Consider the following 72,089-nt stretch of genomic DNA (forward strand, 5'->3'; position numbering starts at 1 on the left):
CAAGTGGTCTTTATCTGTGCTTCTCCGTAAACAGGGATGTCTTTGCATGGTGGAGGTGGTGATGTGTCTTCCTCATCTGAAGTGTTAAGCTGTATAGAATCAAATTCCCACTCATGTGAGTCAGTCTCTGAATCACTTTCCAGCATCCGATTGCTATACCATACTGGGATGTCGCTGGAGTTGAATACTACAGGCGTAACTGGTTTATGTACCTTTGAGGTGATCGGTGCTGCAGGAACCATGATGGGGTTTAAAGGATCTGGTACAGGAAGTATTGGTAATGTTGCCTCAATGGCTTCTGTTGGAACTACTGGTGCCATAGATGTCGCTGCGGGTTCGGAGATATTTGCGGCTGCTATGGGTGCTGCTGATGGGATTACTGATTCGTTTGATGGGATGAGTGACATTGGTGATGGTTGCGGTGGAGTTGTGAGCCTCGATGGGGCAGTCGGGATAGTGTTTGATGGTGCTTTGATTATGAAAGGTGTCCTCTTTGCAGTAGGCGGGCAAAATGGTTTGCTAGGTTTTCCTTTGAATCTGAGTTTAGGAAGGATCTCTTTTTCAAAGCCTAGGCCTGTATTACCTTTGGGCTTGAATTCTGGTAGTAGAGGTTCATGTCGTCCTTGTTTGCAGTATCCTAAAGCACTCTGACCATCATATCCCATTCTTTGGATAATGAGGAGGCCTTTGCCATATTGTTCCGTAGGAAGTGTAACTTGCGGTTCGTCAGTGGTGATGGGATCTTTATAGATCCATTCCGCTAGGTCCTTATCTTGTGTTTCTTCCTCTTGATTCTCTCCAAGGATGAAAGGCGTCAAAGCACATGCGGGCGTGACTATGGGTTTTCGGAGTAACTGCTGTGGTTTACCATGTGTTCTAGGAGAAGTGGGCATTTGTCCCACACAAAAGAGTTGACTTAAGTTATATTCCCCGGGACCTTCCTCTCGACTTTCATCTTAAGCTTTTCTTGCTTGGGTATAGGAGTGTTAGAATTGGCAAGAGAGGTAGGACTTACATATGATGTGGAGGAAATGGCTTCCCTATTATTAGGAACAGTAATTTCTGGTTGATGGCTGATATTATGGCAAAATGCAAAGGGATTTGCATCGCCCAGGATTGTGATCTCTGCACCATTATGTGGGAACTTGATACATTGATGGTAGGTAGATGGAACAGCTTGCATGGCATGTATGCAAGGTCTCCCTAATAATAGGTTATATGGCAGAGGAAGGTCCAGAACCTGACAAATGATATGCTTTACCACAGGGCCCACTCGGATTGGTAGTACCACAGCTCCCTTGGATGAACGTTCTGCATCATCATAGGCCTTGATGGTGATCTTCTTACGAGGATCCACTAATTCTATTGCATATCCCAATGCCGTGACCAACTGAAGTGTGCAAATGTTTAGGCCTGCTCCATTATCGATCAAGACTCGCTTGATCCTGTGTTGGTTGACAAAGCCTTCAATGTGGAGTGAGGCGTTATGAGGTTGCTGGAACGAAGAGTTGTCACTTTCAGAAAAAGTGAGACAAGGTGATGACTTTAGATTTCCAACCATGGCTTGAAATTGGTCCGTATTCAAGTTTGGAGGGACTGACGCCTCTTGGAGTGCTTGATCCAAGATAGTTTTATGAGATGGTGACAGGCGTAATAGCTCTAAAATGGATATGAGCGCAGGCGTTTTATCTAATTGTTCCACAAGATTATATTGCTTTGGGACAGAGGTGGTGCCTTGTGGAGCTGCCTTGATGGTAACTTTGCCGCGACGCGTAACAACATTGCAATTTGAGGTGGGATTTTTGAAGGTGATAGTTGCAATTTGTTCACTGGCATCATACAGGTGATTGACAGTGTAATTATACGCAGCTTGCGTATAATCAGTGGTATCAGGACCTCGTCTGGACGTGGAAGGACCCCTTTGATCTTGCGATGGAAGTGGATTTTTGAACATCTGATGATCATTATTGGTTGTTTTTGGGTCATGCCCTTCAATTTCAATTTCTCCTCGGTCAATAAGATCTTGAATGAGATCTTTCAATCGATGACAATTACTTGTCTTGTGTCCTCTTCCTTGATGGAATTCACAATGTTCAGTATCTCTCCACCATGCCGGTTTGACTTGAGGCTCATAATTTGATAACTTAGGTAGAGTGATCAAATTCTGAGAAATGAGTTGTCGCATCACTGTTTCAATGGGTTCCCCTAAGGGAGTGTATGTGCATTTTTGTTTTTGTGGACGGGGTCTTGGTTCATCATGAGATGTGATGCGACCTTGATTAGGAAGAACATTTGTGTTATTTTGAGGTGGAGGATTTTGTCCTGCAAACCGAACCACAGGTTGTGCATTTTGGACAGTCCGAGCATCCACAACTCGATCGTTGACAATATTCTTATTCTTATTCCAGAAGTTCGGTTTATCACTATTGAAGCGCGGGCGAGGACCATCTTTGGGTTCATTAAAGATTTTGATGAGTCCTTTTTTGATGAGTGCCCTTTCACATTTTATACCTTTGGTGATCATATCGTTAAAAGAATCTGTATCTTTGACATCCAGGTGAAATTCCATTTCTTCGTTTAAGTTGGAAATGAAAATTTCCACTAGTTCTCGTTCAGGTAACTGAAGAGAACTTCTGCTAGACATTTGGCGCCATCGTTGCAGGAATACTGAGAATAATTCACCTGGTTTTTGTTTGGTGTTGCATAGATCAACCATGGTGATGTCGCGTTCAATATTATAAGAGTAATGAGATAGGAACTTCTGGATGAGTTCCTCAAATGTTCTTATGCCACCTGGTAGTCGGGAAAACCATGATGTGGTTGTTCCTCCCAAGCTTTGGGGAAAAAGGCGCATTAAGTATGTGTCTTCATATGCAACTTCGAGACAAGTGGAATGAAATTCTCGGACATGATCGTGGGGATCTCCCTTTCCTCTATATTTTTTGAATTTTGGTGTTTCGAACCCACGTGGAAAGGGTGGCATATAAAGATTCCTATCAAACGGATAGGGATAGATGTCGTTAAGTGAGAATTGATTGGTCTTAACACCACTATGAAGTTTTTGGGCAAGATTCTTGACTTGTTGCCGCAACATCTCCATTTCATTAGGAGGAGGAGGTGGTGGGTTACCTCGAGGGATGTTATATCTGATGGGATCTCTACGCCTTTCCTCCTCATGGCGACTTTGTCTTTCTAATGCTTGTCTTAATTGGGCAAGATCAAAGTTTGAGGGGAGTTTGGCTCCTTCTTGAGCGAGTTTTAAGAAGTGAGCATCTGCGTTGCTCCTTAGTATTTCATCAAATAATCTGTTAAAATGAGGATTATGCTGAACCCTCTCGATTGTTGAAGGAGTGGGTGTACCTGGGTTTTCATCATTCCCATTTCTTCCAAGTGCTTCTTGAAATTCATTGAGGTTGTCCTCTTCTTCCTCAATTTCTATTTCTCGTTGCCTTGATCGTGATCGGGTTTGAGCCATTTTGTTTGCAAGTTTGTTTGTTTGTTTTTTTTTGTTTTTTTTTTTTTTGAAGTTGATTGAAGATGATGATGAGTGGTGATGAAATGAAAGATTGATTGGTTGGTGATTTGTGTTGTATGGGGATCTCTAGCACTTTAAGGTAGATGTAACCGAAATTCCTTCTTTGAATTGCTTGTTTGTTTGATAAGTTTGGATGTGATAAGGTGTAGAGAAATCTGAGATGTGTTACAAATTTTGACTACCTAGCAATGAGAGGATTCACTCATGAACTAGTTTTAACCTGCATAGATGTGTCTCTTAGGATGAGGTTATCCTAGATGTAGAAACAATCTAAAAAGTGATGTGATGTGTTTGATTTCAAGCAATATCTAAAAAGGAATCTTGGGACAAGAACCTCTTAATGTTTTGAGAGTTTTGGGATGGATTGATGATGAAGTGATGATGTATGAGTGAGATGATGGATGAAAATGTTTTCAACTTCAATAAAAACTTTGTGTCACAAATGGGACAAACTCTTCTTCTTCCCTTTCAGGCGTTGGTGGCACTTCTCGAGCTGTGTTGTAGGTGATACAAATGTTTGGGAAGAATTTGGGATTAATCTTTCCTCCTTGATTTTTGTGATAACTCAGAGCTCTATATTGCATAAAAGCTCTGCGGTTCAATGATTTGGAATCAAACTCGTTTGTTTTACCTTGAAGATAGAGATGCATGCGATGTAGAAAGACTCTATGTGAGACAAAGATTTGTCTATTGAGATAGAAGAATTTCCTCCTTTTGATCAAAGCCTTTGAGCTTAATGGTCTTCTTTTCAAGGTAATATTCTGATGACACTTCTTCTTTCGCAAGATGTGAAGAATGGTCATAAATTTTTGTCTCTTTGTTGTTTGTACTTTGTTTTTGGTATTTTTGGTTGTTTTTTGAGGAATGTTGGATGAATACTTTGTTTTTGGAATGGATTTTCTGATTTTTCTTTGACAAGAAAACAAAGCAAGCACACAAACACAAGAATGTTGCCTGAAAGGCACAAATGAGTATGGGTCTAGATCAACCCAATTCTTGGACTTGTTTTTGACCCTTCCTTTAGATTTATTTTAAGGTGTAATTCCAAAACCTGAAGTCGGCTCAATTTGCACTAGGTCTGTAAAACGAACACACTTGAAACACTTTTTATCCCTAAGGTCAAATGGCCAGTTGTGATAAATTTAGCCCACATCTTGATATTTCTTCGACTTTGGTACTACATACCTTATGAATCCCGCCATGGCAGGTAAGGATGTGATATACTAAGTCTTGCATGAGCATAACAAATAGATGATCCCTATGATGGGGGAATCACCACTTTTATTAAGCCACAAGTGACTTTTCAAAAAGCTATGTTTCTATTCAAGGAAATATGTATGGTGAGTATCTTGGGAGAAAAACCTTCTATGCTCTTGCACTAAATTATATCTCAAATATCCTCAATCAATAGAACGGGTGGGCTACTACTTAAAAGTGTTTAGTCATGTTCGATGTTTTTGGACATAAGTTCATTCTGCAGTGACTCACTTAAGAGCCTTGTAACTGGTGGTGGGGCCCATTTGTCCTTTCGGCCAGTTACACTGTAGGAACAGCTATACCCAAGGCTACAGCTTTCGCTCTCACCTGATTTCTATAGCGACTCGAAGGATTTACTGCTCGAGGTCATTCCCAAGAGTATCGATCCCTTGGCAGGCCTCTCTTAAAAAGATAAAATTTGAGTGTTACTAACACTTTTCTCTTGCACCTAGGACCACGAGAGCCAAGGGAGAGGATAGTGTGTGTTAGAAGTAGGTCCACTCGACTGACTTTTTGTGCACAAGCGTGCTAAACACGAAATTCACTTGTTCTTTTTAATCCAACATTTGCAAAGATGATCTAACTATTTGGAGATGTTGCTCCAATAGCAATGGTGTTCTTTTTAACTTCAAAGGCAATGTGTTTTGTAATCTAGAATTGGGAAATCCTGGTCAACTTAATGAAAAACACGTTTGCATGAAGGAAAATTTGTTTGCCAAAAATAAATCAAGACAAGTGGATTGTTCTTTTTACTGCACCAAAAATTGAAGTGTGGATTGTGCTTTTTAAGTCCCAATTGATGCAAATGAAATTAAAGTTGCATTGTTAATTTTAAGCACCAAAGAAAATGAGGCCTAACTAGAAAACAAGGAAAAACTATTTTTTTGTGTTTTTAAGTTCTTTTTAAGCACTTAAATGAAAATTTTTGTGATTTTTGTTGGGTTGTTAACCTGCACAAAGAAAAGAAACAAGTTAATAAAATCAATGCTCAAAGGGGGGGGCTTCCACAAGCCTAAATTCTGATTTTTTGGTTACAAGTCAATTTGGGCGACACTCTGTCGCAATAGCGCTATTCTATGTTTTTGCAGAAGCATTGATTCATACAATAGCGCTAGTCTGCATGAGCAGAAGCGCTAATTTAAACAGTAGCGCTGAAAGAAGAGAAAAATCCGAGAAGACAAAGGCGCTGGAAGTGTGTCAATAGCGCTGAAACTGTGACAATAGCGCTGGAATGTTGTCAATAGCACTGAAACCTTTTCAATAGCGCTATTTTAGGGTCAATAGCGCTAAAAGAAATTGTTGCAATAGCGCTAAAACGCGTTCAATAGCGCCGAAGCGCGACCTGTGTGGCAATTTCAACAAGTAAAATGTTAATTTCAAAAAAAATGATCAGAAGGTTGCATGTTCGATTCACGTCGGGTTCACCAAATGATGCCCTCCTAAATGGCACAAATAGTTAGTTTAAGATCAATCAACACAAAACACACAAGACGTTAGCGTTAGTCAATCAAAAACCAAACACATGAAGGCATTCCAAAGGAGACACTAAAAACATGCTAATGAATCTAACTAAAGAAGTAAGACAATGAGATATCTCCAACTATCTCTCAACATGATATTAGTTCTTTCTCCCTTGTTCCTCTCCTCTCCAAGTTCCAAAATAGTGTAGCTCTCAGCAGCTTTTTGCACTATGGATGCTTATGGAGGATTGAGATTGTAGTATAGCTCCAAACATGAAATGAAAAGCTATTTTTAATGCTAAAATGATTGATTTTACCAAAAAGACAAGATTTAGTTATGCTATGCTAAAATGCTCTCTAAAATGTCTATAGTCTAAATGCTTACAAGTTTTTCAGGATCTGGATTATGAAGGAATGGGCTCTATTTATAGGAAAAATGGAGCAATGGATGGTTGAGATTGAGTAATCTCAACAAGGGTCAGGATTGAATGATTTCAAATCCATGTGAGGGCTTTCAACCCAATCCCAGGATGACAAGTGTCAATGTGAGATAGGTTGAGAGGAGAGGGAATAAGCATTAAATGCCTGATATGACCTTGGGATTTTGAGTCAAGGTTGGTTGAATGAATAAACTCTTTATTCAAAGAATAAAGCTTTTATCCAATAGATAAACTCTTGTTCAAATGTGAAATGGATGAATATGGTCAAAACAATAAATGTTTGGGGAGACAAGATTGAAATAACCATAAATGGTTATGTAAGAGCCATAAATGGTCTTGGAAGACTTTGCGGGTTAATTTGTTGAACACACAAAGCATTAAATGCTTTTCAAAGACTTTGGAGTCTTTGAGAAGTGACTCCATTTTGCTTAGGAATGTGACAATAATTAGGAGATGGATTAGGCTAATTAGGAAGGGGTTAGAAGAATCTAGAAGGGGATTAGGTTTGCAAGTGGATTTGGTGGGTGAGGGAAAATAGGATTTTATTAAAATAAAAATTCATTTATTTCAATAAATGTGTGCAAGTTGCATTTGTAGGAAAATGCAAGTGGGGTGGGGATAATGATTTAAATAAATGTTTTATTTAATTTATTTAAAAGAGGAAAAGGGGCTTTAATTAAATAAATTGATTTTATTTAATTAATTGATTGAAATTTGATTTAATGAATTAATTAAAATAAATTGAGTAATTTATTTAATTAATAGAAGAATGTTTGGGGATGAATTAATTAAATATTTATTTAATTAACTGATGGCTAGTGGATTTTTAATCAAATAAATACAAAATATTCATTTAATTAAAATGGACAGATTTATGTGAGTACAGTTTTAATTTGAAAAAACATGTGTATTTGCATTTCAAATTCCATTAACTTTCTTGTTGTGTAATTGGCATTTTCTCTCCCCTTTTAAGTCCATTTATAATAGATCATGGTTTTAATTTAAAATTTAGATATTTAGGACCCCTCTCTTTCCCATTTATAATTTATAATTTATAATTTAATTTAGATAGTCCATAAATATATAATTTAATTTAGATTTTGATACCAAGTGTCTTTAAGGTTTATCAAACACTTCAATTAGCTCTCTAAAAATGACAAACTTGCATTTTGTGTCTTGAACAATAGGCTCTTTTTATTTTATCCTTAGAAAGGGGCCCGCCTCTTGAGTAGCCCTTAAGGCTCAATGAGAGGGGATGACCCAAAGTGTTAACAAGATAAAGCCAAGGTCTTCCAAAACACTATAAATAAAAGTGATTGTAATGAAAGTTGCAAGCAATGGGTGTTGGAATGGCATAGAGACATTAACTCATCAGATCTATGCCCACCTGAATGGATTCCCTTACTAGTGCCTTTTTTGTGTTAGAAGCCCAAAACCTTCTAGTTGTTGGGGCAGGAGATTGGACCTCTAGAGCGGCTCACAAACACACAATTCTTAGTAGAGATACAAAGTTCACCACGGGGAGTTCTCATGGGGACCGGTGCTTGGCTGCCTCAGAGAAGTGAGTGTCGTGGAGGGGAGCCACTGGGGTCAAGCACCTAAGTATCTGCTATAAATTGCATAGCTCGGGGTAACCCCCCAAGTGAGATTCAACAACTATTGTCATGGCTAGCCCTAGGATTTGTGCCTGCATGATCAAAATAATCAAACACTTTCAAACAACAAATATTGTGTTTACCTTGTTTTCAAGTGTATGTAAAAATATTTCACATTATAGATGAGTTCCCTTACAACCTATATTATGTGATACTAGGACCTATTATGTGATATAAGGACCTATTATATGTGATAATACCTATCTTAAATATGACATAATAGAACCTATTATGACATAATAGGTGTTATTATGACTTAATATGACCACATATACAAAACCATTTCACATTATATACTTGAGTCCTCTTAAGACCTATATTATGAGATATTAGAGCCTATTATGTAGGTGATATTAATGACCTATTATCACATAATTTAGGTCCTAATATCACATATAAGAGGTCATAATATTTGCATAATATAGGTCTTAAGGGGAGTCAAGTATAATGTGAATTTGTTTTGCATACATGGTCATATTAAGTCATAATTAATAAGACCTATTATGTCATAATAGGTTCTAACTTATGTCATATTTAAGACTTATTTAATTGCATTGAATAGGTCCTAATATCACATAATATGGACCTTAAGAGGATCCAAGTATAATGTGAAATGTTTTTGCATACGTGGTCATATTAAGTAATAATAAGACCTATTATGTGATATTAGGACTTATTATGTGATTATAGGTCTTAAATATGACATAATAGAACCTATTATGACATAATAGGTTCTATTTATATGTCTTAATATGATCATGTACGCAAAAATATTTCAAATTATACTCAAGACTCCCCTTAAGACCTATATTATGTAGATATTAGGACCTATTACATCTTATATTAAGACCTATTATGCAATAATAGGTATTAAATATGACATAATATTCCACCTATTATGACATAATATTTAGGTCTTACTATGACTTAGAAATTTGGTTTCAAATTATACTCAAAATTTCATTGCATTAAAAATATTCTCTGTCATCTTAAATTATGTGCAAAATGAGCTCGAGAAGAAGCTCTCAAGAGGGAGTTGAGGAAAAAGAACCTATTGAAGAACACATTATAGTTGAATAAAATAGGGAGGTTCTTTCCCAAGTTGAACTAATGGAGGTCAAAGGAGAGGGTTCAAGCTCCTTATCTCCTACCACCAGTATGGATGAACATATTGTGGATCTAGCTAAATAGGTGAAGAGAAATATTTCTTATAAAAACTTAGATCATTTACTTGAAATCAATGTGAATGAGTTGATATGTCTTAGTGAATAACCTAGACATACTAAAAGGAGGTCAATGAATAAAAGTGCAAAAGAAATAATGTCTCATTTCAATAATCTTGATACTACACTAGAGAAAGCTCAACTGTTATCAATTTTACTTGTAAACACTTAATAGATCCACTAAAATTGTTGGGAATAGATACAACAAGTCAAAAGAGGAAAACTTCTCAACTACAAAAGTCTATTGTTGAGAATGTTAAGAAAGGTTTGGAGAACATTGGTAAAACACGTCGAATAGTAGATAAGACCATTTCAAGAAGAGTGGTGTTGACATCTTTAGTAAATGAAAGATTACCTCAAAAAAGACAAATCTATTCACTATCATTTGAGTTTGGTTTAGTAAGAAGACAATATCAAAATATGGGAAAAGGAGGAGTTTGGATGATACTACCTTAGAAGGTAATTGGGCAATTATGTTTAGAGATTCACGTTTTGATAGAATTGAAGTTGTTAAGAACTTGGTGACAAGTTTTTGGAATGCTAATACTTGTCCTTCATCAAATGATAAGGATGTTATCAAGAAAAGGATTGGCCTTGATTGTTATGATCTCCATGTAAAACATTGGTTAGACACAACAAAACATGAATTGTATGTGTTTTTTACTAAAACAAACCCTCATATAAAGATTTGACAAACCATGTTTGAAAGGTTAAGGCCATATTTTGTGAAGGTAAACAAAGTCTTCAAAACTTGTTGTTGTTGTTATCACATCGAATTTGATCTGTACTATCAAGTGTTTTGAAAGATTAGAGAAGATAGTCATGTCTATGAAAAGTCTCATCCCAAATGAACAAGTCAATTCATAGCATCCACCTTATGTGATAAATTAGATGATAATGCAACTGGTCAAATAAATTGCATAAAAGGAATTTTTGGAACATGTGGGGAGTTAGCTAAATTGTCATTGAGAGATGAAGATACTAACATAAAGAAGATAGTAAATTGCAAGAGTTACAAGTACAATAAATTTGAAACAAAATTTGGAAAGGAATCTACAAGGTTAGATTATGTAGAAGAGGAGATACCTATTGGAGAATTTATGGAAAATTTTCGTAAGTTGATAAAACCATACATATGCCATGTTTTTTTTTTCAAGTGGTAAGCACAACAATTTCAAACATTAAGAGACACTTTCCCACTTGGAGCTATTCTATCCATAGTGGACTTCGCAAAAAATTACTCTTTTGCACATGAAAAAGAGATTCAATCAGAGTATTACTTTTTAAAGAAAATCACTATTATGGTGCATGTGTGTTATCAACATACACAAATGGATTTGGATGGTGTTTATAGTACATTTGAAAATCATTTCATTAAGAAAGAGTACCACTTCTATATCAGTGGTGATAAGGAGCATGACACACTTTTTGTACAACATTTCTTTAAGAAGGTTTTTGAATATTTGAAGGAGAGAGGCATAACAATAGTTACACATTTTGTTTGGTCTAGTGGATGTGTGGTACAATTCAAATATTCAAGGAAATTTAAGGCACCATGTAGATATCATCAAAATGACAAAAAACCACCTATTTGGAGTTTTTTTGAGAGTGGTCATGGAAAGAGTGAACATGATGGTGCAAGAGCTTGTGTCAAACATGCTCTAAGAAAGTATCAAATAAATTATATAGAAGATTGTATAGATGATGCACACGGTGTTGTTTAATGGTGTAAGAAACACTTTGTGCACTCTAATTATCCTAGTGAATCATCATTGAGAACATATAGACCCATTCCATATAGAGTGTTTTGGGAGATAACCAGTACGTGTTCTCTTTTAGTGTTTTAGAATTTTTTTAAATTTTTTAAAATGTTCCTAGTTCAAATATTTTAAAACAACTTGAGATGTATGTTCATGTACACATGTACATTTTGCAGATGTGGATAGAAGATCAATGCATGGATTCAAGAGTGTGGAGAGCACAAGATATTTGCATTGTGTCATGAGTACAGATAATCGCCCATGTACATTCTACGCTAGGGATTATTCATGGTTTTGTTATGATTGCATTTTGCAAAACTATGTTGATTGCAAGAACTAAGAGATTGGATATGTCATGGAATGGAAATTGGTGCCACTAGATGTTTCTAACACATACGAGGAAAATGAGGATGGAATCTTTGAAGACATTCCTTTGATTTCTACTGATTATGACCATATTTTACAATTGATTAAAAAAGATATACATATTTATTATATATATATATATATATATATATATTTCCTTTAAAAAATGTTGCGTATGTAAATAAATTATAAGTTTTTAATCGAGTACATTTTAAATTTATAATGTGTTTTGAATTGCAGGAGATATTTTTACAGTTATAGTAGAAGATAGAAATATAGAAGGTGTTAGTTATTATTTATTGCATTGCACAGAAGAGAGAAAGAAGTTAACAAAAATCTAAAATGAGTGGTGGAATGTCCTTTCCCATAGGTTTGAACCGATTTGAACATTTAAATTCATTTATTTATTTTAAGCATGTACATGTGCCCATGTTTTAATTTTTAGATACACAACTTACACAAATTTTTAATTTCTCATATTTAATACATGTACATGCAGGCTCAGTTGTAGTGCAAGGGACATATTTCAAACAAGTTAAAATTGTTCAACATGGGATTCATTTAATAGAATATCAAATTGACAATAAGATGTATCAGTATAGCCACTTGGTCATTGTTGTTGGCCTAACTCTTTATACAGTTCAACATCATGGGCAGTCACAAAAGTGGAGACTAGATAGTGAAGATCATGAGAAAATATTAAGTGTTATTAAAGAGTGGTCTGAACCACTTGATGTGGAATGAAATATAAATAGTTCACCTAATTAAATGTGTTTGAACCCATGAATTGATTTTTATATAGCTTGTGATGTTAAAAATAATAACTTACGTGTGTGTACACATGTACAAAGTAAAAATTTGTGACATGTGCATGAGTTGAAAATGTCTTAAACCCAAATGTATGCACAATTAGGATCATGTATATCTTTAAATTAGGACATATATGAAATTTGATTTAAATTATTTCTAGTATATTTTTGTATTTAAGTTTAAATTAGTTCATGTATTCATTTTTAATTAAATGCATTTACAACTATACATGTAATTTAAATGCATAATACAACTATATGAAAAAAATTTAATAGAATTTACGTCAATATATTTTTTTTTTAAGCAAAAGTGGCAAGCCACTGGAATATATATATATTAATAAAAACTATTTCAAGAGATCAATAGAGAAAGAAATAGAAAGAAAACCCTATATCCTTGCTCAATTACAATGAATAAAGGGGAATCATAGCTATAAGAAGAACTGCCCCCACTAATGGTTACCACTAAAACTTGAGCACCAGTTTGCCATTCTATATGCTGATTCATTGAAGATCTGCCTCGACAAATGGATACTAGTGAGCAAATGTGTATATTGGACCGCGGTAACTTGAGGATCCCATTTACGAGTTGACTGTGTAGCTAGTAACTTGAGGATCCCAGTAACTTGAGGATCTAGTTTAGTGTAGATCTTCCTTGACAACTGGACATTGGTGAGCAAGTGAGTATGTTGGACCACAGTAACTTGAGGATCTCATTTATCAGTTGAATGTTATCAGTTGGACTACACCGGATGGGGTAAACTAGTAAAGGTAAACCAGATAGGAAACCAAATGAGCCATACCAACATAACTATATTAGTTAGGTTGTGGAAGTTTGGAAGAACCAGATATGGTAGTCTAAAAGTACTCTATATTTAGGCCATATTATCTGCTGCAAAATTGGGAAAAATTGGCATAATAAAAAAATAGGCAAAAATTTTCAGCCATATCGGTTGCCAACGAATTCCTTATACATCAAAATGGCACATATTCATAGAGCCAGAATCATTTTACTCTTCCATGGTTTTGCCACCTAGGATTTGACTTTTGGATGTGTTGAAGGTTGGAATATCTTTCTCCCATTACACTAGCTTGACTTCATCTTGAGGGCAATGAAAGACCTCCCAGATATTGACCTTTGTGTGTTGTTGTAGTCTTGCATTTCTCAAAGGAGTTAATGAAAAGTTTTCCCACTCCTCTGCCACTTTGGGCTGAGAGGAGCTACTCCATCCCGAGGCCCCTTCCTGCACTGGTGCATTAAGATCTGGCACCCTATGTGAAGGCCAACCCCTTTCCTCTAGTTGCAAAATTGGTAGGCTGGGATCAACATTTTCTAGTTCCACGATCACCATGAGAGCCCCAACTTTGATTCTCACTCTGTGCACGATATGCTCATCCAATTGTCTGCCAAATTGTTGCAGACCATTCTTCACATGATGAAAGTTTTTCCTTTCAAGGGCATGCTTGATTTGGTCATAAAGTACCATGTATGCATGGCTAGATTGTATAAAATGTCGAGGAAACAAGCCCCCTAAGAGATCTGACCCCTGCCATAGGTTATAATTGGCCAGGGCTTCATGGAACAAGGCAGGAGAAAGCACATTCTACCTTACCAACTTAAAAACACTACTTCAAGCAGAGGAATTGATTGCAAGAGGTCAAGAGTGTTGGACAGAAAAGAACTAAGAAGTTGGTGGGGAAATAGAATTCTTTTGGCTTGAGGGGACAAAATCTCCTCACCAATGAAGTCTTTGACTACTCTTCTTAGTTATGGGTTATGTAGATGAAACAATTGATCAAGGACCCCATCAGTGATATGTCCATGGAATGTTGCCGAGGGTTCCATAATTCACACTGGAATACGGTCGTTCCATGGCATGTGTTCCTAGTGAAATATCTTGCACCCTTCATAAGAGCCATTATCCATATTGCTAAAAACTAAGAAACTACAAGATTCAAAAACTTTGAAAACTTCCATAGAAAACTATGTATATGAAAGTAGGCAAGTTTCCATTTATAAACAAAACTAAAATCTTGAAATGCAATAATTAGTCGGTCTTTAAAATCAAGTTCAACATTTATTGCATTAACATGTGATAGTAATGTCATCGAGAGAATGTGTGAGAGGGCAATATCTGATTTACCCTATGTGAGATGCCATCAAGAAAATCTCAGAGTACTCACACTAATCTTTCATTCATACCATCTGCGAGCTACATTTAAATGCATATATACTGATAGTCCTGATACTTAATATAAGTATAGATCCAATAGCCAACAAGATGAGAAGGGGGGGGTGAATCATGCAAACTTAATCTTCCATAAAAACATCAGATTCAACCTCTGTAACCTTATCAGAAAAATAGTAATGTATGCAGACCCATAAATAGATAAGATCACAAACATATAACACCAAATTTAACTTGGAAACCCAAATAGGGAAAAACCACTATGGGATTTTGGACCCACTAAGAAATATACTCTTCTAGAGTATGCTTGGTTAAAAGCAAATCCGGTTAAAGATTACAAACACATTGCTAGATGTGACCCAATTAAGGGATTTCCCTTAGATCTATTAGGATCTTCACTTTGTTAGAAGTGACCTTGTTAAAGGATTTCAAACACTCAATAAGAATGTCACCTTGGTAGAGGATTTATATATAAGACTGTTAAGTCCACTCGGTTAAGAGAATTTTTGCTACTTCTCAAAATAATAGTAATAAAATATGTCTGCAACTTCACATCTATAAATGCTAAAGTAGATTCCTATTTGTTCAATACAATCTAGACATAGAACTAATCTTGTCTATCTGCTAGGCATCTATACTCTATTATTCAAACAGGTCTTCAAGCTTCTGTGCTTGGTAATCACTATGTAGCATCCCTGTGCATACACTTGCCCACATACATTATTTATCAACAGTTTCCTATTTATAAACAATTAGGTAACCACTTAATCTCCTTGATCACATTTCCCATGATCAATCATAGCCATCAGATCTTCAATCTTGTCCAGGTTCAATGTGTCCTTCGATCTAAAAACATTTTACCCCACCTTGGAACTTGCATTTTCACCTTGGAACTTGTGTTAGGGTATTGTGGTTCAATCTGAGCTATAGATCTTCCTGTCGACTTTCCATTGCCTTAGATTCATTAACAAACTTCATACATGTCTTACCAATCATTTAATCCTCTCCAGCTCATCAACTTCCTTTATTAAATATCACATGTAAACATTTAATGCATTTTGTTATAGCTCAGTTGTAACTCACTAACAACTTGGTGAATACTAAACTTCACTCGGTAGACATTCCACCTTCATTAACCAATAGCAATAACCTTAGGGCTTACCGACTAGGTTCCTTAGGTTTAACCGACTAGGTTCCTTAGGATTTACTGACTAGGTTCTTTGCTCAGTAACATAGTATAGTATTAACCTTTCAAACAATAGCATATGTAGGATATCAAAACAATCTAAACATCAGGATTTCATCATTATCTATCTCGGTAATAGTTGCCCATTGAATAACTTATCCCCTTATTCATCATATTCTTTCTGTGTCTTTTACCGACATCTTTAAACTCATCAAATCATACTTCTTAAGATATGGCAACATCATACTGAATTGGAAAATTAATTTCCTGACATCAATGACAAAATAATAATATTAAGATAGTAAAACATCTTTAATTAGTTATAACCATAATCATCAACAACCTTCTCAATATCCTTATTGAAATGTCGACAATCTCTCATTGTAATTGGAATGCCAACCTTCTTCTTGTCTGTTATAATGCCAACAATCTCCCCCTTTGGTATTGATGGCAAAACCAATTGATTTGACCTTATAGATTCGGATTCAGATTGCTATGAAATTATGAAATGCTCTTCCTCTATCATTAGTCTTCTCCCTGGTTCTGAAATTTAGTCTTCTCCTTCAGTCAGTAGACTTCACCCCCATACATTAGTCTTCTCCCCCTTTGATAACAATGCCAAAAATGAAAAGAACTAAAAAAAAACATAATTTCTTCCTTTGAGAAGTGAATTCCATGCTGTTATGTATCAATTCAGTCTCGGTCAGAGCATTTTGTCTTCAATTCCTGCTCCCTGTTTATTGTTTCCTGCACACCTTTAGAAAACCTCCTAAAGTGTGTAAATAAGCATCAACTCCTAAAAGATATTCTATAGAGTCATCGAATTGATGCTTTCACCAAACTCAGTCAGTGAATGGAAGATAGAGGTAGGATCCCTAACTAACTTCTAAGATACTCAAAAGTGTCCTTTGGCAGTGGCTTGGTGAAGATGTCTGCAATTTGTTCCTTTGTGCTAACATACTCCAAAACCACTTTCTTCTCTTGAACTTCTTCTCTAAGATAATGATATTTGATAGAGATGTGCTTTGTCTTAGAGTGCATAACAGGATTCTTTGAAATGTTAATGGCACTAGTGTTATCATAGAATATAGTTATTGGCTTGGTAACTTGCTCATTTATACCTTCCAATAGTTGTTTGATCCATGCTATATTGGTGCAATTCAGTGTTGCAGCAACATATTCAGCTTCTGTTGTTGACTGAGAAACACATCCTTGTTTCTTGCTAAGCCAACTCACTAGTCTTTCTCCTAAAAAGAAAGCTCCTCCACTTGTGCTTTTCCTGTCATCAATGTTGCCTACGAAATCAGCATCAGTATAAACTTTTAAATCAAAAACATTTCCTTTCTGATATACTAAGCCATAATCTTCAGTGCCTTTTAAGTATCTGAAAATTCTTTTGATTGCCATCATGTGTGTTTCCTTAGGATCTGCAGGTAATATTGCAACTATACCTACTGCATGTGCTATGTTTGGTCTACTATGAACAACATATTGTAGTTTTCTAATCATGGATCAATAGGTGTCTCATCAACAAATGAAAATTCATCATTCTTTGATAATTTATAGTTGGTAGTCATAGGAGTACTTACTGGTTTTGAATCATCCATTCCAAATTTCTTCAAGATTTCCTTTATGTATTTGGATTGAGTAATGAAAATCTCATTTTTCATTTGCAGTATCTGTAGACTTATAAAATATTTTATCTCACTGATTAATGACATCTCAAATTCTTTGCTTATTTCATTTCCAAAGTTCTTGCATAGAGAGTCATTTCCACTAAAGATGATATCATCAACAAATATGGCTGAGATCAATATTCCATTTTCACCATTCTTCATGTACATGTTGTTGTTCTCACTTGTCCTTATAAAACCATTCTTAATCAAATAAGAGTGCAATCTTTCATACCATGCTCTTGGTGCTTGTTTCAAACCATTTAAAGCTTTGTTCAACTTACATACCTGGTCTTTATTATTGTCTTCAAAAAAACCTTCAGGTTGTTCAATGAAAACTTCTTCTTCTAATATTCCATTCAGAAATGTAGATTTGACATCCATTTGATATACCTTCAAATTCTTGTAAGTAGCATATGCCAACAATGTTCTTACTCCTTCACGTCTTACCACAGGTGCAAAAGTTTCACCATTATCAATTCCTTCTTCTTGTGCATAACCTTTGCAAACTTATCTTGCTTTATTCTGAATGACCTCACCTTTTTCATTTAGCTTGTTTCTGAAGATCGACTTTGTACCAGTTAGCTTTTTTCTGAAGATCCACTTGTAAAGCTTGATCTTGTCATCTTACCCATCTGGCATCTTCGGCACATAGCATTCTTAGGTTTTTCAAGACTTGGTAGACCTCTTACTCAGTGCTTCCTACTTATTTTGATCATATTATCAAAATTAACATGACAAAACCTTTTATGCCATAACCAGGTATCATCTATCCTTGCATATAGACATTTATTCTAAGTTGAGTCAAGATGAAATGTATTACCTCTTGTTTGTGTCCTGGTAGCAGCTAACTTTCCATCCTTGTCATGAACTTTGACAATTCCTTTTTCAAACTCTATTCGGTAACCTATGTTGTTTAGTTGTGCTACACTCAACAAATTGTATTTCAAACTTTCAACCCAATAAACATCATTACATTTAGCATTGTCAAGAAGTGTTATGGATCCTTTACCTCTTATCGGACATGGTGCATCATTACCAAAAATTACATAGCCTCCATCATAATCATCTAATTTAATAAACTTATGTTTATCACCTATCATGTGATGTGAGCAACCACTATCTATGATCCAAGAATCATTAGTATTTGTATGAGATATTAAATATTTTTCTTCATACCTTTCTTCATCTGATCCATCTTTGATAGCCACATAAACAACTTTCTCTATATCAGTTTCATCTGATTTATCATCATTAGATTCCTCATCAGCTATTAAGCATGTCTTTTTATCTCTTCTCCTAAAGTCTCGGTGTCCTCTTTAATGATTATCTTTATGTCTATCATCTTGGTAATCTCTCTTTTAACTAGATTCTTTGTCAGGACAGTTAGAAGCCATATGTCCTATCTTATCACAATTGAAATATTTCAAAGGTAGTTTTCCTTTATACTTACCTTTGCCTCTCGGTAACCTTTTGTCTAATAGTGCTTCAAACTCTTCTTTCTTTCTGATTTCCTCATACAGTTTGTGTACCTCCTCAATGTTCTTCCAAAATCTTTCATTTGCTCAACTGTGATCTCCTTCAGAGTACTTATACTTTCTTTCATTATAATCATTAGATTCATCAAGATGAAAAGAACTAAATGTAGATTCAACTTTATTTACTGAAGATCCACTGTTATAAGAATTACTTAATTCAAATGCATGTAGCTTACCAATAGTAGCATCCAAGGAAGATGGCATATTAGGTATAGACCTCAATTCATTGATTGTTGAGACTCGGATTGCATAAGCTAGTAGAAGAGTTCTTAACAACTTAATTATTATATCATTTTCTTCAATAGTTCCACCTACTCCTTTGATTTGATTGACAATCTCCTTTAGTCTTGTACTATACTGAGTTATGTTCTCACCTTCATTCATCCTCATAGATTCAAGTTGTCCTCTTAAATTGTCCACTTTTGCTGTTTGAACATGTTCATCTCCTCCATATACTAAAATGATCTTATTCCACATTGCCTTTGCATCATTGCAGCCTTCTAGATCATTAAACTCTGAATCGGTCAATGCAGATGTTATTTCAATCATTGCTTGAATATGTTCTTTCTTCGCCTTTATCTCTTCCATAGTCAATGGATAGGTGCTTGGTGTGACAAAATCATTCTCCAGATAATAGACATCACATTCTCTAATTCTTGATAGATGCAACTTCATCCTTTTCTACCATGTAGAGAAACTTGACTTATTCAGCTTCGGTGCATCCCTCTGATACATCTTTTGGATCTTTAACTCAAGTGCCTTTAAACTTTTCTGCTAGAGTTCAAAGCTCTGATACCAACTGATAGTTCTGATACTTAATATAAGTACAGATCCAATAGCCAACAAGATGAGAGGGGGGGGTGAATCATACAAACTTAATCATCCATAAAAACATCAGATTCAACCTCGGTAACCTTATTAGAAAAACAGTAATGCATGCAGACCCATAAATAGATAAGATCAAAAACATATAACACCAGATTTAATTTGGAAACCCAAATAGGGAAAAACCACTATGGCATTTCAGAGCCACTAAGAAATATACTCTTCTAGAGTATGCTTAGTTAAAAGCAAATCCGGTTAAAGATTACAAACACATTGCTAGATGTGACCCGGTTAAGGGATTTCCCTCAGATTTGTTAGGATCTTCACTTTGTTCGAAGTGACCTTGTTAAAGGATTTCAAACACTTAATAAGAATGTCAACTTGCTAGAGGATTTACATATAAGACTGTTAAGTCCACTCAGTTAAGAGATTTTCTGCTACTTCTCAAAATAACAGTAATAAAATATGTCTGCAACTTCACATCTAAAAATGCTAAAGTAGATTCCTATTTGTTCAATATAATCTAGACATAGAACTAATCTTGTCTATCTGCTGGGCATCTATACTCTGTTATTCAAACAGGTCTTCAAGCTTCTGTGCTCGATAATCACTATGTAGTATCCCTATGCATACACTTGCCCGCATACATTGTTTATCAACAGTTTCCTATTTATAAACAATTAGGTAACCACTTAATCTCCTTGATCACATTTCCCATGATCAATCATAGACATCAGTTCTTCAATCTTGTCCAAGTTCAATGCATCCTTCGATCTGAAAATGTTCTACCCTGCCTTGTAACTTGCATTTTCACCTTGGAACTTGTGTTAGGGTAGTGCGGTTCAATTTGAGCTGTAGATCTTCCTACCGACTTTCCATTGCCTTAGATTCATTAACAAACTTCATACACATCTTACCAATCATTTAATCCTCTCCATCTCAATAGCTTCCTTCATTAAATATCACATGTAAACATTGAATGCATTCTATTATAGCTTGGTTGTAACTCGGTAACAACTTGGTGAATACTAAACTTCACTCAGTAGACATTCCACCTTCATTAACCGATAGCGATAACCTTAGGGTTTACTGACTAGGTTCCTTAGGGTTTACCGACTAGGTTCTTTGCTTGGTAACATAGTATAGTATTAACATTTCAAACAATAGCATATGTAGTATATCAAAATAATCTAAACATCATGATCTCATCATTGTCTAGCTCGATAATAGTTGCCCATTGAATAACTTATCACCTTATTCATCATATTCTTTCTGTGCCTTTTACCAACATCTTTAAACTCATCAAATCATACTTCTTAAGGTATGGCAACATCATACTATATTAGAAAATCAATTTCTTGACATCAATGACAAAATAATAATATTAAGATAGTAAAACATCTTTAATCAATTATAACCATAATCATCAACAACCTTCTCAATATCCTTATTGAAATGTCAACAATCTCTCATTGTAATTGGAATGCCAACCTTCTTCTTGTCTGTTATAATGCCAACATATACAAGTTTCCTATCAATCATCCTGATCATAAGCTTTGGGTTAAAAGCATACATGTGAGTAATTAATAGGATGTAATTTATAATTAAAAGGTTGTACTTTCCTTTTGTACCAAATCAAGCAGTTTGGGGAATGATGATAGTTTGATGGGAGATGCAATCGACTCAACTGAAATGCCATCACAACCCATATTTGCTAATTTTTCAGCTACATAATTGCCTTCCCTTAATGTGTGGCTGACAATGAAATCCAAAAATGTGTCAAGTAAATCCAAAATATGCTTCAAAACATAAGATAGCTGCCAAGTCTTAGATCTTTTTGAGGTAATTGCATTGATGATAACTAATGAATCCGCTTCTATATGAATTTTGGAGAGACCGCATTTCCTTGCTAACACCAGGCCAGCTAGTAAGGCATTTGCCTCCACCAAGTTATTGGTACCCAAGGGGATGGGAGATGCTAGGAGAGCACACATTTTGCCAAAATGATCTCGAATGCAAACTTCAATTCTTGACTTCCCTGGGTTTCCATGGGAAGAGTCGTTGAAGTTGATCTTAAAGAAATTAGGTGCAGGGGGTACCCATTTTATGGAAGACCTATCTCTAACATGAGCTGAAGACCAATTCAGAGTAATACCTATTGGCAAAATAATACCATTCCATGATTTTGCAATTACCTTATCCCACTGGGTGAATGACTGAATGCCCTTGGAATTAGTAAAAGAAGAATTTATAATTTTTGCAATCGAATTTTCCAACTTAATCAAAACTTGATCTAGAGAAGAGGATGTTTTTCTGAAAATTCTTTTATTCCTCTCCCACCAGATGGCCCAAATGATGTGAGCAGGATCACATTTCCAGATGCCTGAGAAAGTTGATGAAAAAAATAAAAGAGGCTAGGAGTTAAACATATCCCATAAATATTTCGAGAAGGGCATCATAACTTGGAGTTTATTCATGATGAAGAGTCAACATTGGGAGGCAAAAGTGCAATGTAAAAATAAGTGATCAACTGATTCTTCGTCTAAGACACAAAGTACAAAGTTAAAAGTTTGTGAAATGCCCAATTTTACTAGTCTATCTGTTGTTAGGATTCTTTTGTTCAAAGTTAACCATGCAAAACAACCTGTTTTGGCAGAACAATATCATTCCAACAGAATGAGTATGCTCGACTACTCACCTTACTGCTGCAACCCTATTGTATGGCTTTTTAACCTTCTTTAATTGAATATGCCCCAATTTAGAGGCTGCCCAAATTAACACATCTTCCCTATTTGACATGAGAACTGTTGTATTCAATAAGATAGTTGCCAAGGAAGAATATTGTTGAGTGGATATTGGGAGAAGAGATGGGTCTTTCTAGATTATTTTTCCTGAAAATATTTCTACAATGGACACATAGTCAATCAATTTTGTACCCCAATGAGCTATAGCTTTATTCATAATATCTTCCATATTATCCATTTGAGCAATTGGAGGATGCCCACACTATGAGTCTGTCCAGAAGTTAGCACTGAGACCATTATTGACTTCCCTTGAGACATGCTTATATACTAGATTTGTTGAATCCATCATAAAATTACAAATCGCCGACCCCTTTGGAGGATCCAAAATTGTCAAAACTCTAGATGATTGATTGTTGTCCAGATAATTAGCTTGCATAATCTAGCACCATTTAGAAGCAGGATTAGTGTACATTTTCCAAATCAATTTTCCTCCAAAAGCCTTGTTACAATGCTTTAGATTATGAAGAACTACTCCACCTTGGGATTTTTGACATGACATATTTTCTAGAGAGACTAAGGGGAGTTTCCTTTCATTTGTCATATTACTATTCAAAAGGAAATCTCTAACAAGTTTCTGCAATTATTGAATGATAGATGAGGGTGCTTTGAGAACAGGTATGTAATAGTTTGATATTGTTGATAACACTGACTTAATAGGAATAATTCTACCTGATAATGAGAGCCACCTTACTTTCCAAGCTGAAATTCAAGCCTTGATTACACCAATAACAATAGACCAATAAGAGGATTTGTTTGTCCCCATAAAAAAGGGAATGCCAAGGTAAGAAGATGGCAGTTGATCCATTGGGAAGCCCAAAGTCTTAGATATTTTTAGTGACAAGATTGGAGGTGTGTTGAAGGTGAAAATCTTAGACTTGGCAACATTAATTTTTTGGCTTGAAGCAGAAAAAATAGACTTCCAAAGTTTGCTTAATGTGTCAAGCTTCTTTTAGAGAAGACTTACCAAATAACAATGTATCATCAAAAAAGAGAGAGTGAGTTCCTGCTATTAAAGTACCTGAAAGACTGGCTCTAAGCCAAAGCCCTTTTGAAGACTAAAAATTGTTGTATCTACTAAAGGCATCTACCATAAGAATGAAGGGAAAAGGTGATAAAGGGTCACCTTGTCTTACTCCCTGAGTACCCTAACAAACCCTGAAGAATGTCCATTTATTATAATAAAAAAGTGTGCACCTGAGACACAAGCTTTGATCCATTTGTACCATTTTCTTGAGAAGCCAAATTTAGATAATACCTTAAAGAGAAAATCCCACTTAACCCAGTCATATGCTTTCATCATATCAAGTTTGACAACAAAATTTGCTTGATGGTTTTCGTGGATAGAGTGTAAAACCTCATGTGCTACTAAGGCTCCTTCCATAGTCTCCTTGCCTAGAACAAAACCCCCTTGTTCTTGTGAGATGATCTTAGGTATGAGATAATGTAGTCTGAGGTAAATGACGTTAGTTACAATCTTGTAGATTGTGTTATAGAGTGAAATAGGCCCGAACTCTATGAATGTTGATGGAGAAGATGTTTTTGGGATGAGAACAATATTTGTTGCATTAAAACTTTTTAAAATTGCTCCCCTTTTCTAGGATTCTTCCATGACCACCAAGAGGTCAAACCCTATCAAATCCCAACATTTTTGGAAGAAGGGGGTGGTCAACCCATCCGGACCTAGAGCTTTATTTGGGGAAAGAGAGAATACCACTTTGTGGACTTCCTCCAAACTGAAAGGGTCCAGTAAGACTCTATTATCCTGGTTGGATATTAGAGGAGGGATAGATTGCAATAGAAGCTCAACATTATACTTCCAAGAGGAATCTAAATTAGAAGGTAGAGGGGCTAATAGATTCTTGAAAAACTTTACCCCTTCATGTTGAATTTCTGCTAAATTTTTTACTATTACCCCTGTATTCGCGCATGCTTGATTGAGAATATAACATTTGATGCTTTTGTTTGTTTTGTAGATGCATTAAAGAATTTTGTGTTCTTATCTCCCTACTTTAGCCAGAGCTCTCTTAATTTTTGTCTCCGGTATTCTTCTTCCCTCTTACAAAATTATTTCCACTTGCTTTGAAGACCCTTCAATGTAGAATGCGGAAGCTGATCCAATCCCTTGGAAATTATATTTTGGTTAACTTCTTCCAATTTTTGTGCAATGATTTTTTTTTGGGCAAAAACATTCTTGAAGACCTTTCCATTCCACTCCTTAGCTTGAACCTTAATAAACTAAAGTTTCCTAAATAATTGGTACATATTTGTTCCACTACATGCAGGGGTGGATACCCACCACTATCTTAATAAAACCTGAAAGTGTGGATATCTAAACCACATGCGCTCAAATTTAAAAGAAGAACCAAAACACGACATGGGGTTCTAATTTTTCCATTCAAGAACAAATTGAACTGGGAAATGGTCTGATTCTAAAATAGGAAGAATATCTAAACAATAACTAAACTGATTAAGGTGCCATTCCAAAGGAATAAAAAACCTATCAAGTCTCTTTGCAATCTGAAGGAAGCCTAATCTCCTATTAGCAAGTGAAGAGACCATTATTGGGAATCACATCAAATAAGTTGTTTTCTATGGTGAAGCTTAGGAAGTCCTGCATAGTTCGTGGGGGTGGGAAAATTCCTCCTTATTTCTCCTTATGAGACAAGAATGCATTAAAATCTCCCCCAATGATAAAATTCCATGCTTCTTCCTATTGGAGAATAGGAGTTAGTTTGTCCCATAGATCTTTCTTTTCCTGAGAGGGGATAGGACCATAAATGTTGAATACCATAAAGGTCATGTCATAACATACTACTTTAAACATTTGCCAATTACGATCTTGATCTAATAGGTGAACTTGAACTTTTTTTGGATTCCATAATGTAAGCAGTCCGCCCGAGGCCCCAACGCCTTGCATACGGGCTGATCCAAATCATGTCCATTTAGCCACTATTTTGTGATACATTTCATGTGATAACTTCATTTCTTGAAGTAAAAGGATGTCAGCCTTTGAAGAATCAAGATGTGACTTGATTCTCCCTCTTTTGTCAGGAGCATTAATGCCCCTGACATTCTAAGAAATCATTTTCATTGTGAACAGGGAGTACCTTTTGTACTCCTTGTAATTATTTTTGATACCTTGAATTTTCTGTCTAATGTACTCTGAACACCTGCCTCTATTTCTTCTCAAATCTTCACAGTGTTCGGTTTTATACCTCTCTTTTTAGGGCACTTCTGATTTCAAACTGGGGCTTTTCTCAACCGATAAGGATTGTGCATAGTCAAAAAAAATTTCCTTTGTCCCACCATCATGCGGGGGCATTTCCATTTCTTCCCACCTAATTTCATGTGAATGGAGATCTAAGTGAGGGGAAATTAGAGAGAAATTTTGGTGGATCTTTATTGGAGGATTTAACTCAATAGGTTTACTCAAAACAAGAGGTTCATTCACCGAGGTAAGTTTCTCTTTCTCTAAGAAGTCAATAGATGAACAACAACACCTTGCCTTTCGTAAGGGACACATTACATTTTTCATACTAACATCTTCCACCTCTATAATTTCCTCAATCATAGTGGCAGCTAAAGTGGACATGATATCATCTGTTAATTCCTGAATATGACCTTCCTTATCTAAAATAGCTACTCCTGAAAGTGATAAATTTTGCATTAAACTCTAAATGTCAATCGAGGATTCATTAAATATTAGGTCCTGAACTATACCTTCTCTGTTATCAAATGTTTTGTCACATAATTGGAGATTGGTCAACTGAATAATCAACTGAACATAAGATGTCTGGAGACTTGAGTCATCATAAGGCTCAGAGGGGTCATTACATGGTTGTGCAGAGTGAGAAGACAAAACTGTCTCATGCTGGTGGACAGTACATAGTAGAGGGTTGAAGCAGTGCTTTTTACAGACTAAAAGCTCTGAGCACTTGAGACCACTATAGGCATTAGTAAAATGTCCTAGTTGATGTTGATAATTGCAAATGACCTCTGCATTTTCCATAACAATGTCTTGGGACCATAGACCCTATTTTGATGTGATAGAGAAGTGCCTTGGTAGGGTTTTATTTGAGGCAAGAAGAAGGAAAACTCTAACATCTCTTTGGATTACTTCAAAGGGTATAAGATCATGAGAAACACAAATTCCTAGCTTATTAGCCATGATCTCAATAACATTCAAATATCTATATTCCAAAGGCAAGCTCGGGAGAGAAATCCAGTCAGGGTAAAATCTACATAGATTAGTATCTAGTTTAATGTTTGGAATCTAGGGCAAGGTAAAAAGACCAACGCCTTGACAAAACCAACCTTTGTTTTTATGAACTACATCTCTATCTTCAGATGAAGAAAATAGAGCAATAATAAACCCCGAATGAGTATGAATAAAGAAAAGATCTCAAAGAACCAACTAGTGACTATTAGCCCATGAAAGCAGAGTTTGAAAAGGGATCAAAGAACTAAACTTACCAATGAGAGTCAAATTTTAGAGAAATGAGACCTACTGAGAGAGAACATGCTCAGGAAAGGTTATCTTGATGGAGGAAGCATTCTCTACCGAAGCTAGATTGGGAAAAGGGGTATCCATCTCCTTGAAATTGGCCTGTTTTCTTTTCCACACAAAGTGTGCAGGTTTTGACTTGAGGGGATCTCCATGGTCAACTTGTTGGTCTGCTTCATTATCCCCTTCGGCAATACAACCCTTGAGTAAAGATTGTTGGGATACAGATGAAGTTGGTTTACAAATGTCAAAAATCAGTTATTTTTCTTGATGTTTTGATCGATCCACTTTCGAAGGTGGAAACTTTTTGACAGGAATTTGAAAAAAAATTTCTTGCCTGAATGATTTTTGAATGGACGGGTGGTGGCCTGAGTGTCCTTTGGAATCCTTATGAGCCCCATGGATGTGTGAAGCTCCCTGATCATAATTGGTGAAGTTCAAATAATTTTGTAGATTACCTTTTTCTTTGTGAGGTTGTTTATGAGATGATTAGGTCAGTAGAGAAAAAGGTCGATTGAAAAAAGTGTCAGGGATATCTGATTGATGTTGGGGACATACAGAATAATTCAACCATTATTTCCCTAGAGGTAAGTCTGAAACCGGTTTGATAAAGGGTTTATTTCTGAAGATTTTGGCAAAGGGATTGATATCAAAATTTGAATATTGGGCGAATCGGAGGGCACCCTTGGTCTGTCCTTGACTAGCCTACTAAAGATCACTGAAACCTTGTCGCCATCTTCCAGTTCCTACAACCCTACTTTGAAATCCTACTGCTCCCTACAACCATTCACTGACATCTTGCTGCCATCTTCCCTTATCTACAACCCTGCTCTAAAACCCTACTTTACCCTATGACCACACCATCTTCCCTTACCTACAACTTCTTTTTCCCTTGCTTGTGACCCACAATATTTACTCACTAGCCAATATGGATAATAATTTACATCAATATTTATCGACTAGTCTAGTAGAATTTTTAACGTCTTTCTTGTGTGGTTAGTCTAAGAAACTTTTTATTTATTATTATTTAATACATATAAATCTTATTAACTTGCACCAAACGTGGATGTTCAATCTATTGTTTATGATTCAATAATACTTTGAAGATTTCAATTATTTGTAGCATTATGGTTGTGTTTAGTTAAGAAAAGAAATTAGTTACATTGAGATCTATTTACTTATGCGTTCTCTTATTACAATAGAATTTCAAGATGAGGATTTATAAACCATATTCCTTTCTTACCCCATCTTTTGATATTTTTTTTAAATAAAATCTAAAATCAAAACAAATATTTAAAAGTTTAAAAAAACTATATATGTTACCCTTAAGAGTGTTATCAAATATGAGATCAAAAAACCATTTAAGGGTTTGGAATACTACAAACTTACAAGTTTTTTATATATCTAGCCCTCATATATTTAATATTTCAATGAATAATTTTGTAAGTACCTCTAATATGTGATCTAAATAAAATAATGAACAAGTAGATTATATGTAAGTCAAGGCCTAACTAAAAAGACCCTTGGGGTTATTCATTTTATATTTTTAAATTTTGATATACCTGTCAAGAGAGATGCAATTTTATTTTGCATTCTCATCTAATTTGAGATTTGTTAGAACATCAATCAACAAGATCTTCATGTAATAGTTGATCTAATTTTAAAAATGTCCCTTCTACTTGGTGTAGATATAAATTAATTCATGTGTCTGAACAAAATGGAGATAATTGGGAATGCAGAATTAGAGGCTTAGTGTAGAATCTAGGTTGTGGCTAATGGTCAAGATATGTAGCTCGATAATGGCCTAGGTAGACTATACACACTATAAGAGAGGATGTATTTTAGTGGAGAGGGTGAAAAAAGCTATAAGAGGAGTTTGGTGTGAAATATTTGTCACTGGCTTATAGTATTGCTCTATATATTAATATATATAAATAAATTAACTACCAATTTACATTAATTTCACTCTCGTTTTTTACTAAAAATAATTTTTTTAATTATTTAAGTTATATGTTGTAGATCAAATATAATGTGATGAAATAATCAATTAAATGTAATATAATAATTTGATTTATGAAATCCATTCTTTTCATTTTCCTATATTGACATTATTTGATACATCTATCAATGTATAATAAATAAATATTTTTAATTAACTCATACTAATTTAGTAATGTATTTAGTTCTATTCTTTTTATAATTTATTTTGAAATCCAAGTAATGATCTTGGAAATAAATATGAGATGTTGACACTCACATTTTTTTCATTTCTAACATTCGTTTAGCTTTAATATTTATGTTTAAATATTTTAAAATAAACGTATTTGACTTAACTACTAATAAAATTGTTTTCAAACAATTGATATTATCAATTATGATTTTCACTGGATTTATGTCATTTTACAATTTAGATTTGTTTAGAATGTTTTTTTAACAATTCTACATGACTTTAGAAATACTTAGATGATGTGGAGGAAAAATGAACTATTAAAAAATGTTGTTTTGTTTATCTATCGTATTCAAAAAATTTGTTTATGTGTAAAAATAATAAATAAATAAAATTCATCTTATTTTTATTTTATATTTAAAAAATGTTCAATAAAAGTTTCAAATTAAGTTTAAAAGTTATTAAGTCGAGAGGCTTCTAGATATGTAAGTATAATCAAACACATATGATTTATACTTGTACATGTATATAATTTATACTCAAGTACAATGTAATAAAAAACACATGCATAACTATATATATATATATATATATATAAAGTATAATGAAATGTGCAAGTATGATCAAACACAAGCTATATAAAGTATAATCTAATGTGCACATGATAATATGAATACATAGCATTATAAAGTAAGTCTAAGAATAAAAGCTCCATATAAAGTAACTCTGAATACATAGCAATGTAAAGCAAGTTTGAATGTAGCAATACGTGCATGTCTAGATGAAAGTTTGGAATATGTATATAAAAGGATAAACAAATGAGCTATAAAGTGTCAAATCAGCATGCATCATGTTGGCCACGAACAAAGAGACCATTTGAGTGAGAGTTTTCAAGCCCAATAGACCCCTGCACAAGTGGAATTTATATTTAAATATTAAAAATATATCTAGACATGTATGAATCTTAAATTTAAATAATCAAATAGACTAGAGTAAATTAAAATATATTGTAATGCACATGTACATACAAAATCCATAACTAACTTGTCCACTAGCAGGTGTAGCATCCAAAGAATATCACCTACGCACACATGGCTTTGAGCTCAAGCTAGGAGTGACATGAGGTAACTGTTGTACATACACATGTGTATTTTAGGATTTGTTTGAATAATAAATGATGTACTTATTTAAAGTTATTTCTTAAATCTAAAAAATACATGTACATCCTTTTAAAAATTATGCGCATATACACACTTGTCTATCAGGAGCTTGTATAGTCTGATCATCTCCTATGATCATATCAACTACATCAATCGTGTCTGTATATATCTCTCTGCCTATATGAATGATTCAGGAGTGTAAGGGGATAACTATATAATTGGTCATCAATGAAGTGTTTGATGATAGTATCATATCCATAAAACTAGTTTGGCTCAAACCTCATAACAAATCCTCAAATGAATCCAAGCCCTCATCTGTGATATGGACCTAATCAACTCGTATATGCTCCTTTGCATCAACAAAGTGATTTGTAGGTGGGTCACCTAGAGAATATATAGAGTGATGAGAATGTTGTGACTATCTCAACGTATGAGTCGATGTAGTAGCCTACGTGTCTCTAAGAATCTCATCTCTAACAACAACTAATGGTATCCCAAGTTGAGATGAAATGAACTGATATGAATTTAGTAGGTCCTTGGATAAATGCTATGACATCTGTACATGTTTAGTACCTCCTATAACCTCTACATCATCTGGTGAGGGGATGCCAACAATAACATATTGATCTAAATTTGAAGCCACCCCGTGACTAGAAGATGCATCTATGGATGATTTGGAATGTGCTTGACTCGTTATATATCTACTTAGCCTATCTAATGATATGGTAGCAATTATTGATGCAATATCTCCAATCCTATCAATTGCTTCTCTCTGAGAAGAAATCACAACATGATCTATTGTGAGGGTGAGGGTTGGGACTATCACCAGAAATCTCTCACCAACAAGCTCCCTATGTTTGGACAAAGCTCTATCATGCCTACTATATGCATCTCTATCAACAATCATGCCCCTCCCTTGTCCATAATATCCGGGAAGGTCAAGGTAGTTGGGTTTCAACTGATAGTGAACCTCAACATAGACTTGTTGTGCAAAGTATAATGGTATCTAATCGTTATTAGGATAATGACCATGGACAACTAAGAATCATGGGTAAATCAACTCTGCAACATGTGGATCAATGCATCATGTCACTTGATATCCTATCACCTTGTTCTTCTCCTGATACTATGGAAAAAATCTCTCCTTAATAGTTCCTTCGAGACTACCCCCAACATGTCAAGAAAGGAATGAGGACCCCTCACCTCAGCCCTCAACTGTCTATAGATAGAATCAATAACTTGTGGTGAAAGTGAAGTGTGGCTAACTAGATGATCCCTCAAATACTGTAAACTCCTAAAAATGGATTCGCATGTACTCTTGTACACGCCATCAGTCCATGGGTCATTTAAAATACCTCTCAATTTCCTCATCTCATGGTCACTACAATGGAAAATGATACTGATATCAGGGAGAGGGTCCTAATTAGGAGCTTGTGGAGGTGGATCCTGACTAGGAGCCTCTGCATGAAGATCCTGATCAGGCATAGATTCATGACCTGGATCCTGATCCTCCATCTATCTAGGTAGATCATAAAGTTAAAATTTACATAAGCACACACACATGAAGTGCATTCAATTTAAAACATTAAATTAAAATCAGTTAAATTCTAGAGAGAGAGAGAGAGTTCATTAATCTTGAGCTCATTAAATTAAAATGTACACATGTGAACTTCTCACATAATTCATCTATATACATAAAGTTCTCGCATAATTAAAATTTAAATAAATTATTTTAAAGTAGAGCGATAGGGATATCATTTTCATGATAGAGAGAGAGATATCATTAAATATATATATATATATATATATATACACATGTATGTACTAAATTAAAACACATGCTGAAAAAATAAAGGGACTTGAGAGAAAAAGACTAAATCACAATGTGATAAGTATGTGGTCAAATTGGGTCCTAACGGGTACATTATAAATATTAGGATGTTATTGTAGCATCATAAAATTGTGACCTTGCAATTTTTTACTACATTTAGGTCTTCGCATTGGTGGACGAATTCCTAAGCCTGACTAGAGACCCAAGACATGCTCAAACAACCTAAAACCTGCACCCTATACTGCTCTTTGTCTTTGCCTATCCTAAACTAGGGGAGGATAGGGGTGTGGTACCCCTATCCCTGCCCTATTTTGAGCCTCCCTTGATGTAATCCTGAATTAGGCTTGTCAATTGCGAGCAATAAAAAGTTTTCCTATGTCAGCCTAAGTTGGAAAATTAGTTAAAAACCCTAATTAGCAAGTATATAAGGAGCATCTTCCCCTCCTACTGACAGAAGTTACTCAATGATGAGTGAAATTGATCACAAGAAAAATCAACTACAAGCATTCAAGCATTCAATCATTCAAGAATCCATTGAGCATCTCAATTCTCCCTTCCATGGTTAGGTGTTGCATTAAAGTCAATGATTCAACCATTGAAGAGGAGATCTCTTTCAACATTCAAGACATTCTATTTCACATATCCTTTCAAACAAATTTATCAACATTTCAATAGCATCCTCTCTTGAGGTTAATTCTACTTCAGACATTTCCTTTCACTTACTTGCAAGTATTTTTCATTATTTGATTAATTCCAAACTAGTGTTTGACCTGAAGGCAAACAACCCCTAATCCCAACAACATTTCCTCTTTTTTCTGTGTAGGTTGCAAGTGCGCAATTGTAATTTCAAGTTTGGGCTTCATTTTGGGAGAAGAAAAAATCATTTTCGGTGTGTGGATTTTTTGAAGGACCAAGTACACTTTCAACCCAGCCCCGACAACTTTCACTCAAATTTGCAGGGGAGCTTCGTCTCGACATTTTACTACTAATTACAGCTATACAACTTCATCCCGCATCTCTATCACAAGATATAATAATTTCTTTGTCCTCTTTACACTTAGTTTCAATTCACTTAATTCAACTTACCTATTTTAAAAGAGGGTTACTTTACTTTCCAGATTCATTGTCAATTCATTTAGCATTCAATCTCTTTCAATTGAGATTGGATCTAGTGAACTCAACCACCCCTCTTTTAAATGTAATGTGTGTGAGAAGTTGAAGGGAATCCTTTGTGAAACTTTCCACTCCTTTCTTGAGGACAGTAAATCTTTCCACTTGATCTCCTCTCATCACCTTTTCACCACATTACATTTTGGTGAACCCAACGTCTTACATGCTTGACATTCAAAATTATTGCATATTTTTTACTTACAAGTTTAATTTTCTTGCAATTTACAAAACTTAATGGTTAATTCAATCAAACCCTAGTTGTTAAAATTTAAATTGAGCTTGTGTTTTATAAAAATTGCTATCTATTGTTTTAGATCTGAGAATTGCATTGCTTGTCAAATTTAATTTCTTCATTGTCTTGTTCAATTTGGATATCAAATTTACAAAATTAAGTGGTTAATTGTCAAAACCCTGATTTTCAAAAATCAACTTGAACTTGTGAAAAAATTGGATTTACATTTAATTTTCAGATTTGGAACTATTTTCAGATTTGTCCTCTTGCCTAAAATTCAAATTTTCAATTTCCCTCCTTTTTCCAAAATTCAAAATTTTAAAATTCACTGGTTAGGTCCTAAAACCCTAATTTTCAAAATCACTTGGATTTTGTGTCAATTTCAATCAATTTCAGTTTTTTAAATATTATTAAAGGTGGCACCATCAATTAGGTTTGACCTTTTTAAAATTTACAATTCAATTTCTTATCTTTTTCAAAACCCTAATAGGGTCCTATTTTGACATTCAAACCTTAGCTTCACTTATCTAAAATTAATAAAATTAACCAAGTTTTTGGGTTACCTCTAAAATCACTGTAGCTTTCATCGCTGAAAAATTTCCGAAAAAGTTGGGCAGACCAAGTGCACTTTGAACCAAGTCCTTGACTTTTTTTCCTAAAATTTTGAGAGACTGTTATGACTATATTTAATTGATTAAATCCTAAAAATTGGCTGATTTTATCAAATTTTGATCTCTCTAAAATAAAAAATATTTTCCAATTTCAACATCACAACTTTCAAAGAAACATTTAAAATTAAGTGGTTAATTATAATCTGCCCTGACTTTCAAATCTTAAGTTTATCAAGTTTGAAATTAAGTGGTATCCCATCGACCCTAGTTTTAAATTTCAATTTCTATATTGTTATTCATCATAAATTTTCTTGGAGATTGTGTCATTTCTTCTTTCCACAAAGTTCAAGTTGTATAATCATTATTTTCTTGAATTTTGCATTATTCAATTTTACCAACTTTGTTCCCAAAATTCAAAATTCAAATTCAAATTTTAAATTTTCCCTCTAGTGCATGAGTTTTACCACTATTAGTCTTACCTTTACTATCCCCATTAGACGAAGCATTAGAATTAAGGCTTCCCAAGGTTTAATTCTTGAAGAGATGGAGCCTAATCTTGGTGACTTCTACAATGAGGATAATGCTAATTCTTCCCATCCTAGTAACATCCCTATCTACCCAATTGATAATTCCAATGATGAAGAAGAAGCTTTGACTAGATTTTCCATAGATCAACTTTCAAAATTGGACAATCAATTCAACAACTTCCAATAATGGATGTCCCAAGAATATCCTAATAGTGAAGCTCTTCCATGAATTGAAGGTCTTAAATGTATGATTCAAAGTGATAAGAATGGAATTGATCTATTGCATGGTATTTCTAATATTGTTTATTCTAATGTCATGCCTATAAAACATTGTGATGAGAACTTAGGTTATTCACAACATTCTACACAAACCAATCATTCTATTCCTTTGAGCACTTCAATGAATAGCATTCCTACTTTCAATTCAAACATCATGGCTACATCAACTCAAAATGTCATACCTACAACCATTAGTCATGGGGGAAATCCTTCTTCCTCAATTAATCCTCCATCCTTATCTATGGCTTCAATGAATATTCCTATTGTCTCCCAACCAATCAATGTGACACAAGGGGGCAATTAATTCAATCATTTTATTCCTCCTTTTAGTCTCCCATTTCCTACTCAATCATCACCCATGCCTAATTACCATAGTGTTCCACCATCCTATTCTCAATCAATGCCTTATTTCAATAACATCACACCACCTTCTCAATCAAACATGTCTAACATAAATTCTTCTATCGAATCAACCATGTTAATAAACTTTCTCAAACTATGTCATCATTGCAACAACAAATCGCTTCTACGAGTAAATCCAAGTTTAGTGTGCCCACATTTGATGTTGCAAGCCCACTTTTTGTTGATATTTTTAGAGTTGTCCCTCCTAAACATGTTGAAGTCCCTCAATTGGAACTCTATAATGGAAAAGGTGATCCTTTAACACATGTAAAAATATTCCAAACTTTGTGTACTGACTTTTCTTATGATCAAAGATTTCTTTCCAAATTGTTTACTAGAACATTAAGAGACAAGGCTTTACAACAATATTTCTCTTTGCCTTCCTATTCTATTACTTCTTTTCAACAATTAGCAAATGGTTTTATTCAATAACTTCAAAACAACATAGGTCTTAAAATCACTTTGACTGATTTAATGCATTGTAAACTAGGTGTTAAAGAAAAAGTGACTGATTTCATTGGTAGATATAAGCATTTATGTTCTCAAATTTCTTTTCTAGTGCATGATAACAACATTCAAAGAATTTTCATTTCTAATTTGCAAAATGACATTTGAGAAAAACTACTCCTTTCTGAGTTTACTTCCTTTCTGTAGTTATGCGCTGTTGGCAAATGCACACTCCAATGAGAAATTGTAGGTGATTGAAGGTATTGTCATTGATGGCAACCTTGTAATCTTATGATACCGATAGGCACTAACATCGACAATCTCTACACCGGCACACAGAACACTGACAACAAAAAGGAAGATTACCGGTACCCTGGCCGACAGGAATTTTGTGTATTTATATTTTGTAATTAATTGTAAAATCTTTGTAAGCTGACATGGCAGATTGTAATATGACTCATAAATGTATAAGATCATTGTAAATCATTTATGATGCAAAGTATGGAAAGATAATAGCAGACCTAATATGTGAATTATTGGATAAGGGTTTATGTATGTAGCAGAGCTTAAAATGATATTGAATCTAGCATAGCAGATGCTAATCTGAAGCAGTACAAGACATTGGATTTTTATAATCCATTTTGTAAGTCAGTGTGACTTCCTTTGTAATTGAGCTATGAGCTTTAGGAACTTGGCCTTCCTGCATGTGCAGGCCCCTATTGTAAGAGTAATATTCCCTTATTGGCTAGTAAGTGAATATTGTGGGTCACAAATCCCACCAAGGTTTTTCCCACACTGAGTTTCCTCATTAAAATACTATGTTATGGTGTGCTTTTCATGTTGTGGTTATTGTTCTTATTTACTACATTATTTATGGTTTACCGGTACATAGTTTTAATATGTTTTTCATGTTATAAGTTAAGAAAATTGATATACTAGTCAGATACTAATTCACCCCCCCACCCCCCCCCCCCTTCTCAGTATCTTTCGGAATCCTAACAATTGGTGTCAGAGCCTTGTCCTCTATTTTCAAAAGCCTAATAGCTTGAGGAAGATCTTGTCATCGGTTGGAAAACTTGAGAAAGAAATTGGAAATATCTCTTTCAGACTATGATGCAAAAAAGGTGAAGAATATCAAACTTGAAGATGATCTGAAGGTTGCTCGTGATATTATTCAAGCACTTCAAGAAAATATTACTATTACAAGGAACAAGAGAAGAGGACTTTGTTAAAAGATGCAAAATGAGAATGATGAAAAGGAAACTCTTAATGATCTGGTAAACAAGCTAAGATAAGAAATTGAAGATAGAAAGAAAAATGAAGATGAATTGACTAGAAGACTAAATGATGCTGCAAATGAAAATCTCAGACTCAATCATGACAATGATATGCTAAAGATAGATCTAATTCACTTAGAACATGATAAAACCGAACTAATGAGATAAAAGGACTTCTTGGAAAATGAATTGGCTACTACAAATCAACACAAGGAGAAATTCAAGAAAAGTTTAGAGGAACTTGATGACATGCTGAAGAATCAAAAACCGAATGGTGATACAAATGGCCTTGTCTTTGAAAGTGGTGAAAGCTCTAGTACTACAAACAATCATGATCATAGAAAATCGGTAAGGCAACCTACTACTTACAAATTTAATGGGAAATGCTTTAACTATAACACGTATGGTCATAGGGAAAATCAGTGTAGATCTAGAAATTATCAGAACACTAATACATCCACTGGTCAATGTTCTAAATGCAACAAAGTTGGTCATAATTCACAAAATTGTAGAATGAATGTAAAATGTTATATTTGTGGAAGGTTTGAACACTTATTTAATCAATGTAGAACACATACCGGCATAGGATATGGGAAAGCTATTCAGAAGAACAATGTGACTTGTTATGTCTGTAACAAGATTGGACATATTGCTAAATTTTGTAGAAGTAAGGCATCACTGACAAATAACAAAGGTCCTAGTTTGAAAGGTAAAGAAAAGGTTGAAGAGGTAAAGTAAGAATTCTCAAAATAATGGATCAAAAAGTCAGATCAGAATGTTGATGGGAATACTCCTCCACCAGCAGAATAGAGTAACACTCCATCGGTAGGAAACTCTTCATCTAACTGAAAGAAAATCTTTTGGGGGTTTAGAATCAAAATGAAAAACATGCTATTATTCCCTCAGTTGATGATAAGAAGTTGAAATTAATTCTATATCGGCAGATGAGTTAAGTTGTGACTTAACCGACAAGCATTAAATGCAGTAGTTGAAGAAAATAACATTATAAAGCAATTGTTTTGGCTCCTTTTTCATTCACCGAGCATTCAAATCTTCAAGAGTGCAAAAATTCCTGAGCAAAGGCATTCTTAGTGAACAAGTGAAAGAAGTTCATTCAAGTATTCATCCTTAAGGCAGATTGAGGTATTTATAACTATGGCTTCTTCATCCACTCCTAAATTTATTGTAAACCCTACTATTGTTGAGGTTGTTAAGCACCCTAGACCTGTCTTCAATCTGCTTCCTAAAATTGTGAAGAAAGATGATAGCATAGGTGTTGTAGCATCGTAAATTGTACGCACTTGCTAGGGTGGTACAATTTCACACCTAGTTTAGCACCCGCCTTGGTGCATTTTACATTTTGCATTGCATTTCTCCTTTAGCACTTAATTAATCAAATTAATTAGGTCTAAGGTCTTATTTCATCGTCCTCTACATCATAAAGTTGGGCCCTTTTGTTAAAGTGTGCCCTTTTCACGTTATTCCTCCAATGCATCATTCAATCAAAAACCCTAATTAAGTCCTATTTTGAACTTGGGGGCTTGGTTTTGGGGGTCAAAACATCTCGAAATCACCTATAACTTTGGGATTCTCTCTAAAATCATCATATCCGATGGCCCTAAAAATTTGGTGAAAAGTCGTCAAGATCATGGCGCCCAGAGTGCACATGGTCCCGGACATTTTTCCCGAAATTTTAGGAGCACAATCCAATCATAAAATAAAGCTTAACCCCAAGAAATTGGTGGGATATTCAATCTCTAGGTCGGCCAAAAGATGAAATTACGACCTAGGGTTTCATACATAAGAGCTCTCTTTCTTCATTTGAAAGGATCCAAATTTTGTTTTCAGGAACCTCATATGCAGCGAAAGAGTAGATCTTTGAAGACTTCAACAACATTCAACATCCTTCTATCAAGCATTTATCAATTTCATTCATCCATTTAGGGCTTGGAAGACATTGAAGAACAATAGGAGATTACTGACTGAAGATTGGCTTGTACCCCTCCCTTGAGGGTTGGGTATGATTTCATGTTGTTTTCATGTCTTTGCATAAGCTTCAATATATCATTTATTCATGCTTTAGATCACTTTGCATCTTGATTTAGAGCATTTACATTATCATTTACAAGCAATTAGGGTTTACTTTCTAGGTTGCTCTAGTTTGCTTACTTGCATTTTAGGATCTTGCACACACAATACATTTTACAATACAAATTGGCTATTCGTGGAGGTGGAAATCACCGAAGCGGGGGTTTGACTAAGGCAAAACCCTATATAGCTGCCCACACACCCTTTTTCAGATATAAGTGCAGGTTTCGAGACTCGGACGATGCTGCAGGTTACAGATCTAGGAAAAGCAAGTCAAGATAGCACTTCACACCAAATTGCAGAGTAGAAGACCTGGATAGGGGCGTGGGGTGCCCTGGTCCTGCCAGGACAGGGGCGCTGGGTGCCCTGGTCCCTAGGACAGAGGCGCTGGGCACCCTGGTCCTCTTGACAGACAGCATTTCTGACAGTTTCCAGAGTGCAAGATAGCAGTTTCAGGTGCAGTTTCTGGCACGGTATCAGGACAGTGGCGCCCGTGACCCGGTCCCGAACATTTTCAATCAGACTTTGACTCCGGGTACACATGCATTCTTGTTTTGTCCTTGTGTTTACAACTATTCATTGTTTAATCTCAATTCTGTAATCTTATTATTAGTTTGTACATGCATTAGGACTTGAACTTGCATCATTTTATCTTTCAATTTCAACAAAGGAATAGAAATCCTAATAGGTAGCCCATGGCTCTCTCTTTCACAAAAGGAAGTAGCCAATTGTGTGATACCTCTAGGCTCTTTCGTATTCCGTAATGTGTGTCAAAAGGTAGGATTAGGGCATGTTAACCTAGTCTCGCTTTTTCCCTACACATTTTGGTGAACCTGACGTGAATCTATCATTGCTTCCTCTGGCATTGCATTTGTTAGATCTAGATCTAGATTTTGTGTGTTTTCATTTCATTAAAGAGAAAAGAAAAGAAAAAAAAAGTGTTTTTCTTTGCATTGTGTGTTTAAATTTTATGCAACCTTTATTTCAAAATGTCAGATTTTTATTTGCAAAATGTTCATGCTTTTGATGATTATTATGAGTATAGCCAAGATGAATTAGATGAAGCTTTAGATGAGTTTTTGAACCCTAAAGATGCCAAACCTTCATTTTACCAAAAACTCATAAACCTTGTTACTATGCCATTTAGGTGTGATGAGAAAGATAAGTCAAATGGTTCCTCTCAAGGGTACATTCCTATCAACTCTTCCCCTGAATCTAGTAACATGGTTGTTTTCAATAATCCCCTCTATGAGGAGATGTCTCCTTTTGAATCAAAAGATAAACCTTTTAATCGATATGATCATACTTTGTTGGATGATGCTCTTGATGACTTTGTGGCTTTATCGAAATCTTTAAACAAGAACAAGACTTCTAAATTGGTTAACATGATAAACCTGAATGAGCATAATAAGCCTCTCTTTGAAGTCCAATGTGCTTATCCTTCTCCCACCTTTCAAGTTCCTAAATCACATCTCCTTACTATCCAAGGAGGGTATGATCATGATTCCTTTCGTACTCCGAATAAACCAATCATCACTATGCAAGGAAGAAAGCCTATAAGTCCTTATAGTTATGCCAAGCAATTAACTAGAGAGAGTTATCATGTGGTTGCCCATACTTATCACACCAAAAATAATAGGCAGCCTAATCCCCTTCCTGTTATTCCAGTTTCTCTTCCTAATCCTCAACCAATTCTTCCACAAGCTCCCCGTATTTCGCATGTTATGGGTAAGGAATATGATCTCATAGAACAACTTAAAGCTACCCCTGCTCAGATATCCCTCTAGGATTTGATTCAAACTTCTTCCACTCATCATGAAATGTTACAAGATGCCTTGAAAGATTTGAATGTTCCTCCACCGAATACATCTAGTAATATAGCATCTTTGGTTAACTCTGTGATGAATCGTAAAGCTCAAATTGTGTTTACCCAAGATGAGTTGCCTACTAGTGAAATTCAACAACAATATGATCCCTTGATGATTGTGGTTATCATGAAAGACACTGCTATAAGATGAACACTAGTAGATAATGGTTATGGCCTTAATGTGTGTAGCATTAATCTATTGCATAAAATGAATGTGGATACGTCTCTCATTGAGCCTGATTCTCGTCCCATTCGAGGCTTTGACAATGTGGCTAAGAATTCATTAGGCATCATCACCTTACCCCTCACAGTAGGACCTGTTACTTTGCCTACCCCTATCCATGTTATGTCAGGAAATTTAACATACAACTTGTTATTAGGGAGGCCTTGGATTCACAGTATGCAAGCTGTCCCCTCTACATTGCATAGATAAGTTAAATTTATCTATAACAATAAGACATATACCTTGATAGGTGATACTAATTTCCAAGCTTGTTTACAAACATCTACTTCCAAAGGGGGTTCTTCTAAGCCATCTTCGTCTAGTGATGACTCTTTGAACAAGATACCTATCGATGAATCCTCGCTCTTTGATGATCAAAATTCTTTGGATGAGTCTGGAGCTCCTGAAGAAGATTCTTCTTGACTTGAAACTACACATAAGAAGGATTTTGATCCTGAGAAGGTCCTCGCAGAAGATGATTGGGGATCTCTTGATTTTAATCCCAATTTTGTAGGTGAATATAAGGTTCCTTCTAGAGAGCTTAAGGTTGAAAAGAAGGAAGAGGCTAAAAATCAGTCAATCTTACCTGAACCTATGAGTAATAATTTTGTGGCCTCTTCTCAAACTTCTTCTCCCCACACCTCTAATTCTGAAGAGTTTGATCCTTCGTCTTATGAAAAACCGCCTTCTCTTTCTGAAATGGCTGATCGTTATGGTCATGGTTTTCGCATTTTTGCTAAGCATGGGTATCATGGAAATGGTTGTGGTGCTCATGAACAAGGGATAAAGGTTCCTCTAGAGAATAACTTTCACAATTATGCCTTTGGACTTGGCTATAATCCCTGCAAGTGCACTAAAGCTTCTAAAAGACCATGTATTAGTGTTAATGCTATTTCTACATCTTTATCACTGCAACACCCTGAGTACATTGATGGGGATCCTTCGTGTGACTGTGCTTTGGATATCTTTCCTACCGATGATGCTTTAGCTGAGTTCTTGGGATCCTATGATACTCTTCCTCGTTATCATCACAATAGGGGACTCCCTTATTGTTTGAACACTGAAGCCTATTTTGGAAAAGAGATTGATAATGATGAGATTGTGAAAGAATTCCCTCAGTTAAAGGACACTCCTCAAAAAATTAATCTTCTCATAAGTGACACCACTGATGTTAAGATGGATCCTTGCAATAAAGAGAAAGTTATTAAAATTAGAAAATGTTTGGATGAAGAGGAACAAAAACAATATGAAGATTTATTGCATGAATTCCCCGAGATCTTTGCTTGGACATACTCTGACATGCCTGGTATAGATCCTAAGATTGTCACTCATAACATTGTCTTAGTTCCTGATGCTAAGCCCGTGAAACAAAAGATTCGAAAAATGAATCCTAAGGTGGCTCTGCTTGTTAAGGCTAAGATTGAAAAATTATTGGAGGCTGGATTTATCCGCCCTATTGATTATTCCCCGTGGATTTCAAATATTGTTGCTGTGGCTAAACCCGATAATAAAATAAGAATGTGTACTGATTTTTGAGATTTAAATAAGGCTTCTTTAAAAGATGATTTCCCTCTTCCAAACATTGACATGATAGTGGATTCTACGGCAAGACATGCCTTGTTGTCCTTCATGGATGGTTTTTCAGGATACAATCAAATTTTCATAAACCCTCAAGATCAATTCAAAACCGCTTTCACCACTCCTTGGGGTACGTTTTGTTGGATAATGATGCCTTTTGGACTTAAAAATGCTGGTGCAACTTATCAATGAGCGATGACCCTTATCTTTCATGATTACATGCATAAGATTTTAGAGGAGTATGTTGATGATATTTTAGCCAAATCCATTCTTCACATAGATCATATTAAAATCCTTCGTCAAATCTTTGAAAGAATTTGTAAATATCACATGCGCTTGAATCCCCGAAAATGTGTTTTTGGTGTGGATAGTGGAAAACTATTAGGATTCATAGTTTCGCATCATGGGATTGAGGTGGACACTAAGAAAATAGATGCTATTGTCAACATGCCACCTCCTAGAAATGTGTCTCAACTTGAAAGCTTACAAGGAAAGATTCAAGCTATTCGTAGGTTCATATCTCAACTTGCGGATCGTACCTTTCCTTTTACTCAACTTCTTAAAAAGGATATCACTTTTCAATGGAACAAAGATTGTCAGCAAGCATTTGAAGATTTAAAAGTGTATTTGGCTAGTCCTCCTATTCTTCAACCTGCCGAACCTTCTAAACCCTTCCTTCTATATACAGCCGCTTCTTCTCATGCTCTTGCAGCATTGTTGGCACAACATGATAAAGATGGTAAGGAATGTCTGGTTTATTACATAAGTTGTACCTTACTCGATTATGAGACCCGATATTCTGCGATAGAAAGACATTGCTTGGCCTTGGTGTTTGCGACTCAGAAATTGAGACATTATCTTTTAAATTCAGAAGTCCATGTCCTGGTAAAGTTTGATCCTTTGAAGCATCTTTTCTTTAAAACTGATTTATTAGGATGCCTAGCTAAGTGGGTTATGATGTTAACTGAATTTGACCTTAAATTTTTTTTACAAAGAGCAATTAAAGGGCAAGCATTGACCGACCACTTAGTTGAGGCCCCTTCACCTTTCTCCTTCCCTAACCTTGAGTCTTTTCCTGATGATTTCATTCTTTGTACAGAGAAAGATGAAACTTGGGAGTTATACTTTGATGGCTCTAAGTGTCGTACGGGATCGGGGGTAGGTGTGGTTCTAATTTCTCCTACAAGGAAATCCATTCCCTTATCCTATCGTCTAAATTTCCTGTGCACCAATAACATTGCTGAGTATGAGGCTCTTATAGGAGGAATAAAAGTAGCCTTAGCTCTGAATATAAAACACATACATATCTATGGAGATTCGCAATTGATTATAAGACAAGTAACAGGACTGTATCAAGCAAAACAAGAGAAATTATCACAATATAAAGATCTTGCTATCTCTTTATTACAAAAATTTGATTTTTATACCATGGAACCTATTCCTCGAAAAGATAATAGACATGCGGATGCAATGGCATGTGTGGCTTCTCTTATATCTTTAGAGGACCCTGTGGTTGATCTTAAATTCGTTATTCACAACCTTATTTCTCCAGCTATTGTAGACGATTCTAGCTTGGTAACATGTTGTGACTTTATAGACTTAGATGAATGGTACTCACATATCATAAGATATCTGACCAATGGTACCTTTCCTGATTCTACCAATAGGAACACTAGGGCTAGAATCCGCAAGCTATCTACTAGATATATCATTCTTTCTAATGTTCTTTACCGAAGGGGTTATGATGGTCTTCTCCTCCGCTGTCTTAACAAATCAGAAATCCCCGTTGCTCTTGAAGAGGCACATTCAGGTGCCTGTGGGGGGTATTTTGGAGGCAAATCCTTGGTTCATAGATTGCTTTGTATGGGATACTATTGGCAAACTATGCAGAAGGATTCTTTTTCATTTGTTAAGAAATGTCATCAATGTCAACAACACAATAATCTGATTCATGCTCCTGCCCAAGAACTTCGTTCTCAAGTAGCTTCTTGGCCTTTCTCCGCATGGGGTTTGAATCTTATTGGTAAAATCTCTCCTCCTTCATCTCAAGGACACACCTTCATTATAACCGCAACAGATTATTTTACAAAGTGGGTAGAAGCTATTCCCCTTCGCTCTACTACTGCTGAAGTGATTTGTCAATTTCTTCTAGAAAACATTATTTCTCGATTTGGGATACCTTCCACTATAATCTCAGATAATGGGACATCATTTAAGAACAAGGACGTGAAGAAATTCCTTGAGAAGTATCATATCAAACATCAATTTTCTACACCATACTATCCTCAATCAAATGGTCAAGCTGAATCATCCAATAAAATAATTGAACAAATTCTTTGCAAAACCGTGAATAAGCATGGTAAGGATTGGAGTAATCAGCTAATCTATGCTCTTTGGGCCTACCGAATGAGTGTATGAATTGCTACAGGAACTACCCCTTATAATCTTGTTTATGGTGCTGACGCTATTATGCCTTTAGAGTTAGAGATTCCATCACTTAGGGTTTCTCTCAAAGGTATAGTAGATGATGACTCTTATAGAGAACAATGACTTCAATAGCTTGAGATGCTTGATGAACAACATATAAACGCTCTTGAGCATATTCAAGCATATCACAAAACTCTACAACGAAGCTATAATGATAAGGTTATTCAATGTTCCTTCTCGGTAGGTGACTTAGTCCTCTATGAGAATCAGTGCAATGTGAATGCCTTACCTACAGAAAAGGGAAAATTTAGTCCTAATTAGCTTGGACCATATATCGTTATTGAAGATTATGGATCAGGTGCTTACAAAATAGTGGATGTAGATGGTACGACTCTTAAAGAACCTATCAATGCTATGCACTTGCGTAGATATTATGCTTAATTATTCATTCCTTATCTATCTTCTTTTCAGTTCTTCAACATTGGGTAATATGTTAGTATCTCCTAATTAGAGCAAAATAGAATTAAATGTTATGGTGTTTAATCTATATTGCTTCGTTCTTGACAAGCATGTCTCCTTACTTTATAGTTTGTCTTGAATTCATTTATGTAAATCGTAAAAGATTTACATTTCCATTATGCTAGCATATTATATAATGTCTTTATGTGTTAAGTGGAATCGTATCATGTTGTGTTTAAGTTCAAGATTAAATCACATTAGTTATATGATTCTTAGACTTAATGCATATTTCTTCCCTATCATCAATGTAGTACTTGATTAAATATTTTAATTAAGTCACACATGTATCAATTTAATCATGGAGCATTGAGAAATCAATCACATGGCAATTAAATCTTGAATATACATGTACATCTACCAAATGTATTAGATTTAATCAAAGCAAAATATACATTGTTTTAAGCATTAAAGATAACACATTTGTGACAAAAAAAGACGCATGTATATATATATATATATGTGTGGATCGTATACAAATATAGGTCATTATACATCCAAAATATGACCTATCCTGCATCATAAAATCATCTCCTATCCCTAGGGCTGGTGGCTGGAGAGTGGCGACTAGATGCTCCCTCCTGATCTGGCCGTGCAGGTGGACCCATAGGTGTGTAGCACAATATAGACCACGAGTGACTCCGAGAGGAACTCCTACGATCCCTATCCATAAGGATCACACGGTAGGAGGTAGCCTCGGTCTGAGCTACTGCTAGATCTCGTCATGCCCACTGAAGGTCCTCTCATAGGACTATCTCTCTCTCCCTCCATATGTCTACCTATACTCGGAATGGGGAAAATAAGTCCTCATGCCGACCTGCGTTCCCCTGAGGCCTATAAGCAATCTGTGAGGAACTAGGGATCTGTGCTATCATGGAAATGTCTGTCACTGCTTGCTGTATCAGGGAACGCCACTCCTGCACATTAGCTGTAGCAGTAGAATAGATTTTTTTTGTATTAGTACCATTCTATATCATCAAAACATTAATCAATCAATATAAACCTACTATACCTGGATCTCCCTCATGCTAGTAGGGATCATGATATGGTAGCATCTGTGACTAGGAACTACTAGGCTCCCCTCGCTCGAATAATCTATGCACGATGGGTGTAGGCTAGCCCATACTAGAAACAGGTCTCTGTATCACCTCACGTTCCCCCTTTTGGGGAATAAGAGGAGGATCCAGAGCTATGGTATCATCTCCTGAATGGTGGGGAGCTGCATCTGACCCCTCCTCAACATCTCTATCCTCCTCCTCCTTGTCATCCTCATCGTCATCCTCATCGTCATCCTCATCCTTGTCTGCATCCTCACCTACATCCTCGTTCTCCTCATCTCTATCCTCCTCCTCCTCCTCCTCCTCCTCCTTAGCACTAGGCTGATCTCCTATGGGTGGATCAGGATCTCCTGTCTCCTCATGACCCTCTCCCTCCTCTAGCTCCTCTGACCTAGATCCTTGGTCCTCATCTCGGTCTCCATGTCTCCATGGGCCTGGATGGCCTGTTGGGTGATCTGGCAGAAAGATAGGCCCTGGGTATAATCTCATAAACCATGAGATATACCTATGCTGTGCTCCAGGCTCTGTAGACTAATTAGTGACCACATCCTGATTGGATCCCTCTATATCTATAGTCTCGACGTCATCTATCATCGGTCTCGCTACTGCTCTAGGTCTGGGAAGGACTCGTGAGTGTCGAGTATAGATGGGTACATTGGTTGGAACGCACTGCTCTAGCCCAAACTGCCTCCGTACTCGGTCAAAGTAGAATGGGACTATGATATGTGAATATCATCCCCGCAGTAGGAAGTTCCTTTGTAAGCATGCTAACTGTCTCTCCATCCCATCCCATCTGTGCATCTGCAGATAGGGTCTCCATATTGTCACCTCGGCTGTCAATCTATCAAATATCACTCTCCAATATAACAGATCCCCAAATCTCCACTCGCTGGTAAGTGGATAGGAAAACACCCTAGGTCACTCACTAGCCATACTCATCAGAAAGTCGACAGGCCTGGTGCATGTGAAGTGCTCAAATATCCACACCTATAGAAGTGTGCATGTCATCAAGCTGCAACCCTGTCCAAACACATACTCCTCAAGGTCGTGATAGAGATGTGCAAGCATACTCCAACCCCAAGAATATACTCTCCTGTGTCTCGCCATAGCTCTGATGCACCATGTGAGACCACCATGCATGTGCGTACCTCACCCATTAGGGTAGATGGGTAGTGCTATGATGGTGATCATAAGACGTCTCACAAGGGGCACCTCTCCTGTAGGATGTAAGAGCCAGCTGACCATGATGCGACCTCTCGTCTCGCTCGGCATGACTCTCCCTATGCAATATACCTGCTCCCTCTGATGGTCCTCCACTGACCGATTGGTCATGTATGTCATAGTAGCTCCTCTGATAGGAAGATGAAGTATGCGATACACATCGTCAAGTGTAACCGTCAGCTCTCCTACTAGAAGATGGAATGTGCATGTGTCAGGATCCCATCGCTCCATCAATGCCATCAGCATCGTAGGATGGAACTGAATGGCTGGCATGAGGATCACATACCATAATCCTATGATCGACAATGTGTCTCTCTCTACCTGAGTCAGCCAGGGAATCTGATCTCGCAAACTGTGAAGAATCTATCCCACCATATGCTCTCTCATGTATGGGAGACCCTGCAACATAAAAACATAACTGCAATCAATACTCAATCATCAAAATCACTCATGCAAGTTGTCGAACATCGTATGCTAACCCTGATATCTCTCACCAAGTCCTGATTGGGACCATGGCACCTTGATTGGGACCATGGTACCCTGTCAGGGACCATGGCACCCTGTCAGGGACCATGGTGCCCTGTTAGGGACCATGGTGCCCTAAAGGGAACATGGCGCCCTGTCAGGGACCATGGCACCCTGAGGAGACCATGGCACCCTACAGGGACCATGGCACCCTAAGTGGGGCCTAGGGTTAGACTCCAGGGCCCGCAAATGATCATAGAAAGTCAAATGCAGAAAATCAAAAGTCAACGTTCAGTCAACTCACCTTGTCCAGTGGCTCGTCGTCGATCACGACCTGTCGCAGGATCTCAATCCTTGTGGGACTCTCCGGTCATCATGAAGGCATGATGATGGCTATGTGGGCTCCACTACAATGAACAGTATTCAAAAATCAACAAAGTGACAAATGCAAATGTCACTTTCAAAGTATATACTTTCATTCTTTTCCCTTTACTTTCGAAACCCTAATTTTCCTCTATCACTCATTTCATCATAACTTGAGTTTGGGAGATGCGATTTTCAAACCATTTGTTGCATAGGAATCATATTTTCATTCCCCTACTCTCAAGATGTTCCAAAAAGTTCTCTGATGAAGCCTATTTAGTGAACATCCCTCATCAATACTCTCTTACACAATTTGTCGTAAGTAAACATGCTACCCTGTTTCACGTCCCTAATAAGCAAGTCAAAACAGGGGGGGCATATAGCTACTCACAAATTTCATTACTTTCCTTAGTAAGTATTAGGTGATTTTGTGATCTAACGTGTGTTTTATAGGGTGCGGTTCCTAACTGTGTACTGCAGATACCGCTGGGGGCTTCGCCTGACAACTTATGGATATATCCTTTTTCAAATGATGTTTACTTTTCTGTACTTTAGCTTGCATATGCACGTAGTACTCATATGACCGCTAAAGTGGGGGCTAAATGTAGCATTGTAAATTGTACGTACTTGCTAGGGTGGTACAATTTCACACCTAGTTTAGCACCCGCCTTGGTGCATTTTACATTTTGCATTGCATTTCTCCTTTAGCACTTAATTAATCAAATTAATTAGGTCTAAGGTCCTATTTCATCATCCTCTACATCATAAAGTTGGGCCCTTTCGTTAAAGTGTGCCCTTTTCACATTATTCCTCCAATGCATCATTCAATCAAAAACCCTAATTAAGTCCTATTTTGAACTTGGGGGCTTGGTTTCGGGGGTCAAAACATCTCAAAATCACCTGTAACTTCAGGATTCTCTCTAAAATCATCATATCTGACGGCCCTAAAAATTTGGTGAAAAGTCATCGGGACCGTGGTGCCCAGAGTGCACATGGTCCTGGACATTTTTCCCAAAATTTTAGGAGCACAATCCAATCATAAAATAAAGCTTAACCCCAAGTAATTGGTGGGATATTCAATCTCTAGGTCGGCCAAAAGATGAAATTACGACCTAGGGTTTCATACATAATAGCTCTCTTTCTTCATTTGAAAGGATCCGAATTTTGTTTTCAGGAACCTCATATGCAGCGAAAGAGCAAATCTTTGAAGACTTCAACAACATTCAACATCCTTCTATCAAGCATTTATCAATTTCATTCATCCATTTAGGGCTTAGAAGACATTGAAGAACAATAGGAGATTATCGACTGAAGATTGGCTTGTACCCCTCCCTTGAGGGTTGGGTATGATTTCATGTTGTTTTCATGTCTTTGCATAAGCTTCAATATATCATTTATTCATGCTTTAGATCACTTTGCATCTTGATTTAGAGCATTTACATTATCATTTACAAGCAATTAGGGTTTACTTTCTAGGTTGCTCTAGTTTGCTTACTTGCATTTTAGGATCTTGCACACACACAAGATCTACACACACAATACATTTTACAATACAACTTGGCTATTCGTGGAGGTGGAAATCACTGAAGTGGGGGTTTGACTAAGGCAAAACCCTATATAGCCGCCCACACACCCTTTTCAGATATAAGTGCAGGTTTTGAGACTCAGACGATGTTGTAGGTTACAGATCCGAGAAAAGCAAGTCGAGACAGCACTCCACACCAAATTGCAGAGCAGAAGACCTGGATAGGGGCATGGGGTGCCCTGGTCCTACCAGGACAGGGGCGCTAGGCGCTCTGGTCCCTGGGACAGAGGTGTTGGGTGCCCTAGTCCTCCTAACAGACAGCATTTCCAACAGTTTCCAGAGTGCAAGACAGCAGTTTCAGGTGTAGTTTCCAGCATGGTATCAGGACAATGGCACCCGCGCCCCCGTCCTAAACATTTTCAATCAGACTTTGACTCTAGGTACACATCTGCATTCTTGTTTTGTCCTTGTGTTTACAGCTGTTCATTGTTTAATCTCAATTCTATAATCTTGTTATTAGTTTGTACATGCATTAGGACTTGAACTTGCATCATTTTATCTTTCAATTTCAACAAAGGAATAGAAATCCTAATAGGTAGCCTGTGGCTCTCTCTTTCACAAAAAGAAGTAGCCAATTGTGTGATACCTCTAGGCTCTTTCGTATTCCGTAATGTGTGTCAAAAGGTAGGATTAGGGCATGTTAACCTAGTCTCACTTTTTGCCCTACACAGGTGCATTTTCTCAAACTCCTAAGGGAGTAGTATATGCTAAAGACCCTAGGATGTATATACATTGTCATATTGAGGAATTGGGTAATGATGAGATCAAGAACATGTACAAGATTGTGATTTGTGATGCAGATGGAAATGTCAAGCTGGAACACAAGATAGTAGAAACCCTAGGTTTTGTGGACATCCTTAGCATCCCTAATTTTCCTGAGGATATTATAAGGATTGTGCTAAGTAGAGTACATGGTGAATTATTTTGGTTGGATTTAATCCATAAATTAACAAAAGAAGTGGTAAAAGCTGTAACAGGGTTACCTTCCACCCGTAGTGGACCTAACATAACAAAGAAGGTCTCAAATGACATAGTGATAAACCTAACCAGTGCAACATTTGACAAAAGGTCTCTAAGGGTAAATGATGTAAAAGACATAAATGTCAGATTTATCAATATGATCTTAGGTTATAAAGCTACACATGCAAATAGATTGAACTCAGTCTCTAGCCTACGTATCAAAAGTGCCTATGACATGGTTAATGATAATGCAAGAGTAGATGTATGTGAATGGCTCAAAGATGAGCTAGTAGATAATCTGAAGAAGATCAAAGGAGATAAGAAAGGAACATTCAGATTTGGAAATTTTCTTGTATGTCTAATGCTATACATAACAAAACAAGTACCCGATATTGGTGCAAGAGATTTTGGTTTTGATATACCAGTAGGAAAGCAACTATTGGATCTATTGAGAAATATGGGAGAAAACTAGGAGAAAAACTTAAATGAACATTTTCAAGCATTGAAGGCTCGAATGAAAACTAGAGTAAGACTGTCACAAGCTATTGTGGACAAATATTAGAAGGAAATTTGTTTTCTAATCAAGAAAGATGAAATCTGGATGGAGGCAGTTATCCCTAGAACTATCTGGGTAACTAAAATGGGCTATGAAATAGATGCCAATATTATTGAAACTTATGCAAAAGCCCTCATTGAAGCACCCAAGGAACCCACTGAGAAAGTTTTTTGAAATATTGAAACAATAGAAAGTGGAATTCAGTCTAGGAAAAGGGTTAAGAAAGTTCAAGCAATAGTAAGGAAAGGAACCCCATAGGAAAAGGCAATCAAGTAAGATGTTTTGAGACAAACTGGTATAAGTGAAAGTTAGCTGGAAACACCTTAATCAGAAACTAATCTTTCACCGGTTGGAACTTCCTTTGAGAGTGATATACCAACAGTATTTAAAAGGGTAGAAAGGAGAAGAAAACCCACACCGGCACCCTCTCCTACACCAAAGAGAACCAGATAAAAACAACAGGCAGTAAGGCCTCCAATAAAGAAAATGACTCCAAAGAAGAAGAAGATGAAACAAGATATTGCTCCAATAGACAAACTTCTTAGTGAAATTATAAAGGATGGTAAGCTAAAAAACATCAATAAAATATACAACACACTATCTGCAGATGACAAGGAAAGCATAGAGAACAGTATAATTTTACACTTAGATATAGACAAGAAATTTTTGATGGAAGTTGTTGGTGAAATACCAAATGATCTGTATAGGAGACTTGAAGCTAGAAGGTTAGCCATCATTGAGCTGGACAAGAAAATTAAGATTGAAAAATTACTTGCAATACATCCAATCAACTGAACTAATGAAATAGATAAACTAATCAGTGAAGCAAACCAGACGGTATTCTCCACTGCTCACTAGAATGTAGCACTGATGGTAGGAAGAGTAAAAGAAGTCTCTGAGGAAACAGCAGATGCATGGGATATATTCTTTGTGGAAAAAGAAAAACAAGAAGAATTACTTAGACCAAAGACTATTAAAGTATATCAAAAGGACAAAGATAAGGGGAAAGGTAAGGTAGGTGGACCTCCAAGCCTTAATATAACTAATAATGTGCCCCTACCTCCTTCAGATACTCCATCGGTAGATACTACTGACAATCAACCGACCATAGAGAGTATGGAGACTCCATTAGAGGATACTAATCCCAAGTCTGAAATTTTGTATATTGTAAATGTAGACACATAGGAAGTAAATGTTGTGGTTGATAGAGAAACCACTCAGGATAAGGAGAAAGGTGTGACTACTGAGTCACTAGCTACAGATGTTGAGATTAAGGTAAATGAAAGTGCAAATATAGACATAGAAAAACCTACTCATATAGAGCAACCAGCGGAGGATACCACTGGAAAATCCGTAGAGAAACTAGTAGATAAAACTGATAAACCATTAGAAGAACTGACAAAGGGAAGTACAAAGGTACAAACTAAGACTACATCTGAGAAACCAATAGTTAAGAGCTTAGAGAAACCCTTTGAGACACAGATGGAGAAAATAGAATAGGTATAGGTAGAGGCACAAGTTCAGATAGAAACAGTGCCACCGACACAAACTGAAAATCCCAAACCCTTACTTATAGCAATGAAAACATAGACTGACCTACCAGAGGTCGAGTCAAGCAAGGTTATTATTACAATCGGTAGCAAGAAAATTGTGAGAACAGTTGGGGAGACATCTGGTACTTCTATGGTAGAATTTTGACCTACAAATGTAATAGAGGTCTTATTGGATTCAATAAAGAAGATCACGGAATGTAATGCACAAGCCTATAAGGCTATTGATAATAAAATTCCAATTCTTAAATTGATAGCACCAAAGTGCGTTGTTGATAATAAGGATTCTTTAGGTCAACTAGACACATTGTCTAAGTTCATCACCGACAACATATTGACTATTGATCAAATAAATGAGGATACATTTAAGGAAAGAATGATTAAAGAAAAAGAGAAATTCTTTGAGGATATTATGAAGAAGGACAAAGAGAAAATGGATACCCTATTACCAAAACTTGGAGAAATAATTTTTGACTTCAAGAAACTGTAGAGAGATACTTTTAAAACAAATGTCTTAACAGAAGATCTAGATAAAGAAATCAGAAAAACACAAGATGAGATTAATAATATTGCTGACAATCTGATAGGTACATTGGATTCATTTTTCGAGATAGAATAGAAGATTGCAGATCTAGAAGAGAAAATTAAAAAGTTATAGAATGACAAGGAGAGAATAAAGGATAAAGAAAAGGACTTAAAATGTAGACTTGGTCCAAAACTGGATTACCTCATTTCTTTGAGAAAAGAAATTTCTGAGGCTCTGGTTCCCAGACTTAAGACATCGGAAGAGAAATTGCACATACTCACCGGTACAGTTCAGAGAACACAAGAGGCAATACAGGACAACAAAAGTTTTAGCAGCAGTATAACCTTGATTTTGGCTGATATTTTTTAAATTGTAACCCATCGGCTATAAGAATCTAGGTAGGACTCGACTAATAGTGAATGACAACCTTTGTCATTGATGTCAAAGGGGGAGTAGTAGAGATGAGAAAAATCTAAAAGTAGAGATCATCTGCTCAAGGGGAGTACACATCTAGTACAATTTTGGCACAATTTTTGGCAAGATTTTTGAATTTCATACTCTAATGAGAGATTGTTGGCAAATGCATACTCCAATGAGAAATTGTAGATGATTGAACGTATTTTCATTGATGGAAACTTTGCAATCTTATGATACCGGTAGGCATCGACACTGATAGAGTCTACACTGGCACATAAAACACCGACACTGAAAAGGAAGATTACCAGCACCTTGGCTGACAGGAATTTTGTGTATTTATATTTTGTAATTAATTGTAAAATCTTTATAAGCCGACATGGCAGATTTTAATATGACTCATATATGTATGAGATCATTTTAAATCATTTATGATGCAAAGTATGGAAAGATAATAGCAGACCTAATATGTGAATTATTGGATAAGGGTTTATGTATGTAGCATAGCTTAAAATAGTACTGAATCTGGCATAGCAGATGCTAATCTGAAGTAGTACAAGACATTGGATTTGTATAATCCATTTTGTAAGTCAGTGTGACTTCCTTTGTAATTGAGCAGTGAGCCCTAGGCACTTGACCTTCCTACATGTGCAGGCCCCTATTGTAAGAGTAATATTCCCTTATTGGCCAGTAAGCAAATATTATGGGTCACAAATCCCATCGAGGTTTTTCCTACACCAGGTTTCCTCATTAAAATAGTATGTTATGGTGTTCTTTTCATGTTGTGGTTATTGTTCTTATTTACTACATTATTTCTAGTTTACTGGTATACATTTTTAATATGTTTTTCATGTTATAAGTTAAGAAAATTGATATACTAGTCAGATACTGATTCACCCCACCCCCCCTCTCAGTATCTTTGGGAATCCTAACATGCACAACACTTCACAATTATCAACTCATTGTGAGTCAACTGGAGTAATCTACTCCTATGGCTCTGAGTGATAATGGTGAGAGTACTCAACAACCATTTGCAAAGTTCAAACCAAGAAAAGGCTTCATCAAATTCAATGCCACCATCAACAACAATGTGAATGCTACAAAAGGTGTGCCTCCTATTTCTTAATTTTTCAAAAGAGAAAGAGAATTATTCCTTTGAATGAGTCTTTGCATAGCATTAAAAATTAAAATTTGAGACCTGATTGATAATAATACAATATCTATGACAAGTGTGAATCATATGGGAAACAAATTAGTAGCTCCTCCTAATCAAAATCTTAATATTTTCACTGATCCTTTACCCTCTCATACCTCTAATGTGATTTAGATTGAGCATACCTCTTTCTCTCCCTCTGATTTCACTATTCTAGCTCAAAATTTGGTGAATATGGTAGAGAAAAAAGAAACATCTAAGGATCCATGTATCACATTTGACCCTAGTGAGACCATTAGAGCACCTGATAGCCCCTGATACATAGTTGCAAAGATTCAAGGAAAAATTTGTCGTGGTGTGGTTATTGATACCTCTTCCATGGTTAATGTTATTAGTAAGGAATATATTTATACATTACATTTACATAAACCAACCTATGTTGATACTAATGTGGTTGTTAAGTTATTTGATGGATTTTATTGTCCTACCATTGCTTATATCATACTCCCTATTGAGGTTTACTCTAAATCTATGGATGGCAACTTTTTATCATTCCTTCCTCTCACCAATTCCCTATGAAGTTAGGCTACCATTGGCTATCTTCCATGAAGGCTATTGCTTCCCCAATCCATAAGTGTTTAAAATTTCCCCAAATGGAGAAATCATTGTTACACAGTTCAATAATCAGAAGACAACTGAGAGGGGGGGGGGGGTGAATCAGTTGTCATAGACTACTGGAACAATTAGCAATTTAAAATTTTAATACTAGAACCAAAAATATCAATACCAGAATTGCAGTTAAACCAATTAAGCATAAACAATAATCACAAAATAAAATCCATCCACATGACACCAAGATTTATATGTGGAAAACCCAATAAATGGAAAAACCATGATGGGAAGCCTACCCACAGTCAGATAATACTTCTATAGTAATTATGTGAATTATAATTGAGGGGATTGCACTTGTAGGAATGCCAACAACCTAGAACACACTTCTCATCACAAAAGGATCCTCACTGACTACATAGAATTCTAGACTACAATCCAGAGAAACGTTGAACTGCAAAAGATAGCATCTCCTATGCCTAATTACAGTTCCAATTAAGCTCAATACCGGAGGACTAAATCCTCTTACATAAACTCAATTTTATCTTCAATGATTGACCAAATACTCTACATGAATGATATTACATTATTCAAACATTGCATTCCTTGACCATGACCTTTTTCCTAACCATGATAATCTACAATGAGATGTTACATCTATATATACAAATCCTTGACCATAAACAATTAGGTTGGCCACCAGATAATAAACCAATTACATAATTAAAAACTATGTCAGCCTTAGATAAAACAAACAATATCCAACACATAAGATATCTTGAAAACACATCGAGAGGTCGAATCCACACCTTACATTAGAGTTGGTCCATAACCTAGATCAACCGAGACCCAGTATAGGTCCACATGTTACAACAATGATCTCCATCCACCAAGTCTCGAACATGATCACCAACAACATCTTGAAGCTCCACTAGAAGGTGCACCAATACCACTTATGTAATTCAACACAAATTTTCATCAAAACCTTTGCTAGTGAAACTCTCACCAGAACCAGAAGCTAAGCTTCCAAGCAAGCATGATAGCATCCAATCACCAAACTAAAACTAACTCACTTAATATAAGCATGAGTATCATGAACAAGTCAATTCCATCACCAAATCATACTAGAGCCTACCAAATCATGCCAGATCTAAATCAACTATAAATGACTCAACCTATTGGAACCAGAAGGGTGTCGGTAAAGCATCCAAACAACTAGTTTTGGCATCAATGACAAACATCAATGCAACACATAATCAATTCCACCAAATGAACAACAATCATAACTATTAACCATAGCTTATTTTGACAAACTGAAAGAAGCCCGGGTGTTCCTATTGATTACTTTTGTCCTCAAAAATTTAAATCTCTTCCACCAAGAAGTGATGCTCTCTTTAAATCTTATCAAAAATGGAAGAAAGATATGATCTTATCCTTAAGACAACCTCACACTCCAACACTTGATATTCCTATCATTCTTGATGATGAATTTCTTCCCTTGACAGATAGAACTAATATTCCTCCTACGTAAGATTCCCAACCTATTCCTATGGATGAAAATATGCCTTCTAATAGAAAGAACAATAATGTTCCTCCTAATGGTAGACCTATAACTCTCCCTCATGATGGTCCTAGTCTCCTTTCTACACAAAACATTCCTCCTTTATATGGTGTAGTTTTGCCTCCTTGCTCTTATAGACAGAAGAGACTCACCTCTCCTCTTGCTCAACCTAAAATACCTCAACCTAAACCTCCAACTACCGAATATGAGAATATTCCTCCTTTAATGAAAGCATCATGCTCGAACTCGTAAAGTTGTTCCTCAAAATATTCAATCTCCCAAAACTCCAATAGTTGACATGATTCCCTTTTCTCCTAAGCAAGATGTTGAAAATAAATCTCCAAATCATAAGTTGCAGAAAACATGTGATGGTTTTACTTCTATTCATGTTTGAGCTCCTCTTTCTATAAATTTTGATTAATAAATAGGCAAAAAATGTTATTCATGATGTAAATACAACTCCTAATGCTTCTGATAGTGACTATGAATATGTTGATATTGACAAACATTTATCTGCAGAATTTTCAAAAGCCTTAATCCTAGCTCGTTGAAACGAACAAAGAGACATAGTAGATGAGCATAGTCCTTGTTTGGATCTTGTGATAGCTCTATTTTTTGTTCTCGATGTCACTCCTCTAGCATGTTTCTCTCCTTCTCGAAATAGTGATCAGCAAGATCAGGAGGTGGATGTCATTCTAGACTAGGTACATTAGCAACATAGATCCTCTACCTCTCTCTCTTATCTTGGTCTTTCGTGACCATTCTTATATGTGTATCCATGTTCTTCTATTTTCCCTAGTGATGTCTACTTGAGGGCAATGCAAAGCATTGAGATCTCTTTTGGTTTCTTTCATGTTGACTCAAACGACACATGTGTTCCCTTTCTTCCAAGGCAATTTCCTTTTTTTGGGAATGATAACTATTCTATACATATATATACATGACATACATGAGTTATCATATGTCATATTGACCCTGAGGAAAGAAAAACCACTCGTGCTTTGTTTTTTGTGTTCATTATCCTTGGGTTTATTCCTCGATTGGGGGTTAAATCCTTGTGATTAAGTGCTCCCTATCTTTCTCTCTTTTGTGTATCCTACCTTAAAGAAATTACTCTCGATAAGGCATCCATGATTGCTTTAATGTGGGGGAATACACTCCACTCATATTTTCCTTCTTGATATTTAAAGTTACTTAGTGAACTTGGCTTTATTTTGTAATTTTTGGTATTCTTTCTTTTTCAGGACTCATAATGAGGGGAACCTTACTACTTTTAGTCATGGGTCCTCCCTTTTGATCTTCCCTTTTACTTTGTTAATCAAAGTCATAAGATCCTTAGTCCAATAGGGGCTTGGTGTATCTTGCCTCCTTGATGTGGTGAAATTCTTTCAATCTTGTTTCCTTGTACTTTACCAATAGTATTGGTGTATGCTTATTCCCCCGGTAAAGTGGGGGCTAAATGTAGTGTCATAAAATTGTGACCTTGCAATTTTTTATTGTATTTGGGTCTTCGCATTGGTGGAAGAATCTCTAATCCTTACTAGAGACCTGAGACACACTCAAAACACCTAAAACATGCACCACACACTGCTCTTTATCTTTGTCTGTCCTAAATTAGGGAAGGACAGAGCATGGCACCCTTGTTCCCCCTAGGAAAGGGGCATGGTGCTCCTATCCCTGCCCTATTCTGGGCCTCCCTTGACCTAATCTTGTATTGGGCTTTTCAATTGGGAGTGGGAAAAAGTTTTCCTATGTCGGCCTAAGATAGAAAATTAGTAAAAAACCCTAAATGGCAAGTATATAAGGAGTGTTTCCCCTCCTATTGACACCGATGGTAAGTGAAATTGATCACAAGAAAAATTAAGTGCAATCATTCAAGCATTCAATCATACATTGAGAATCTCAAGTCGCCCTTCCAAGGCCAGGTGTTGCATTCAAGTCAAGGATTTAACCATTGAAGAGGAGATCTCTTTCAACATTTAAGACATTCTATTCCACATATCCTTTCAAACAACTCTATCAACATTTCAATTGCATCCTCTCTTGAGGTTAATTCTACTTAAGACATTTCCTTTCACTTACTTGCAAGTATTTTTTATTATCTAGTTAATTCCAAACTAGGGTTTGACCTAGAGGCAAACCCCCAATCTAAAAAAAAATTCCTCTCTTTTTTGTGTGTAGGTTACAAGTGCACAGTTGTAATTGCAGCTTTAGGCTTCATTTTCAGAGATAAAAAAACCATTTTTGGCACGTGGATTTTTTGAAGGACCGAGTACACTTTCAACCTGATCCTAACAACTTTCGCTCAAATTTGCAGGGGAGCTTCATCTTGACATTTTACAGCTAATTCCAAGTACACAACTTTATCTCAGATCTCTATCCCAAGATATAATAATTTCCTTATCATATTTACACTTAGTTTCAATTCACTTAATTCAACTTGTCTATTTTAAAAGAGGGTTAGTTTCCTTTCCAAATTTATTGTCAATCGATTTAGCATTCAATATCTTTCCATTGAGATTGGATATAGTGAACTCAACCTCCCCTCTTTTAAATGTAATGTGCATGAGAAGAAGGGAATCCTTTGTGAAATTTTCATTTCTTTCTTGAGGAGGGTAAATATTTCCACTTGATCTCCTCTCATCACCTTTTCACCACATTATAGTTATAAGGGGTCATAAGTGGTCGTAAGGGTTCACACATGTGTTAGAACACATGCGTGACCCCTTAGGACACTTTGTGATTGACTAAGGGGTATTTCATACACACTAGGATTTTATAAGGGTTCATATATGGTTCTAAGGGTCACACATGCGTGACCCCTTAGGACAATTTGTGATGGACTAAGGGGTATGTTGTACACACTAGGATTTTATAAGGGGCATATGTGGTTCTAAAGGGTCACACATTCATGACCCCTTACGACACTATGTGATCTTAATGGGTATGTTGTACACCCTAGGATGTTATAAGGGGTCATATGTGGTCCTAAGGGGTCATGCATGTGTTAGAACACATGTGTGACCCCTAGGACCACATATGACACACTAAGACACTTTGTGATGGACTAAGGGGTATGTCATACACCCTAGGATTTTATAAGGGGTCATATGTGGTTCTAAGGTGTCATGCATGTGTTAGAACACATGTGTGACCCCTTAGGACCACATATGACACCTTAGGACACTTTGTGATGGACTAAGGAGAATTTCGTACACACTACTGAAGATGAGAAAATACGAAATACAAGATTCAATGGTTAGTATTCAACCAAAGTATTTAAAACATAAACTAAATCATTTATACCTTGTCATTTTACCTTCTCCTTTAGATTGAGCTATGGATGAAGTGAAGAAGTACCCTTGTCTCTAGTTGATTTGATGAGCTCCTTGGTTGAGTGTATTTGGCTCCCCAACACATGCACAATATGATAGATAGGAGAATAGAGTGAATGGACAAATAGCTAAGTAATGGATGGGTGTGGATTTGGCTAGAGTTTTGATTCTTTGGACTAGTTGCTTGGATTTAAATAAGCTGCATAAAGTTATAATATTTGGAGATGAAGGAGTGGAGTCTCCAGTTTATAGAAGAGGTAGGGAGGAAATGGAGGGCTAGGATTGATTTGAGAAGAAGTGTTGAGATTGATTTGAAATGGTAGTAATGGATTAAGGATGCCTTGAGAAAATAAAAATGAATATGAAATTCTCTGGGGAAAGGGGAGAGGAATTAAAAATTCTAAAATAAATGATTCATGGAGGGATTCAAATAAATTTGAATATATTTGAGAGGCTCAATGTTGATATGACATGAGTGGAGACTAGAAAATTGAAGAATAATGATAAGCATGATGATGAGGGTTCCTAGAAGAATTAATTAGGCTAATGGTAGATTAGAAAAAGGTGATTTGTAGGAATCAACTAGGTTAATTAATTAATTTAGGATACTTTAGAAGAATGGAGGATAATTGAATTATTAAATAAATCAATTATTGGACCTGTAGACACCTAAAATTGTCTTATCTAATTAAATAAATATCTTTATTTATTTAATTATTTTAGCCTAATTCTTCTATTAATTAAATAAATCTTTATTTATTTAATTAATTCATTTATCCTCTTCTAGCCTTATTTCTCATTTAAATAAATACATTTATTTATTTAAATTATCCTTTTCTTAAATTAAATAAATCTCTTATTTATTTAATTGGTCCCACTTCTTCTATTAATTAAATAAATATTTATTTAATTAATTCATTAACCTTTTCTACCTATGACACATGTCATTCATCTCTTAATTTCTGCTCTACCTACCCTCTTATTATTTTCTTATTTCCTCTACCTACCCTCTAATCATAGCCGATCATTTATCTTTTACACCTCCCAATCTTATCCCTCCAATTCTTATAGTGTTTTCTATATAAGGAGATGCTTCCTTCATTATCAACCCTAATCAATCTATGCATCCTAATCAATTGATTACACTCACTATGCATTCAGCCCCAACTACGCTTTCGAACTTGCATATGCAATCAAGCCTACTTGCAACCACATTTCTGTTCTTTGTTGAGCTCTTGTGCACATATAAAATCTGAGAGCAAATATATCAAGCAAGATCAATGGAGATAGGAAGAATGGAGATTCAAACCCTATTGGACATGTGATGGTATAATCTTTGTGATTTCATTTGATTTGCATTGTCTAAGGTAATCTTCATATGTTATGGTGGATATTTGTTGTTGTTAGGCTAGGGTTTTGTGGTTGATTTCATTTAGCCTTTCAATATTGTTGTTTCCACTTTCACCATAAATAGGACCATAATGACAATATTAATTAAATTTAATTTAATTAATACTGATGAGAACAAGGATTAACATAATTAAATAAATTAATTTTGTGAGAGAGATAAATGAATTAAAATAATTAATTTGAGTGTCTACATTTTGCCCCTCTTTTATGCAGCAGAAAATTTTGGTGATGGGTAAAAGATAGAAGAAAGAGTATGCCCCGACGTAGAGCGCGGGTGGTGTATGCCCCCTCCAGAGTTTTTCAGATTTTTTTTTCTTTTTTTGAAAAATTAATGGAAAATTATTGAAAAGAAAAGAAAGAAGAAGGAGAAGTGACGAGTGAATGAGAAAGAAAAAGAGATGATTGGGGAAATATGAGAGGAAAATAGAAGGGAGAGGACAACGAGAATGGGCTCACAAGGGGGTCCATATAAGCCCCATGGGGCCCCATGACGGGTCATTGTCACAGGTAATCATTGGAGTATTTGAGAGCCTAGAAGAAAAGGAGAAAATTGTTAGTTCTGATACTAAATGTAAAATATAGATGCCGATAGCTAACAAGATGAGAGGGGGGGTGAATCATACAAAGTTAAACTTCCATAAAATCTACAGATTCAACCTCGATAACTTATAATTTAACAACTTAACCAAAACTGCTAAACATGCAAACTTATGAACACATAATCATAATAACACTCACAACACCAGATTTAATGTGGTTTAAAACCCAAATAGGGAAAAACCACTATGGGATTTTGGACCCACTAAGAATTATACTCTTCTAGAGTATGCTCGGTTAAAAACAAATCCTATTAAAGATTACAAACACATTGCTAGATGTGACCCGGTTAAGGGATTTCCCTCAGATCTGTTAGGATCTTCACTTTGTTAGAAGTGACCTTGTCAAAGGATTTCAAACACTCACTTAGAATGTTACCTTGCTAGAGGGTTTACAAATAAGACTATTAATTTCACTCGGTTAAGAGATTTTATGTTACTTACAAAATAATAGTAATAAAAATCTATCTGCAACTTCACATCTAAAATGCTAAAGCAGATTCTTATTTGCTCAAAACAATCTAGTCATAGGACTTATCTTGTCCCTTTGTTGGGCTCTCTACTCAGTTATTTAAATAGGTCTTCAAGCTTCTATGCTTGGTAATCACTATGTAGCATCCCTGTGCATACACTTGCCCACATAGATTGTTTATTAACAATTCCTTATTTATAAACAATTGCTACCCACTAAATCTCCTTGATCACATTTCCCATGATCAATCTTAGCCATCAGATCTTCAAACTTGACCAATTTCAATGTATACTTCCGATCTAAAAATGTTTTACCTTACCAAGGGACTTGCATTCCATTCTTGGAACTTGCATAAGGTTATTGTGGTTCAATCTGTGCTATAGATCTTCCTGCCGATTTTCCTTTGCCATAGATCCTTAACAAACTTCATGCACAACATCCCAATCATTTATACATCTCTAGCTAATCATTATCCTTCATTAAATAATACTTTTATCCATCTAATGCGCACTGTCGTAACTCAATTGCAACTCGGTAAATACTAAACTTTACTCGGTAGACATTTTGCCTTCATTAACCGATATCGATAACCTTAGGGTTTATCAACTAGGTTCTTTGTTCGGTGACATAGTATAGTATTAACCTTACAATCAACAACATATGTAGGATATCAAAACAATCTAAACATCATGATCTCATCATTATCTAACTCGATAATAGTTGCCCATTGAATAACTTATTCCTCCTCTTTATTCATCACATTCTTTCTGTGTCTTTTACCGACATCTTAATTTTCTTCTAATCAATCTTCTCAAGATATGGTAACATCATACTAAATTAGATAATCAATTTCTTGACATCAATGACAAAATAATGTTATAAAGATAGTTATCATCCTTCTTTAGTTATATCAATAATCTTCAACAACCTTCTCAATATCCTTATTGTATATCAACAATCTCCTGATATTGAAATGCCAACAATGTTTCTTACTGTAATGCCAACAATCTCCCCCTTTGGCATTGATGTCAAAACCAACAATTAAATGGTAATACCAATAAGATATTCAAATTGATTTGGATTTAGATTGTTGTTAGACTTCTCCTGTTATCCTTGATCTATTGTCTTCTAAAGTCTTCTCCATTTTTCATTAGGCTTCTGAGCTATTGACTTGCATTTAGTCTTCTTTGTTTTTGCAATCTACTCCCCTTGTCATTAGTCTTCTATTATTTTTATCATTCAGGGCTTTACCATTCAGTCAATCATTTAGTCTTCCAACCATTTATAGTCTTCTCCCCCTTTGACAACAATGCCAAAAAGTAAAAGAACTAAATCATGATTTCTTCCTTTGTGAAGTGGTTGGCCTTGTTGTGTAACATCTCAGTCTCGGTTAGATCAACTTGTCTCTATTCACGTTTTCCTGCACACCTTTAGAAAACCTTCTAAAGTGTGTAAATCAACATCAATCCACACATAATTTTCTATAGATTCATCTGATTGATGCTTTCACTGAACTCGGTTAGTGAGTAGAAGATAGGGGTAGGACCCCTACCTTGCTTATGAGATACTCAAAAGTGTCCCTTGGTAGTGGCTTTGTGAAGATGTCTACTAATTGCTCCTTTGAACTGATATATTCTAGCACAACTTTCTTCTCTTGAACTTCTTCTCTGAGATAGTGATACTTTATAGATATATGCTTTGTCTTAGAGTGCATTACTGGATTCTTTGAAATGTTAATGGCACTAGTATTATCACATAATGTAGTTACTAGCTCAGTAACTTTCTCATTTATACCTTCCAACAGTTGTTTGATCCATGCTATATTGGTACAATTCAATGTTGCAGCAACATATTTAGCATCTGTTGTAGACTGAGAAATACATCCTTGTTTCTTGCTAAGCCAACTTACTAGTCTTTCTCCCAAAAAGAAAGCTCCACGACTTGTGCTTTTCCTATCATCTATTTTGCCTGCCCAATTAGCATCAGTAGAAACTTTTAAATCAAAATTATTCCTCTTTTCATATACTAAGCCATAATCTTTAGTGCCTCTCAGGTATCTAAAAATTCTCTTGATTGCTGTCATATGGGTTTCCTTGGGATCTACAGAGAATCTTGCTACAATACCCACTGCATGTGCTATATCCAGTCTACTATGCACAACATATTGCAATTTTCTATTCATAGATCGGTAAAGTGTCTCACCAATAGATACAGATTCATCATTCTTTGATAATTTATAGTTAGTTGTCATAGGAGTAGTTACTAGTTTAGAATCCTCCATTCCAAATTTCTTCAAGATTTCCTTTATGTACTTGGATTGAGTAATGAAAATCTTATCTTTCATTTGTAGTATCTGTAAACCTATAAAATACTTTATCTCACTGATTAGTGACATCTCAAATTCTTTGCACATTTCATTTCCAAAGTTCTTGCATAAGGAGTCATTACCACAAAATATAATGTCATCAACAAATATGGCTGAGATAAGTATTTCATTGTCCTCATCTTTCTTCATGTATATATTGTTGTTTTCACTTGTCCTTATAAAACCAACCTTTATTAAATAAGAGTGCAGTCTCTCATACCATGCTCTAGGTGCTTGTTTCAGACCATATAAGGCTTTCTTTAGTTTGCATACCTGATCTTTACTCCTGTCTTCAACAAATCCTTTAGGTTGTTTAATGAAAACTTCTTCTTCTAGTATACCATTCAAAAATACAAATTTAACATCCATTTGATATACCTTGAAATTTTTGAAAGTAGCATATGCCAACAATGTTCTTACTCCCTCAAGTCTAGCCATAGGTGCAAAAGTCTCACCATAATCTAATCCTTCTTCTTGAGCATAACCTTTGCAAACTAGTCTTGCTTTGTTGCGAATGAACTCACCTTTTTCATTTAGCTTGTTTTTGAAAATCCACTTAGTACTAATTACATTTTTGTCCTTTGGTCTTGGGATCAGTGTCCATGTGTCATTCTTCTTGATTTGATCAATCTCTTCTGTCATAGCATTTACCCAATCTTCACTATTAAATGCCTCTTTCACTATTCTTGGTTCAAATTCAGAAATCAGACATGTGTTCTGTCTCAGTTTGTTTCTTGTCATTATTGGATCATCTTTATCTCCTATAATCTGACTTGATGCATGATGTATTTTGACATATTTGGCTAATATAGGCTTGGTAGGTTCTGTATGATCTTCTTCATCACTCAGTAACTAGTCATTATCTTCATTTTCTTCAACAGCTTTCTCGGTAGGACTTCTCGGTTGAACATAAACAAATTCTTCATAATCTTTTGGTTCTTTGGATTTCCTTCATCATTTCTTTTTTTAAATTCATCAATTTTCACATTTGCACTTTCCACTATTTTGTTAGATGATTTGATGAGACATTTAAATGCTTTACTTCTAGAAGAATAACCAAGAAATGTTCCTTCTTCACTTTTCTGATCAAACTTTCCATTTCTGTCATCTTTGTGAGCATAGCATCTACTTCCAAAGATTTTAAAGTAACTTACATTAGGTTTCTTGTCATACTAGATCTCATATGCTGTATTCATAGTTCCTTTCTTTAATTGAACTCGGTTCAGGGTGTAAACTGCAGTGCTGATTGCTTCTCTCCAAAATGTTTGAGGTGCCCTCTTTTCTATCATCAAGGTTCTTGCACAATCCACAAATGATCTGTTTCTTCTCTCGGCTATCCCATTTTGCTAAGGTGTTCTCGGTGCAGATACTTGCCTCTTTATACCATGATCATTGTAGAATAAGTTAAATTCAGCAGAAGTGAATTCTCCTCCTCTATCAGATCTAAGACATTTCAGTTGTCTTCCTATTTCATTTTCAACTCTTGCCTTGTACCATTTAAACATTTGAAAAGCTTCTGATTTTTCTTTTAAAAACATGACTGACATCATCCTTGAGTAATCATCCACAAATAATATGAAATATTTATCACCATAATAACTTTGAACTTTCATAGGACCACAAAGATCAGTGTGTACTAGATCAAAAATTCCTTTAGAGGTGTAGGACTTACTTGTAAAGCTTGATCCTGTCATCTTACCCGTCTGGCATCCTCGACACATAAAATTCTTAGGTTTTTCAAGACTTGATAGACCTCTTACTCAGTGCTTCTTACTTATTTTGATCAGATTATCAAAATTTACATGACAAAACCTTTTATGCCATAACCAGGTATCATCTATCTTTGCATAAAGACACTTGTTTCGAGTTGAGTCAAGATGAAATGTATTACCTTTTCTTTGTGTCCTGGTAGCAGCTAACTTTCCATGCTTGTCATGAACTTTGATAATTCCTTTAAGAAATTCTTTTCAGTATCCTGTATTGTTTTGCTATGCTACACTCAACAAATTGTATTTCAAACCTTCAACCCAGTATACATCATCACATTTAGCATTGTCCAGAAGTATTATAGATCCTTTACCTTTCACCAAATATGGTGCATCATTACCAAATCTTACATAGCCTCCATCATAGTCTTCTAATTTAACAAACTTGTGTTTATCACCTATCATATGATGTGAGCATCCACTGTCTATGATCCAAGAATCATTATTATTTATGTGAAATATTAGGGATTTTTCTTCATTACTTTCTTCATCAGATCCATCTTTAATAGCCACATAAACAACTTCCTCAGTATCAGTTTCATCAGATTTGTCATCATTGGATTCCTCATCTGCTACTAGACATGTCTTTCTATCTCTCCTTCTGAAGTCTCGGTGTCCTCTGTATTGGTTATCTTTCTACCTGTTATCTCGGTATTCTCTCTTTTCACTAGATTCTTTGTGAGGGCAGTTAGAAGCCATATGTCCTATTTTATCACAATTGAAACATTTTAAGGGTAGCTTTCCTTTATACTTACCTTTTCCTCTCGATAACCTTCTGCTAATAATGCTTCAAATTCTTCTTGCTTCTTGATTTCCTCATACAGTTTGTGCACCTTTTCCATTTTCTTGCGAAATCTTTCACTTTCTCTACTGTGATCCCCTTTAGAGTACTTACTCATTCTATCATTGTAATCATCAGATTCACCAATATGAAAAGAACTGAAAGTAGATTCTACTTCATTTACCGAAGACCCATTGTTATCAAAATTACTTAACTCAAATGCATGTAGCTTACCAATAGTAGCATCCATAGAAACTTGCATGTTAGGTACAAACCTCAATTCATTGATTGTAGAGACTCGAATAGCATAAGCTGGTAGAAGGGTTCTCAACAACTTACTTGTTATATCTTTTTCTTCAATAGTTCCAACTGCTCCTTTAATTTGATTGACAATATCCTTTAGTCTTGTACTGTATTAGGTTATGTTCTCACCTTCATTCATCCTCATGGATTCAAGTTGTCCTCTTAGACTATCTACTTTTTCTCTTTGAACATGTTCATAACCTCCATACACAGATATGAGCTTAGTCCACATTGCTTTTGCATCATTACAACCTTCTAGATCATTAAACTCTGAGTTGGTCAATGTTGATGTTATTTCAATCATAGCTTGAATATGTTCTTGCATTGCCTTAATCTCTTCTAAGGTCATAGGGTTGCTGCTCGGTGCAATGTAATCATTCTCTAGATAATATGTTGCAATTCTCCAATTCCTGATAAATGTAGCTTCATCCTTTTCTGCCATGTGGAGAAACTTGACTTGTTCAGCTTTGGTGCATCCCTTTTATACATCTTCGGATCTTTGCCTCAAGTACCTTTTTAAACTTTTTCTTCTAGAGTCTAAAGCTCTGATACTAATTGTTAGTTCTGATACTAAATGTAAAATGCAGATGCCAATAGCTAACAGGATGAGAGGGGTGGGGGTGAATCATACAAACTTAAACTTCAATAAAATCAATAGATTCAACCTTGGTAACTTATACTTCAGCAACTTAACCAAAAACTGCTAAACATGGAAACTTATGAACACATAATCATAATAACACTCATAACACCAGTTTTAATGTGGATACCCAAATAGGGAAAAACCATTATGGGATTTCAGACACACTAAGAAATATACTCTTCTAGAGTATGCTCGGTTAAAAGCAAATCCTATTAAAGATTACAAACACATTGCTAGATGTGACCCGGTTAAGGGATTTCCCTCAAATCTGTTAGAATCTTCACTTTGCTAGAAGTGACCTTGTCAAAGGATTTCAAACACTCACTTAGAATGTTACCATGCTAGAGGGTTTACAAATAAGACTATTAAGTCCACTTGGTTAAGAGATTTTCTGTTACTTACAAAATAACAGTAATAAAAATCTATCTGCATCTTCACATCTAAAATGCTAAAGAAGATTCTTATTTGCTCAAAATAATCTAGTCATAGGACTTAGCTTGTCCCTCTACTGGGCTCTCTACTCTATTATTCAAATAGGTCTTCAAGCTCCTATGCTCGGTACTCATTATGTAGCATCCCTATGCATACACTTGCCCACATACATTGTTTATTATAAATTCCTTATTTATAAACAATTGCTAATCGCTAAATCTCTTTGATCATATTTCTCGTGATCAATCTTAGCCATTAGATCTTCAAACTTGACTAGGTTTAATGTATCCTTCCAATCTGAAAAAGTTTTACCTTACCTAGGGATTTGCATTCCCTTCTTGGAACTTGCATAAGGTTATTGCAGTTCAATCTGCACTGTAGATCTTCCTACTGATTTTCCTTTGCCATAGATCCTTAACAAACTTCATGCACGACATACCAATCATTTATAAATCTCCAGCTAATCATTGTCCTTCATTAAATAATGCCTTTATCCATCCAATGCGCACTATCATAACTCGGTTGCAACTTGATAAATACTAAACTTTACTCAGTAGACATTTCGCCTTCATTAACCGATATCGATAACCTTAGGGTTTACCAACTAGGTTCCTTAGGGTTTACCGACTAGGTTATTTTCTCGGTGACATAGTATAGTATTAACCTTACAATCAACAACATATGTAGGATATCAAAACAATCTAAACATCATGATCTCATCATTATCTAACTCGATAATAGTTGCCCATTGAATAACTTATTCCTCCTCTTTATTCATCACATTCTTTTTGTGTCTTTTACCGACATCCTAATTCTCTTCTAATCAATCTTCTCAAGATATGGTAACATCATACTGAATTAGATAATCAATTTCTTGACATCAGTGACAAAATAATGTTATAAAGATAGTTATCATCCTTTTTCAGTTATATCAATAATCTTCAACAACCTTCTCAATATCCTTATTGAATATCAACAATCTCTTGATATTGAAATGCCGACAATCTTTCTTACTATAATGCCAACAAAAAGATGGATCATGTTCCTACACATGAGCATAATGTCGAGAGAGTTTATTTCTATGAGAGAACCAAGGGCTCTGGAGCACCAGTATGTACCACTAATGTGCTCTTTAATTTGGTAGATTTAGGTTACATCTAGAGATTAAAATAGACTTAAAAGTCTAACGGGGAAAACACATTGATAACCATTTCAGTGCGTGCCCCTAGGGTAGTGCGAGCGTTAGCGGTTAGCGCAAGCGCTCACAAGTAGAATGGGTCTCAAGGGGATGATGGCATGAGAAAGCGCATTTAGCACGAGTGCTTGTGGTAGGATAGATCAGGGTTAGGTTGGGGAGGGAGGAAATGTAAAATGGCTTGAGCACTCGCGCTAGGGTAGATTAGGGTTAGAATTGGGAGGGAAGAAAGCTAGAAAAGTGTGAGCACCCATGCCGATTGGGACAAAGGAATAAAATGCAGCATGGTTTAGTGCAATCAACTATGGCCTAGCGTGAGTGCCATGGGTTTGGCACGAGTGTTGGCTAAACCAACGCAAGTGCTAAGAGAGGAAGGAATGAGGAATTTGGTTAGTATGAATGTAGAAAATGACTTGGGGGGATCTTGAATGCTTTTGGAATAAGATAGGGCTTAGAATGCTATGAGATGATGAAGTGTTTGATTGGATGCAGGAGGAGTTGGGGCCATGATCATCGAGGGAGCACTGGCCGATGACCATGAGACTATTGTACACAATGTACTTCTGAGAGGGGGGGTGAATCAGTGGTTCTCAAGTTCTTCTCATTTAAACTCTTAAGTATATGTATCAGTTAACATACTAAGACTAAGATGACCTACCAGTATGCTAAGGAGAATTTAAACAATGTAATCACACACAAGGGACACGAGTATATATAAGATAAACCCAAGATGGGAAAACCCTT

The sequence above is a fragment of the Cryptomeria japonica genome, chromosome 9, assembly GCF_030272615.1.
Source record: "Cryptomeria japonica chromosome 9, Sugi_1.0, whole genome shotgun sequence".
Taxonomy (NCBI): Eukaryota; Viridiplantae; Streptophyta; class Pinopsida; order Cupressales; family Cupressaceae; genus Cryptomeria; species Cryptomeria japonica.